At 38.1% G+C, this 72,089-nt stretch overlaps 1 protein-coding gene across 1 annotated transcript; it reads left to right on the top strand.

The window, feature by feature from the left end:
* The first annotated feature begins 15,858 nt into the window (after positions 1-15,858).
* Positions 15,859-62,990, top strand: CABCOCO1 (ciliary associated calcium binding coiled-coil 1). The gene is made up of 7 exons (XM_059851126.1): positions 15,859-15,984; positions 18,834-19,003; positions 22,049-22,193; positions 26,323-26,395; positions 55,980-56,039; positions 56,425-56,565; positions 59,250-62,990. The coding sequence occupies exons 2-7, from the start codon at positions 18,838-18,840 to the stop codon at positions 59,289-59,291; spliced, it is 627 nt and encodes a 208-aa protein (XP_059707109.1). The 5' UTR covers positions 15,859-15,984; positions 18,834-18,837; the 3' UTR covers positions 59,292-62,990.
* The last annotated feature ends 9,099 nt before the right edge of the window (positions 62,991-72,089 follow it).

Below are 72,089 nucleotides of genomic sequence, written 5' to 3'. Positions count from 1 at the left end.
CCTCTGTTACAGATCTCTATTACAGACAAGTAATTTCTTTTTTTCTTTTTCTATCTAATGTTTGTGTTCTAAAGCAATTAGCTCCTTGGAAACTATTTTTCTTTTCATCTGGAGACAAATGCTATTTCTGCTTATGTTTTTATAGTTACTACCTAATATGACTTTGGTCATTCTGGTAGAAATGTACTATTGTACTTGGACTGTCTGTCACCTTCCAACTAAAGATCCCAAAGCACATGGCCCATCTTATGCCTCCCAACACTCAGAAAGTATATAGGTAATTTTATAGATATTTAATAGATGATTTCAAAGAAGAGGATTTCAAATTCTCTCTTGCCTGGAAAATTCTAGTGGGTTTAGAGTGCTTGCCTTTTGGGAATGATCCTTGCAAATTCACATCCCAGATGTTCCTTCTAGTGGAAACCAGTGCATTGCTTGGTGGACTGTGCATCTAAATGGACTTTCTTTTGTGGGTGGAGGTTACATCAGTGCAATGAGGGTTTTGTATGGGCCTGTGTCTGCTGCAACAAGCTGTTATATTTCTTCTTAACATGTGTTTCACATCGATGCAGAATTAGCACATCATCACACAAATGATCAATGCTGGGTTCAGTCCAGGAAGGAACCAAATTTAAAAGGAAACTGCATATGCACGAGTTCAGATTTTTAAATGGGAGCTGCTGCTAAAGGCTCATAGAAAAATCCTGGCACATACTGAGGTAAGAAAAATGTCTTTACAGTTTTAAAATTTCAGATCAAATTTTTTCAGAGTTCTTAGCAGCATTAATCAAGATTTTTAAAAAATGCCTAAGTTGTGTTAATTATGCATGTGTAATGGTCTGGGAAATGTAGAAAATTTTAAAGTGATGAGAAAAAAGTTTGATGTCCTATTTAATATTTAAGTTCATTGACACCTCCTGCCCCCAAAATTAACAGAAAGCTAAACTGTGCCGGAGCTTTTTAAAATGCATATGGACTGGCACTAAGTATGAACATTTTCAGTCTTAAAGGAATAAAACTGAGAAAATGGCAAGCAATCAGAAACAAAAGTTACATTACATGCCTAACTACTGTTATCTATAGTGGCCACTACTACTGCCATTATAATACACAAGAGAATTTGAAAGCATTTAGATTTGCCTTTTCAGCTGACAATCTGCCGCAGGTGCTGTGCCATTATAAATAACTATTCAGCTGTTATGTGTTATTGTCTAAATCACCATTTTGAACCTGAAGTATAAGCTGCACAACCCATAGATCAAATCTAAGAAATTGGCTCTTGTTTGCAATGTAGTTATTTTAAAGGAAGAAAATACCCAGTAAATCAAACTCACAAAGAATTTTAATTACGCTGCTTGTTCCTAGGAGCAGTATTATAGTTTTACATTCCAACACTGTGTGCATGGGAAATGTAATATACAACACCTGTTAACAATACATACTCTGATGAATGCTTGGCTAAAAATTGGTGTCTGATTTTTTTTTTTTTTAATTATATAGGGTGGAGAGAGAGAAGATTGAGTCCATTTTTTTCTGTAAGCAGACAAAAAGTATCTATTTAGTATAATGATTTATGTTTTGTCATCAGATGAAATCATACAGGGAATTTTTTTGGTCTAATACAGAAATAATTATGGTTGCTCTATTATTATTATTATATGAGTGATAACAGGATTTATGCATAGCAGCAAGAAGTGTAGGTAGCACTGGAAAAATAGTTTCCATTATAATTCCATACTTGCAGCCTCTGATTTTAATTCTTATTTGGCACCAAAAATTTACATGGTTGAGTTCAACTTAAAAAATGCTTTATTTGGATTGTATTTAATTTCTCTGTATTTTCAACAAAACTTTTCACTGTGGCTGTGAGAAAAATATTTCTCTGGTATATGTATAAAACATCCAGTTACAGTTAATATTTTGAAATGCAGCAGAGGCAGTGAAAATTTAAATACTCATTTATCAAGAGTAATGTCTGGCTTGGGTAATATGCAAAAGGTAGTTACCAAGAAGGAACATGTGATCCATGTCCTAGTGTAAAAGCAAGAGGTAGAAGAAAAAATTACATTGTATGTGATAAACCCAGGAAATAAAACTGAGAGTCAGTTTTGTGTAGGAAAGCCTATAATCATCTTTTGAAGCTTAGTCTGGCTTTCAAGCTTGATCTTCTTTTCATCAAAGAGAGTTTGAAAATTTACATCAGAGGAAGTGAAGAGGCAGAAATCAGAGCTGAAAGAGCATTGTGATCCTCCATTTTGAGGACTTTCCATTTTTGCTGCAGTTGAGTTTTCAATGCTTATGTTATAAATAAGTAATGGCTCAGTCCTCCCATCCTCACTCTGGCTGAACTCCTGTGGCTTTGCCTGTGGATTGCTGAGCTGCTGCCCTGCTCAGGTGGCCGCAGTGCTGAGATAGGGGAGCCCTGACAAGGACAGCAGTGGGCGGGTGCATTATGAGCACACAAAAAGGTTGAACAGAACAACTGGAAATATTACCCAGGCAGCCTAACAAAGCCGTGTGCTTCTGAAGACAAATGTTTTCACTGCAGGGTTCCCAGGGAACAAAGGGAGTCATGGCCTTTACAAAGTACACAAGCAGCAGAAATACTTGTATACAAAGTCTGACTCACAGCTCATGTAAAGAATATGACAAACTTCTTAGTCTAATTCATTAACTCTAAATAATGTCCTTTCAAATGCCATCCCCAGAAGCAGTTTCTATTGGAGCTATTTTTTACCCTTTTGCCACAGATTGTTTTAAAAGAATTATGGGAAATGACAGCTGTAGAACTAAAGTTCAATTTTTCACAGATGAAACTACAAAATGCATGGAGTAATGTAATCCAGTCAGACAAGTGAGTAAATTATATCTTGGTTGCAACAACGCACCACTTGCTGAATATCAATAAGGATATGTTTCCTTCTTTAGAGTAAAAATATTTGCTGTTAATGTAAATGGTTCTGAATGTCCCTGGCAGTGTAGGCACAGATGCCAAACAGCATTAAAACTGAGCGGAATCTCATATGTTTTGCTTGCGAGGAAGAGGAAGACGGCGATCACAGATGTTAAAACAAGGAAGATGATTCTTTTTACATTGCTTTACCATAATGAAACTCCATTAACTTCCATCATCTTCTTTCAAATTTCAAGTAAATGAGAAAAGCATAAGCTCCAGTTCAAGGAACACTGTCAAAGAGTCCACTCAATTTTTTCATTCTCCTTCTAAATTTCCTAGGATAAGTGTGTGGGTAACTCTGCTCCCTGTGTACCAAAATACCCCTCTTCTCCATAACTCAAGTCACAAGTGTCAGCAGAGTATATGTGAGCTGTGCCCCATCTTTCTCTTCCTTTGAATTTTGAGTTCCAAGATACTGAGGAGCTCCAGAATGGGTTAGACTAATCAGATTTCCACTCTAAAACAAGCTAATTTAGCCTCATCTAAATCAATAAATTACATTAATAAATACCTTATGGAAGTATTTGACCCCTGTTTAGAAGAAAGCCATACTGTTCCATATGACATCACATGTAGAGCTCATGTGCAGTTAAAGTGGTATTCTTAGCACAAATATATGTGCTGGCCTTGGGTCCTCTGCTCAATGAGTTTTTATTTTTACAAGAAGTAATATACTTAAGCTCTCTAGAGCTCTGCAAATTCATTTTTTACATGCAACTACATAATCTTTTTGGAGTGAATTTGGACTTTAACTCCTCCTTGCAGCTCTCTATAAACATATGCGTGCACAGCAGATATTTCAAATTCAGAATCCAGGAAGGAAAGTGCTCCCAGGACTGACTACTGAGTTATATACCATTTTATTTTAATGTACTTTGCCAAGATGAGTCCATAACCTCAAATGAGTCAGGGAAATAAAGGGGAAGGGCAATAACAAACAGCTTCATCGTAATTTTAACCCTATTGCCTAGTGATCACAAAATAACCTTTATGCTTACATCTTAAAGGAGACCACATGGACACATTCTTCCTGAATGTGCTCATCCACTCCTTGGGATTTGTACTCTGTGATTCCAAGTACATAAGGAGAAGACACGTGATCCACTTTGTTACTTGGATCTGGTGGCAGGGACACTTAGAATGTATTGCCAGACTGCAGAGTGACCCATTTCACTCTCTTGGATAGACCTCTTTCTGTGAAATGGAGATTCATTTGCCATACTGACTCTCCAGGTGTTGCTGCTGTAGTTGGGATCCTATTCCAAGACATCACTTAAATATGATGTTATTATGTCCCAGTAATTCAGGCTTGCCAGTCCCTATTAAATAATTAAAGAAATATTGAAACATCTTGGAAGCTGTTTGTGTAGTCCAACAAACAAACAATTCACAAATAAACAAAAAATACAGTCAGATTTAGTGTACAAGACAACTTTTGTCTTGAGTAACTATAGTCTCTCTATTAAAATCCCCCTTTAATTTCAGCTGGATGTATTTTTTCACTTGCTGCCCTAAATTGTTATATGTTATTCTAAAGGCTGGTTAACATCATATGGAAAAGGTGGCAAAAAATCAATAGAGCTTCACAACAAAGGCACGAAAGGAGTAAAATATTAAACCTATGAAAGAAATTATGTTCCCATTTGGGGGCAAAAGGGCAAGCACAATGGAATCAGTGAATTTATATTTTTTCTGTAGACTTTGCTGTGTTACTAAGATGTAATACTTCATGCAGTTGTGTCTTTCTATCTTCTTCGGTCTGCCAACAAAATGAAACAGTAGTTCAAATGGAAAAGTCAAGTTTTGTCTATCAAAATGAAATTTCAAGAGAGTTTTCCCAGAAGATTAATGTCTCATCTTTCTCATGGAGTAAAATATACTCCAGTTCCTGTAAACTTGCCAAGATTAACAGTAGTTTATATCTTTAGAAAAGATACAGAGTAGATGGGACTCTGAGCTCAAGTGGCTGTCTGAAGAGAGAATATATACATGTGTATTATATAGAACCAATACTAAAGTATTTGTTAAATATATAACATTTTATATAGAATATGAATATACATACTCATGTATTTTACAAGTTTTATTTCTATTTGCAGCTATAACTTGTTAAATAATTCTTTCTGGTGATTTTCATCACTACATTAATTGGCAAATTCTGTGCTGCACAGCATGTCCTCTTGAAGAATGCAGCTCTCTGCCAATTAAACAATTCTCTCAACAAACCCCAAACCCTGCACTAACCTTATGTTAAATTATTTTTCCATTGTCACCGTGTACTCATGGCGTATAAGACTGAGGGGACTTAGAGTCACTCAATGGGCTCTTCTTTTTGTCTCTTGTCTTGAATTTGGGACTTCTGAGTGGATTGTTCTGGTTTGAGTAATAACTAAGAGGAGTCCTTGAGTTCTATAGAGATTTTGGTATTTGTTTTATCAATTGGTGACCTTGAGGGTAGGTTGTTTGAAACAGCTGTACTTTAAATTATCCATATTGCTTTATCTTATGCATCAGGTCTCATCTTTAGGTTTTTGTACTAAGAGGTATTTAGAGGGGAGAAAAACCTAAGCTTTCTTAGTTCATACTGATGGTGTACTGCAATGTTATATACACATTTACATTATTCTTACAATTTAATACACAGTAAGGAGCTGTCTTGAACTACCGGATTAAATAAATTCCTATTTCTGCTTGAAGTTCTTGTTGGCAGGAAAAAGTACAGGTCCCCTGGAGATGGGTTACATGTTCTTTTGAGTCTTTTCTATCAAATTTTTAGGATTTCTATGAACTTCAATTCAATTTCTTGGCAATAGATATAGCAATCTTCTGGCTATGATCAAGAGAGAATCAATCTAAAATTTGCTTTTATCTTACATCGGGTCATTTCTCTTTATGGTGAGAAGATAATGGAATCATTGATAGAATACACATTTTACTACTTTCATTTCTTCATTTGCATATTGTTTTGAATAACTGAAAAGTTATGATTTGCTCCATTTATCTTGGACTTTGTTATTGCTGGGCAAAGTACTAACATTACGAGTCTCTCAAAATCACTGTCAAATCACATAGAAATTCTGCCTACCTATTAATTAAACAGCCAGGGAGAGATACTGAGCTGAATTGTGTTGACAGTAAGCAAAAAAGAAGCAGCATCTGTCCCCAAGTAACTCAGAACTCTGTCTATCCTGCTGCTGATACACCAAAGCAGTTATCCTCTTGTACCTGTATCTCATTTTAATTGGATACTGCCTGAGAAATGGCAGAATTATCTTTTTGTTTTAAAAACAAGTTTCCCTGACAACCTGGGATTCATGTTTTTCTTTTCCTAGTACATAATCATGCCCAGAATTTTTTTCTGAAGGTGTGTATCAATATATGTAAAACAGAAGAACATTACCTAGAGGGAATGCTGTTCCCTGGATAGAGTATCTGCAAAGAATGTTTTAAAGGAGCCAGGAGGGGATGATTAATTACTGTGTTAATGCACTCATGTACACTAATGCAGGGCCCTTTATTAAGAGTCACGTAGCACTAATGTCCTGTTGCTTTCACAAATTAACCATTTGTTACCAGGAGGGTCAAACCCAAATACTGTGTGCAAATCCTCCACATATGCCCATACGTTTTTTTCTCAATTCTTGTACCACAGGGCATGAGTATAAGCAATTTGTTGTCATGAGGGCTGGCAGCCATGAGAGCTATATGTCCATCTGATGTTGATGTAACAAGCAAGGCTCTGCTAGGAATTTCTGTCTGCTTTTCATCCTGAATTTGCCTATGGCTAATTACTGTGCTTGGTGATGCTTAACTAAAAGTGACTGGAAACGTGTTTGCAATTGAACATTTTTATAGGATCTCTGTCAATAGGAGCATGTTTCTCTGGGCCTGTTTTGTGTTACAAAACCTTTGCTTTGTAAAAGGCAACTTCTGAAAATTCATTCCTTTTCTTAAATTAATAAGTTTCATTTATTCCTGAAATGCCAGGATCTCCTCAATGAGTAACAAAATCAGACTGAATCACCTTGGTTCCTAAAACTTTGGAAGACTTGTTGGAATATTGTGGAATTGCTATATTGGTGATGCTTCAGTGCATAATTAGCAAAATGAAATTTGGCAACTTGAAGAAAAATAAGGGAACAACCAGCTCTTTGCCCAGCCCCTGCCAGGGCTGATTGTTAGTGGGCTGTGTGGTGGTTATCTTGTACAGGCTAGAGGTGGCCCAGCACCATGAGCTAAAGGGCTTTAATCAAAGAGAGATGATAAAGTGTTCCTTCCATGATCCTCGTGCACTGAGTCATACCAGTCTTGGCAGAGCATCTCCCAAACCTTAGCTCTGGTTGCTTCTCAGACAAATAGAAGAGCACTTACGGTGTAAAGCCGGACTTTCATATATGTTCTGCTTAAATGACATATTTTAAATATTAAATAACAGACACTTTCAGGAAACCTTTGCATCTAACAGAACTGCACCAGTGGAGAAAGAGCTCTGCTGTTCTCTAACCTGGAGTCTCTTTGACGATTAGAAATCATAGGAAACCTACTATGGTTACCTGTAGTAAGAAAGGACTACGTCAGCGTTTTAAGTTTAGTATTTCTGTGTTACACTTAGAAGTTTTGCATTTGAAGGAAATCAAAAAGCCACCTTAAATATTCACGTACACATGAATATGGTTTAGTAAACATGAAGTATCCACGTGAAATTAGACGGCATGGCTTGATGCGATTCTTGAATCCTTTTTTTTTTCTATTTCTAAGCCTTCTGACACCAACTATCTAAAAATCTAAATTGAAAAGTAGGAAGTTTAGGAGCTCACAACTGGAAATGTGGTTTGAGCTTCAATCAGTGCTCAGCTTCAATCACCTGCTCAGTTCAGGTTTTGTGTGAGAGAATTCAGTCCTTTTATACTGAGCAAGAGAAACAGAATTAGCTCTTTCTAAAGGCTTTAAGCCCCCAAGTATTTTACATTGAAAATGTTCATGGAAGTCAATGGGCACTTTCAGTTCCAGAGGAATGCAGGGTTAAGTCTAGAATCTACATGTTACCAACTAGATAACATAATAATGAATGTATGCAATCTTACATTGCATCCAAATATCACCCTTAATTCCCCAGTTTTAACACCTTACTACGTGGAGTGCTTGCAGCTCTGAATAATGTTCTTATTTGGTTAGATTTATATTCACTGTAAAAGGGGCAGTAACACAGCTGTGCAGCTATCAGCCACAGAGCACAGCACAAATTGTAGGAATTCACAGTGTGGGCTCTATTTCTTTAAAATTCACAGTGTGGGCTCTATATCTTTAAAATACTATGAATAATTCTAAAAAAACACTGCAGGATCCAGCTCTCTGAACCTCAAAGATTGCTGACTCCTTTTGGAAGCGCGATTGGTCTGCCTGTGTCAGCGAGGGTCAGGGTGTTTGAGCAGGAACAGGAGCTACAGACGTGTTCAATCTCACACTATACATCACAATCTTAGCGGGTAATGGGCATGTTCTTGTCTCCTGTGCCCCAGCTAGGATACAGGTACTGTACTTTGTGGTTTGCACATTTTAAGAAACTGAGGATTACAATCTTCTGAAGGTGGCAAACTGCTCCAAAGCAGCAGGACAGCCTGAATCAGCTGCAGAAAATCCCGGGAGGCCTTTGCTTCATGTGGGGCACTGCAAAGAAGTTGTTTTGTCATACCAGCTCCCTCAGCACATCCATAAACTTGGCAAAGTAAGTTATTTCGCTCTTTGTTCTTATTACTGTTCACCTACCAAATGCTTGCATTTTATTTGATATTGCGGGTAATTGCTATTACTCTGAATTACTGCTGCTGCATGCAACACAAAGCTGACAGAGAAAATGTTTCTACGTAGTTTTAGCTCACTACTGTTCCTAGTTCATTAAATAAAAAGCAGCAGGCGCTGGGCCGGGCCGCGGGGGCAGCGCGGCCGTGAGGGGCGGGCCGGGCTCTGAGGGGAGCGCGGGCGGGGCGCCGTGAGGGGCGGGCCCGGCCGTGCCGGCGGCCATGGCGGAGGGCGGGCAGGTACCGCTGGGACGGGAGAGGTTTGGGGTAAATTGTCCGTGCTGAGCTGCACCCGGGGCCTCAAGGATTGTGAAGGGTCTGGAGCATCTCGCTTGTGACAAGAGACTGCGGCAGCTGGGCTTGTTTAGTCTGGAGGAGATTGAGAGGGGTCTTATCAATATATTTAAATGTCTCAGAGGTTAGGAGGGCGGTGCCAGTCTCTTTTCAGTAGTGCCTAGGGACAGGAGGAGCAATGGCCATAAACCACAACAGAAAAATTTCCACCTCAATATGAGAAAGAACTTCTTCATGTGGAGGGTGGCAGAGCGCTGGAACGGGCTGCCCAAGGAGGTTGTGGAGTCTCCATCTCTGGGGAGAGGCGTTTGGAGACATAGCAAACCCATCTGGACGTGTTCCTTGGTCACCTGCTCTGGGTGACCCTATCTCGGCTAGGGGATGGACTGTTACTACCACCACAGGTCCCTGCCCAACCCTTACGATTCTGTGATTTTGTGTAGAAAAGTGTGTGGTGTTCAAAAAGCTGTGTGTGTCTGTAAACATGCATATGTACGTGTAAAAATACATATATGTCACTGTCGTCACCCAGTCAGTTCAGTGGAGAGGCACTGCTTGCCCTGGCAGCTCCTCCAGCAGAGACTGAGGAGCCTGGGCTAGGACAGCCCATCCCGGTCTCTCCCTCAGCCCTCTGACCTCACCTGGAGCTGCTGCAGGTCTGTGCCTTCTCCACCTTTGACTTTCCACTGCCTTGCTAGGTTTCACTCGGTTATGGACCCTCCTTTATAAATATATGGTTATTTCTTGGTATGTTGGCTTTGTGTGGCTTCGGTCCTAGGGAGCTACACGAGTGGTTTCTGTGAGAAGCTGCTGGAAGCTTTCCCATGTCCACTAGAGCCAATGCAAGCCAGCTCCAGGACACACCCATGGCTGGCCAAGGCTGACCTCACCAGAGATGTGGGGTAACAGATTTAGGAAGGGGAGGAAGGAAGCCATACAACAGCACCTGGAAGAGGGGAATGCGAATATAGCATAGTGAGAGTCCTGCAAACACCAAGGCCAGCAGAGAAGGAGAGGCAGGATGTGCTCCCAGTGCCAGAGCAGATTCCCCTGCATCCCATGGTGATGCAGCTGTGTCCCTGGGGCCCGTGGAGGTCATGGTGAAGGAGACAGCCATGTTGGAGCAGTTCATGGAAGACTCGCTGGTGGGGGGCACCCCATGCTGGAGCAGGGTTAGAGTGGGAGGACTCTCCCTGAGGAAGGGAAGGGAATGAGGAGGCAGCAGGGTCAGATGCAACACATGATGAAACGACTGCAAGCACTCTGCGCTTTCCCCCTGTACTCTTGGGGGGAGGTGGTAGAGAAAATTGGGAGTGAAGTTGAGCCTGGGAAGAGAGGAGGGGTGTTTTGAAATGTTTTTATTTTGCAGTATTCTTCTCTGATTTCATTGGTAACGAATTATTGTTCTGCCGCAACTGAGAGACCCTTTTGCTCATGACAGTAATTGGTGAGTGGCCTTTCCCTGTCCTCACCTTTTCCCACAAGCCTTTTGCTATGTTTCCTCTCCCCTGTTCAGCTGAGGAAGGGGCTGACAGGCTGTGGTCAGCTCTTGGGCATCCAGCCTGGGTCAAACCACCATAGTGGGCTTTTCTGTGGTGGTAGGAGTAGGCTAATTTTTGGTTGTTGAGGAAAAGGCTTGTGGTTTCCTTTTAAAGAGCACTGGGGCAGTAGAAGCAAGCTTATGCTTTCCTTCCAGCAATATCACAGTTGTATTTCTCACCTTTCATTGCTTTAGGTCACTGAAGTGCTCTGGAGGATTTTACAAATCCACAGTGTTTGCATTAATATTTGCTTTATTTGCTTGTCTTTGGCCTCCTCCCTGTTTTTTTCCTGTTTCCTTTTTTGACTTGGTTGACAGAGGTGGGGTTTCTGACAGGCAACTCATTTCATGCTGCTTGTCAAGAGATATAAGAATAAAATTCGTTCCTCCCAAGACTGTATGGGGTGTTGCATCAACTCAGAATTTCTCCCTCAAGCCTGTCTATGTAGTTGTAGCTACTATAAGGTAATTTTCTTCTGCTTGAGCTGCTTTGCTGTCTCCACTGGCCAAGAAGTCACTGTGACTGTTGTGGGAGTGATTAAGCGCCTTCAGCCAGTGTCATGGTTGTGTCTTTGTCAGTACAAAAGCTTACCATTTAGGTTTCCTTAAATAAATAAACCCTCTTCCAAGTGAATTGTGTTACTAAGTATTCTAAATGCTTTATGAAAAATATATGCATCTTTCACAATGGGCTCCGTTAGCGCTCTCTGTAAATATTTTGGCAGTTGGAGCAGCGTAACATTGGGGTAATGCAGTCAGATCACAGTAAAAGGATGCAGGGTGTGCTCTATGGGACACGACAGGCTGTCAGAAATATATTGTACATCTGTTTGAAATGTACCATTGAAATTTTTGTGGATTTTAATTCATGGCTTTATAAAAAGAATCTTTAGAGGAATTCAGTGAACTTTTTCCCACGTGTTTTCTGTTCCGTATGTACTGAAGTTTGTTCTACACACAGTAGCTTACCTTTGTGATATTTCTGTCTATCTTTTATGCTTTATTTTTATTGGAAACCATGTGGAATTGTGTGTTTTTATGAATCACGTTCTACAGTCTCTAGTTTTGGCTGAAGGTAGCTTAGCATGGTCCGTATATAAGGTGTAGGAAACACTGTATTCTGGTACTGTTTCTTTATATAATTTCTTACTTTTGGAGACAATTCCTTTTTATTTAAATTGAATATTTTTGTAATTGTTACAGCTTGTAATGACTTTCAGCAGAAGGTCTGTAAGAAAATCTCAATACTGATCTACTTGCTGCTGTTTTATTTTTAACCACATTTTTCTCCTAAGTGGTCTGCAGCTGTGAAAACATCAGTAAAATTTATTGTCATCATACATTTGGTCAACCATAAATCATGATATATGAACTGTGACGTTTTTGAAACACATTTTGTTATTAAAAGGACACTATCGTGATTATAGTGTTCCTTGAAAGCTTTTGTTGCCTATAGGTTTTGTGCTTTGCATTTGACACATCTGCATATTTCCCTTTTGAAGGTAGTTGAAATGAGTGCTGCTATTTTTATTTCCTCATTTGTTTAATGACAAAAGAAATGTTTATGACTAAAAATAGCGACTATTGATCTTAACTTCCCATTGTGGGAGGGGACAAGTGGGGCCTTTTAAAAACAAACAGGACCAGTGAATGTGTTTCTGTTTCTGCCTTAACTATTTGTGTAGAAAGCGTCAGGATTTTCTGCTGCTACTGAAGCATTTGACAGCTTGATAACAAAATGTGTATAATAATACAAATAACAGCCTGTGTTGCTGGTGTAGTTTGGTTGGTTTTTTTTCATTCCCATTTTGATTAAAGTTGTAACTGATATACAGCACTCTTCCAGGGTACATCTGCTCTGCTGTCAGCCCAGGCAGAGCAGCTGAGCTTGCTTTACATGAGCTACTGGGAAGTTGAGTCCAGTCTGATTTCTCTGGAAGGCTGAGGACAGCAGGATCTTGGGTTCCTTATGCTTTGAGTGTTTGCTACACTTGATGAGATTTGCTGTTCCCTGTGTCTATGGTTTTGGACGCCATGATTTTGCAAAGCATGGTGGTGTATTGTCAAACAAATGGAAATACAATCTTCAACCACTGCAGAAGGCTCATCCCAAAGGACACGCTTATTTTTCTTCGGGAATGCTGGTGCTCATTTCAGTTACTATGTTTCAGGGTTTGGCCATACTGGAAAGGCTCTCACCAAAACTGCAGGTAGTGGGGCATTTTCCTTGCCAGGGGTGACTCAGTACAGGTTTGAGGTTTTGAGAGTTCTTTCCCACCCCTGTAAACACAGAGGATTTTTGCAATTTGCTGTTTAACTTTATCAGTTTGCTGCTATTTCCTGCTTCATGGTAGTGAAGAGAGACTGAAAGATTTAGAAAGATCTTACTTTTTTGTTTTAGAATATCTGGTTTGGTATTTTGATTTGATGCTGATAACAAGGGATGCTCACAGCATGTGGAGTAACGTATTGTATTGAACAGCCAGAAACATATTATGCATTCAGAACAGCTAAAAATCCTTCAAAGGAAAATAAAACCGTAACAAATAGTTCTCTACTAGCAGCCTGTATTTAAATAGTCAGTCTGCTGCTGGGAATGGGCATTGGTAGGATTGGTTTCAGGAGTTTTCTTCCTGACACATGAAGACAGCATTACTAGAATTAACTCACCTTGGATTACCTCAGTCAGTCACTGTAGTTAACACTAAAATGAACAGTAAATTCTTTGACACCAGTGAACACATTTAAAAGCAATCTCCTGGTATTTTTAGTAGTGGTTAAAGAGACAAAAGTAATCAATCAAAATAATTGTAAGCTTTTAGTCAAGTGTGTGTGTAGGTTCAGCCCAAACAGAAACTGTCTATAAACACAGAATTATTTAAATGATTTATGGACCTTCAATACTTTTTTAAATTACAGAAACATTGCTGATTTTTTAAAAAATGAAATCATGTGCTTTCTGTCCCATAGTTCCTCTGTCATTTGTAACAGTGTTTCTTCTTTTCTGATACCTGTGCTTGTTATAGTGGACAGTGGTGCCCAAAACCCATCTTTATCCTGAGCATCAACAAAACCAGTAATACACTGGTGGGAATGTTGCTACTGGGAATGTTGTTTCAGCCTCCAGGTGATTAAATGGATCTTGGGAAGCATTCACCTTGCCCTGTAAACTGTTGTGGTTTGATGTGCAGATTAGAGAGCCTTATCTGCAACACTGAGTTAGTTACAGCAGCTGCCAATTTCTTCAGTTTAAACTGCAATTTGTAAAATATTAGTGTTTTGCCTTATTAACAGTTATGCTTAGTAAGATGTTGACTGACTGACCAGTCATATGTAATTTATATAGTGGTGGTAACTGTAAATACTAAAGTATTCTATGTATTGAACTTTCTAAGGGAAAGTGAGGGAGGAGCATTAATTCAGTTTCCAAAACATTAATATCAGTTACTCATTTAATTCAGCCCCCACAGCTTCTAAAGAATCTCATGTTCAACAGGTTTCTAACACCACTCTAGGAAAGAGTTTATATTTTTTCTTCTTACTGAAATATGTCTTTCAATAATTGTATATTAAGAGGTAGTGCTATTGTTTTTTCCCTGCAGCTTCAATTATAGCAGCATTATGGACTGTAGGATTTTTTTTTTTATGCTGCTTAAATTACTGCTAATAAAAGCAAACTATCATCATGTTTTTAACTATGTGAAGGAAGCCTTCGTTTATTTCCTTTCTGTTCTTATGAGATAGTGTATCTGAGATTGACTTGTTTACAGTTGGGAACAATTTTTCTTATTGAAGTATATGTGAAAGTACTCAAGTACTCAGTTAGAGAGGAGAAAATAGTCTGTCCATTGAATGAATGTTTGTTGTTGCTTTCAGTCTTGTTTTGTCCCTCCTGTCTGTGGTGGTTCTTCAGCTAGTCCCAGGATTTCAGTACATCTTGTAGCTCAGCAGCAGCAGGGGGAGTAGTGTAGCTTTATTTGGGGGCTCTCCTTGACCGGCGCTGGAGTGAGTTGGTATCAGCTCAGAGCAATGCTGGTCAGGCTTAAAAATCAGTGTGTGTCAGGAATTCTGCTTTGCTCTCCCTGTATGAGCTGGAAGCAGGATTCTGCAGGCTTTGCCTTGTTGCACTTCTCTAAACCCCAGATCCTGCAGATGTACAAGTGTACCTGCTACAAGCAAATTGTGACACGGTTTTATGTGGTCAGGCCAGGCAGACTCCCAGCAGGAGGCTGGAAGGCATTTTGGGACTGGTTCAGCTGCTTGATCAGAGCTGGGCCAGCACCCAGTGCCCAGCAAGGCTTTGTCCAGTTTGGTCTTGAAAGCCTGCAAGGATGGAGATTCCCCTGCCTTTCTGGGTTATCTAGTCTAATGCTTAAGTATTTTCATACTGAAATATTTTTCCTTTTGCTGCCCCACTGTGCATCCCTTTCAACTGGAGCACAGTTCCATGACCGTTGTCCGTCTTTCCCCTGCACTGCACCTCTCCGAAGGGGCTGCTTCATCTCGCACCTCACTTTGTCATCTACATATTCTATTGTGAAACAGTTTTAGGGGATTTTTTTTCTACTGTTTTTTTCATTTCATAGATTTCTTACTGAAATTTATTTTTTGTCAATGACAAAGCAAAATATCATCAAATATTCCTATTTTTTCAAAGACCGTTGCATTGTTAGTTCATGCTCATTTTGTTCTTCCCTAAAACATGTCCATCCTTCCTAGGAACAGTAGTGTCAGATCCTTATTACTCTGTTGCAGCAAATATCTTGGACTTTTGTTTGGCTGGGGGTAGGAGAGAGTGTAGGCAATAAATTTGAAAATGCAATCGAGTACGTGGTGGAGAGCAAATAACATAGTAATATTTGTGTTTTCTCGCAATAAGTTTAGGAGAAAGTTAATTTAAAAATTTAATTATTGTGCAATGCAGTATCATGCTGGTCAAATTTAGATTCATGGATTCTTTTGCACCTTTAAATCTCTTGTTTTTACTTGCAAGTTAATTTAATCTTGTGCAGCACATATGTCAATGTGTTCCCATATGAATTTATGATAAAAATACTATGTTCCGTGTATCTGCCCAGCTTTTCTCTAGTGAAAATGTGTTAAGGGATTGTGTTACTCCTGTATAATTACAGCTGTCTTGCATTTTTGGCATTTGTTGAATTAATCCCTTGCATACCTCCTCAATATAAAAATGCTATTTAGATAAGTCACTGACATAATAAAATAAACATTTTTTAAATTACATTCCTATGTATATGTATGCAGGATGAAGTCCGAGATCAGGATGAAGTCCAAGATCAGGGTGATGTAGGTGGAGGAAAGATTACTCATAAGACATTTCTTTCTCTTTCCCAAATTACTGCCTTGTCAGAAGAAGATCTGGAAGGAGTTGAAAAGTAAGTAGCAGTGACAGCAATGCTGGAACCCATATAATAATGAAATAAAAATTGCAGACTGTTAGATTTCTTTTGTGATGGTTATGTCATTAGTCTTTAATTGTTTGGTTAAATCATTGATATTTAATATTATTCACAAAAGATGGCAGAAACACTTTTGATCTCAGATCCAGTCTGGTTTACTGTTTTTCCTATACCTTTTAATTTTGCGTAGACTCCTTTTTTTCCACTTGAATTTCACCTTGTCATGGTTTTTTAATTTACAATAGCTTCAAATATGCTGTAAACAAAACAGAAAATAAGAACAGGCTGATACTGAGCTTTATTTGTAAGTCTCACTGGGTAACTTCTTTTGCTAAAACATTCAAGATTCTGTACTGTAACATGAATTACCAAGAAATCAAAAAGGTCTTGAAAGTTCAGCAAGAGGTGGGAAGCCTAAGAAGGTGTTAGTAGGTCGCCATTATGGTGCTCTGGGGAAATAGGAGGCAGCCAAAGACTTCTGATGTCAGGGTGCCTTTGTCTTTCCTATACCAACACTCTCCCTTGTTATTAGTGTTTAGTAGCAGCTAAATTTAGGAGGCCAGAAGTTCAACTTGAGACTCCAGATTTATAGTTGAAAGATGGGACTTTTCAGAAGTGCAAGAATTATTTAGGAGCATTTGTGTCTGATAACAGGTTCTTAGGGAACCTTTAAAACCCAAGGGCTGGGCCACTGGTCTAGTTTGGGAAGGAAGAGGTGTGGGGGGGTGTATAAAATCCAGCTTTGGTCCTCTGAATAGGTAACCATTTAATAGAGATTAAAATATTCCTGAAACATACTCTGTTCTTCATATTTGTCACTATTCTAGGGAGAAAAGGTTTTTCTGGGATTTTTTTTTTAAAAAACTGGAAAGAAAATTTGCCACCATCAAATAATAAATAAAATTCTTTCCTCTTTTCTCTTGCACAATAGGCCTCTTTAAATTTAGAGGAGATTGAAGTGTACAACCCATGGAGATTAAAATGTGCTTAATGTGCACAATTCTTTGTGCAACTTTCTCATCAAGATTAAAAAGAAAAGCACTGAAAGATCATATGCTCTTTTAGTTTCAACTGATCACATATGTATTTATATATACATGAGGGGAATGTAAAGTATATACTGCATTTGACTGGAAGGAGCATAGTTACAGGGTATTTTATGCACACTAAGCAGTTTAACAGGAGCATTAAAATTTTGTTTACCACAGTGCATTTGTGTCTATTTACAAGAGCAGTTTGAAGGTCACAGCTAGGGTTAGAAAATCAGAATAGATTTGACTGTCTGAGAGTTTTGATGTCCTGCATTCCCATCTATCAGGGAGTTTTGTACTGCTGTCCATCTTGGTAAGACTTGAGCCCTGTGAAGAAAGAAAAAGCAGGGAGGGTAACTATGGAACCTAGCTGCCCCATCATTTCACAAGCATGTACAGATACTGTTGTCAGTGACATGCCTTACAGAATATTGGAAAGATGAGCACTGGCATTGTTAGCAGAATCAGAGAAAATCTAAATCCCTGAGCAGCTCTGATTATGAAAACACAGAGTTGGCAGAAGCTTCAGAGAGAGAGGATATGGACTGTTTCAAACCTTGGAAAGTTCAGCTGGCCATGTTCCACTTCTATTCCGGGACACAAGTGTTTTTAACCGACTTGCATGTGTGCAGCCGTACAAATTTGTCATGTAGAACAAAGGAATACATGTTTTAAACAAAATTGATTGGATTATATGCTTTACTCCGTTAGCTGTTGAGGCTTTAATTAAAGAAAGAAACTCATCTCTTTTGACAGCGTATCTGTACTGTGTCGGTTAAAACCCTGAAACTCTAATGGCTGCAATCAGTAGGTCTGGGATTAATGTCCTTCTTAGGAAGGAATGAGAAGGCAGCAGGGCTTGGGAAGACCTTGCTTTTTCACAGGGGAGTAGAAACTCTGATCACTGGCACCCATGTCCTCAGCTGTAGTTAAGAAGCCAAATATTGCTTTAATGTAAAACTTAACTACCTGAGACATGGCTGAAGTTACACTGGAAGAATTGAAACCGAGTCCTAGCCCCAGTCCTCTCTCTTCATGTGGAAAAAAGCACACAGTTATTATAAAAGATGTAACTAATTCTGTGTTTGGATAGAGTAGACATAAATGTGTCAGCAACAGTATGGCCTCCTACAAGGGAGTGTATTTTTTCATAAATTTTGCGAGTTAAATGGAAAAATTTTCATGGTGTGCCAGTAAAATGGGATAAGGCTCGTTTAAAATGTTTTGACCATTATGGAAGTGCAATTTAAACTTCTAAATATTTTAGCTACTTTCAGTAATTATGTATTATATTATTTACATTAATTTTCAAATGTAATTTTTCATCAGAGGCCACATGAAAAACAATCTTGAAATGTAAGCAAGACCTTATTACTACTGTAAAACTACCTAAATCAGAGTGAAAGCATGATAGTGGAAAGTGGAGACTAATTGTGTCATTTCATCCCACAAACCGATTCCTGATGAAACACTTTTTTTCTCTGGAATTTTCAATGTATTTCTTTTTGGTTTTGTAATGCTCTAATTTTTGTTCTTTTGTCAGTCATATCTTAACACTTCAGTAGTTTATGGTGAAACCTGCAGGGAATTGTTTACTTTTTGATATGTCCTCTGATCATAAATGCAATCTAGGAATTGATGTAGCTACATTCAAGAAGTTATGTACATATGCACATATGACTAATATAGCAACTAAACAAATGTTATGGATATAATGGCATGCAGGCAAAGTAAGACTTTGGAATTTGTAATTTATTTTTTTAATTTCATCATTTTACTCTGCAACTTTTTTAGGAAGATGGCAGAATTTCTGAATCTTACACAACTAAACACATCTTTGAAAGAAACTATTTTATGCGATTATTATACTGCAGGATTTTGGTGGGCTAAAGAGATGAACTTCAGTCTTAACCAGATCTCAGGATTCATGGGTCTATTAAATTTCACCTTGGAAAACCTCAGCAGTAAGTATAATTAAGAATTGTAAAATAAATGTCTGAAGTGGAAGGCAAGAATGTTTCCCAGTCATTTTAATAAAGTGATATTTAATTACATGTAATTGTGAAATGATTTATTTTCCTCTTGAATGTTGCTATGTTAGACCTTGTGCCTGAAAATAATTCTTACTGGCAGATCTCAAGTCTTTTGAGTAGAATATTCCTCATTCGTTGTTTGTACAATATGTTGTAGAAATGGCCCAAGTCCTGAAGAGACCTTTTCTTTGCTATGGTAAAATAAATAATAATTACAGTAGAGTGAGAGCAAGGAGCTCCTAAATTCCAGTTCCAGCTTTCTCAGTGACTGACTCACTGTAGCCTTGGGCACATTTCTCTGCTGTTTGAGAGATTCAGTACATCCTGTAGCATTACAGCAGGTGAATTACATTTTTTTTATCCTCAGAGGTCAACTCTCAGCTTCCTATATGGCAAATGCTGCACTTCTGGCACAGAATCTCTGTTAACTCAGGACTGGTGAGGGAAGTAAACTGGCATTGCTGCTGAAGATGAAAAATGACAATGAAAGCTCTTGTGGCTATGAGGAAATTTGCCACAAAGAATGAAGCTTGGTCTAGTGGGAATGAAATAGCCAGAAAAAAATGGTAGCACTGTCCTCTAAAGCCTTCTTTGTCAGAGATTCTAATGCTTGTTTAACATTCACTTTGAAGGTGATTAAGTTGAGAAAAATCCATCCCAGAGGAAGGGTGAAAGGACTCAGCAGTTTCATTCAAAAGAGAAGGCGAATATTTTGAAATTAAACTCATAACAGTTATTATACTCTTTCACTGTAGTTTAGTTCAAGGGCCTTTCTGACTTGGAATTTTGACAGAATATGTACGTGCTTTATGATCATTGGAATTCCAGTTGTCCTTCCTGTCTCCAGTGAGAAAGTATCTTAACATATGCTAACTGTGTTACTATAACAATGGAGCAGAATGGAAACCCATCAGAAATTAGCTTTATGAGACCATGTAATACATGTGTACACAACAGGCTGGTAGCACAACCACTTATTAAAACTGACTGACATTTTTCAGGAATGTCATCTTAGTTACATTAAGCTTTGCCAAACTTTTAACTCTTTAAGCTTAAGAAATTTTCCATGGCCCTGTCTGCTTTTGGTGAATTTTTATATATAAAATTACAAGTGAACCAGTTCAGTGGGCTTTCAGACAGAGGCTGTGGGAAAAAAACCCTATTTTGTATCTTTTTCTTCTTCTTTTTTTTTTTTTTTTAACAGGTTGAATGCCCTGGTGCTTTGAAGTAAAGATAAAGATTTGGCAGGCAAATGTTGTGAATTTGCTTTTTGCTGCCCTGTGAAAATCCATTTAGATTTGGCTAAGATATATATGGTTTTTAGAGAAAGAAAATGTAGATTTTAAATACTTGCAGTAAACTTCTAATATTTGCTTCACAGCCCTGGGCTGAGATGAATGTTCTTATAATTACCAAACATTTCAACTAAAAGCAAAATACTAATGTCTTCTTTATTAATGACCCTTTCTTTTCCTTTCCCTGCACTGGACCCAGTCAGTCTGGAGAATTAAGCTGACTTGGGCGTAATAGCAAGAGTAGCATTGAGCAGGAAGAATGGATTTAGAGAAGGAGGTTAGTGGAAATGCATTTAAGGCAAGTAAAGCAGCAAGGAAAACTGGAGGCCCTGCTTGATGGGGAGTCAGAATGAGTTACATGATTTGATTATCTTCTGTCCCTTGAGGGTAAATGGATCTTCTATCCATTGTGGTACTCCTTACCTCACTGAAGTGCTGCATGAGTTGACCTGAGAAAGGTGGTTGTGACTGAAAATCAGGTGTGCAGAGGAAAGAAAAAATTCAGATAAGTTGGCAACAGACTGAGGGCCGGGGTGATCCTGTTATGTGCCTTCACTTCCCTACAAAGGGTGGTATTTCTGGTTCTGTTGCTTTTCCTCATTTCCTATGGCTTGTATTTCCTCTGCGTTCTCTGTGTTTCTTTCCTGTCCCTTCCCATACAGTTATTTATATTGTGCTGCCTCTCTTACTGAAAAGTGAGGTAGAATTTTCAAGCCTTTGATTACTGTACCACTAAAGGGCAAAACTATAAAAGAAAAGAAGTCTTCTAGGAATTTTAATTTGTTTTCTGTACAAAAAAACCCAAGGAGTATATCAATAGAGACATAAAACAATGAGGAAAATAAATCTGTTTCATCACTGGTTGATATTTTCCCTGTTTTTTTTTTTTTCCGTACATGTTTTTAGACATAAAAGAAAAAAAAATTGTATTTGAAGCTTTTTTTTTTAACTTCCTGTGGTAGTAGTGATGGCAGACACTGTGTGCAAATCATAAAGATGAATCCTTTCTTTTTATAGGTTCAGCAAGCACTGATAAATTTCAGATTGTCCTCTTTGTAAGGACAGTTATCAAACAGAATTTAAATTCTAATTCCAACCTGTTATGGCATTTGGTTTTGATTTCCAGGGTAAAAATGTAAAGTAATTATCTGGTTTGGAAGAATGCAAAAATGTCTCCAAGTCTGATGATACATGCAGGGTCTTATGCATATTCATGTTTAATCTGTTATGACTGTAAGCACTTTAAAATATTCTTCGCCCTTTTTAATATCTGTTCCTGTATTAATGGCTTATGTTGCAAGGGGCATGGTCATAAGAATAATCTTTTACAATTCATAAGAAGTAGGCTATTTTAAAGAAGAATATACTCTGTCTCTCAAATTTGCATATTATTCTGCCTGTGATTCTCTCAGCATAGGTAAGAGGTGAAGCTGTAGTACCTTGAACGCCCATTATTATGATCCTTCCGTTGTGAAGGCAGAGTGGTGGTTTTGTAGTGGAATTTTCATGGACACTTTAGTAATGAGAATAATGGCAATAGAAGCATTTGACTGCTGTTGGCTTTTAAGTGGTAGGTCATAACTAAAACTTCAAGAAGCCTTATAATTAAAATAGACCAAAAACCCCCATCCCACCTTGTCATGTTTATACATGGTTTTTGTTCTTTGGGATTACTTTGCAGTCAGACATATGACCTTGGGAGATAATTTAAAAGAACTTGAAAGAGCAGTGACTGGAATAGGAGAAACTGAGTCAGAAGAAGGAGATGATCTGAATTTATTCAACATTGACCAAGGCAAAGCAATCATTGATTTCTTGTTTACCAGGTATTTATTTCTACAGAATCTGTTTTTATTTCATTAATCTAATATAGTGGGAAAATGACTGATAGAATAACAGCAACAATAAGAACAAGAACATCAACAATTTAAAAATTATTATTTATTTTTATGCTACTACTGCTGGTAGTATTTTGCTGTTATTTTACTGGATACCATCCTACTGTGCCAACATACTGCAAACACCAAACTTTAAATAATGAAAAAGAAGAGACAATATGCAAGGAGCAGTAAAGATCTGGCCTCAGATGTGAAAGCCCAAAAAATAAATTTGAACTGGAAGTTTATAAACATATAAGATTATACTGAAAATAGTCCTTTTGGGTTTTGTTTGAAGTGATAAAAGAAAACAGAGTGATGCATGGGCAATAATCTTGTTTTGCTTTTAAAAGCTACTTTTAGATTCCATCTGAATAAGATTGTAGATCTTATTTATCTTATTTAGATCTTGATTCTGTTACTCTAAGTATTTGTGTGGCCTTGACAGTTATTGTGGACTGAAGTGATTTAAAGTTTTGTACTCACAGAATTAAGGTTCTGATCATATAGGAATCATAAAGACGTTGCATTTCAAAATCAGCAAAAGTCCAGTATGTACATGAAAAGGTTTTGTGGCAGGTCTCAGCTTTTAAACGGAGATACAGAAAGAGATGAAAGCAGCTGTATATGGGTTATTTATTTGAGAAAAATACTGAGTCTGATAGCAACAGTAATGCCCCTTTATAAAATTCTGACTGTATAGTCATGTGTACACTCCATTTCCACTGGACTGCTGTGGTTAAGGCAGTGGCTGTAATGCCACACCCTTGTTTGCAGTACATGATGGACAGAATGGTTCTCAAACTGTTTAACCATCCATGAATGTCAGGGGTAAGGAGATGGAAAGTTAATAAATTACTCCTGTAGCATATGCTCATCCACTGTACTGCAACTGTAGCCCTTCAGCCTGTTTTCTCACCCAAATGGAGGTGGGGGGATTTGTGCCAGATGGGCACAAAAATTGAGTAAGGTCATGGCTGATCCATATGTAGATTTGCTGGGAATTTTCTGACTTTTCTGTAGGAAAAGTGTAACACAGCAAAGTGGGAGTTTTTAGAGTGTTTTCCTGAATGCAGAAAAGTATTTTCTCTTGAGCAAAGGCAAAATACTAGGGTAGCTATTCGCCTTCCAGAGTACTTGGATTCAAGTGGGGATTTAAACCCATTGCAGGCAATTTCTCTTACGATCGGGCTATACTCTCTGATTTTTTTCTTTTGTTTCTTTTTCATGGAAAATATAAAACACTTAAGATTCTTCCCATAAGAAATGGGAACATCTCTTTAAATCTCAAATTTCTCTAGTCAAGGCAAAATAATGTCCTGCCAAGTACTAGCCCTAAACTAAAAGGAAACTTGGCATTTAAGATGTCTCAACTCCTTTTACTTCTGCCTTCCTGTCTGTCTTTTGTATATTTATATGGAACAAATGTTCTTTCCAAATAGCATGTCTGTTACTCTTGTGTAAATTATCCATTGAGAGATATCTTGTCCATGAAGTAATTCCTTCACAGTCAGAAGAATTCCATCCAAGAGATTAGGTGCTCCATCCTACTTCAAACCGAAGTATTAACTGGGCAGGAATACAATCAAGATGCAAAACTTTTGCAGCAGAATGGTGTTTTGGCCCCCAGATATGTGGTTACATGTCCAAACTGCTCAATTTTTTACAAATGGGTGCTGTGGCAATGTCACGGAAGTGCGCACATACACGAATGTATATCATATGTGTCCAGTTTATGCAATCCATTATTTCAGTCACTGGAGTATTTTTTCTAAATAAGAATGGAATTGGCATACTTAAATGGATATATTTTAAACTTTATGAGCCCAGAAATAGTTTGAGTTTTATTACAATTCAAATTAATGTATTAGTTCAGTACATTTTTTCTTGTTTAATTTTAAATGATAAGCCTGTAGCTTTTTTTCTACCCAAGACAGTATGACATGTTGTAGTTCAGATCATATTTTTACAGATGAGCTGTAAACCCACGGGATTTATAATGGAAACAGGGACAAATGCTTAACCACATTGGCACAAACTCTGCAGCAGCTATAATGACATCTTCAGGTTTGGTGGAAGGTGACAGTTATCATCTTTTTATCTTGTCTCCTTGGGCAAACACATATCAACATAGCTCCTGACATTTTCTTTTCAGGAAGTAGTGGAGCTGGGGAAATATGTCATTGTTAATCACTTTCAGATTCTCATATGACATCATAAGAGGGCCTATTATTAACAATATTACTTACGCAAGTAAAATTATTTCCGTGTAATTGCTAGAAATGCTGGTATAGAATTTTTAAATTGTTCACATCAAATTGAAACAAAAAGGGGTATTTTTTATAATGCCTGATAGAAGAAAGAAAATGACACTGTTTTTCTAAATAAATGCTGATGTCTGATTTATGTAATTTGATTTCAAGACCATTAAATAGAGAAATTTTTTCCTTCATACAGGATTAGAGGTGCCAGGTTGAACAGAGATATTTTAAAAAATAAAGACATAAAATTCAGAAATGTCAAAAATAATTACTTATATTTTTGGGTATATGTTTTAAATTATACATACCTGTAACATAGTCCATGAAGAATATCATAACACATTTGGAGGGGAGGGGAAGGAAAAGACCTAACTTTTAGGTGCTGTAAATCTGGCTTATTTCAAAAGCATTAGGATAAAAGAAAAAATTTGAAATATTAATTTCTGCCAATCCAATTGGAAGGATTTATGTCTTATTTCCTGTGTGTGATGTTCATAAAATATTTTTTGTCTGTGATGTTCATAAAATATTTTTTCTTTTTTCAAATAATCCTTGTTGGAATTTTACCAAATTACAGGTGTGGATGAAAGGGGTCATATATTTACATAAACCAGTGTGAGTCATTTCCAGGTTAAGTCCTGAAGTCTCTTTAAACATAATTTCTGTGTTTCCACTGAAACGTGTCAGGGATTCTTTGGTGAAGTGCTGCAATAAAAATGTACTTAAATGAAATTGCAAATACTGTAAGGACTTAATTAATTGCCTGTGTGCTTTGGGTTTGGGGGAAAGCAGCCTCTAGCTGATGGCAGCCAGACTTCTTATATGAGCCTTGCCAGTACCAAGCCAAAGGTATTGCTGACCCAGCTGATGGGTCTCCCAAGAACAGAACCTGGGTTCTTTCCCTAGGCAGAAAGCACAGGAACCAGTTACAGATGTTCCGTGCAAATATTGCTGTACCTTTTACAGATACAGCAGGCAGGACAGCAATAAATTCTTGGAATCATTCTTTAGCCTGCACTTGCTATGAAATCACAGAGCAGTGCTTTAAATCATGTGTCAAAATGATGTGAAAGAAGCCAGGGGTTCTGTATCATGATTGCAAGAGAAGAACTAATTGTAACAGACTATGAACAAACAAAACTTGGTTAAACAAATGCTATATCATTGATCATTAGAAAAGGAAACAAAATTATTTGAAACACGTGAAATGGAAAGGCATACATGTTTAAGGAAGATCAATATTTTAGTCCATTGACAAAGTCTATTTAAAGTTGCTTTTGTTGTAGTACACAAAACTGCTGTGTGTTAATCTAGTTTTTTAGTTTTTCTTTGAGGAAATACTACACTGATTTTGCCAAGTGACCTTGAGAGAATAAATACTTCTATTCTTAATTGTTTTGGTGTTCCAAGATCAAACTTTCTCCCTGTACTGGCAGCACATCCCAGAATCTGAAAGCTGATTTGGCTTTGTTTCCTTCTTGTCTGCTATTGCTGATAATAAAGGCATAAGTATCCTGGTGATAAGTGTTTCAGGAATTACTTTTTTCAGAGGAGAACTTTGTCTTCTCAGAGTTCAGTTTCATAAGGACTAAGTGGATGTATTTTTAAGTATCACACTGTATTTTCTACAGCCATCTGATAATAAATCCTGCAAAGTAAATATGCTGCTTGTTGTTTCTGAAGTTAAACAACTGTTTCTTTTTAAAATTTGGACTGTTACCATGCTGGAGTATACCTCTTAGTTTAAGAAAACTTGTAATATTGTTACCTTTCCAAAAGCTTAGAGCTCTGATAGTCTATGTTATGTTGTTTTTCAGCTTATTTCAACACTATGAGGCATATGAATACCTCTTCCACATTCGTAGAGAAGAGTCTGTGATAAGTAATGAGGTGAGTCATTTATATAGATGGAACTCATTATGCAGAGTTCCTTAACGAGTGCACCATGGCATATGTTTTATATTGCTCAAAGCAACTTCATGTCAACATCGCGGCATTACTAACGTAAAACGGCTGATTAAAGAGCACAAGTTAAGATGTTTTGATCCTCATATTCACAATTAATTTGGGATCTCAAAAAAGTGTAAATGCATTGCTTGGTTAAGTCATTAGTCGTGTTAAATCAGGAACACTTTTGTGTAGGTATTTGTAAGTTGATGCATGTAATTTGAATTAGCAATGTGAGTCTGACTCTGCTTTAAAATCAGCAGTCAAAATCAGAAAATGCTCTGTGCCATCTGACCACAGCCCCCATACAGACATGTATGCATGTGCATGTACATGTACAGAGTTCTGTTTCTACTGTAGCCACCAAGAGTTAATTATACTGACTATAAAGAAAGAACAAGCTAGAAAATAAGCATTTTGAAAGAATTCAGTTAACAATAGTGAGTTGGCGTCACAATGAGCTTTGTCATGTGTTCTAACTTACATGTGAAAAACTACATAAGAAAATGTGTTGATGCAAAACATGGCCTTTAATCAAATAGACAGGTTCAATTAATCACATAAACCTTCCTTTAGCTTGACTGTGCTTTTTGAGGATATTTCTTATTATACGTTAAAAAAAATTTCCATTTAAAATTTGTATTAGGAGCCAACTGATGGTCCAGAGGGGCACAGTAGTGTATTATTTTTGGTGGGTACTTATATTTTAGCTTCTCAGTACACGATGAAGTTAAAATTGGCGCACTGGAAAAGCTCCTTTACAATTTCAGCTGGTATTTTGACTCTGGTGATGTGGGATAATTGCTTTCCATGTTGCTTTTAAGTAGCCATATTATAAAATGGCTTTTCTTGACATGGATGCAAATATTTGAAAATTATTCTTGTCATTTACAAAGTGGGTTGAAATTCCAACTGTGATGAAATAGGTGACAAAACTGTCAATACAAAGGTAGAGCAGAACTTCAGCATTACTATGTTAGGATGGGGGTTTTGTATTAAGTAAGCAGATCAATAGGTGGTTAGCACTTCTTAATTGGTAACATCGATTTTAATGAGGCTTTGATTAGGTAAATATTGTGTAAACTTGGAACATGAATCTTAGAAGGTTTCAGACTAGCTTAAAGGAAATGTGTTTGTGTTTCCTGAAGTCTCCTCTCTGGGTGGGTGGGGTCATCATGCACTGTCCCAGCCACAGGACAGGGATTGCCCTGGGCAGGCTCTGGGGAGAGCATCACCTCTGCTGAGGGTACTAGCACCTCTGGGCAATGGTAGGAATGGATTTCAGGGAATGACTTTGGTGATGATCCATCCAAGCAACAAGTGCTGTCTGCAGCTACAACTGTCACAAAACCCTCCATTACAATCTTTAGCTGTAACACCTTTTCTTACCTATGGTGCCACTTCACTTTAATCCATCTGTTTTGTATTCTGAGCTACATGGCAGAGAGCTTTTAATTTGTCCAACTACACTCCAACACCCAAAAAAATCAATACTTACATTCTGTTAGAGTTCATTTTGATAGGGTGATGCATTGTTCTTCAATAAGTAAAAGTTTAAGGTATTGAAGATGCACATACAAATTTATGGCATTATTTGCACTTGCTTTATGTGTTAAAATGTGAGGAGAGGTGAACTCAGCATAGACTTCAAGTTCTTTTGCTGTAACTTTGTTTTATTTAGTAATTCTTATGCATAAAAGAGATCATTTCTTCTATTTTGCAGTCCCTGAGATGTACAGTTTTTTGGGCTGCCATGGTTTGGTGTGTGTGGCTGTGTCAGGGACACACCTGGGGTCACTTGCTTTGCAGTGCATCTGCTGAGGGGACAGGAGATCAACTGAAATCCATGTGCTGAAAGTAGATAGTAAATTTGTGCTGAAAGTTTGGCTGCTGTCGTGTTATGTAGACCAGTGTCTTACTAAAAAAAAAAAGAGGCCATTGCAGACACACCACAGCCCAAAGCTGGATCTGATCCTGACTCTAAGCTGAGTGCAACTAATGTCTAAGAAATTTTTCTTTAGCTCCAGCAATAAAAGCCTGTTCTTTTGGAACAGGACGCTCTAAATTGTAATGGTCAGATTTGCCCAAATAACAAGAACCACAGTGTTCCAAGAGCTTAATTACAGCATTATCTCCTTTTGCAAATGAACACTTTGAGACGAGTCAGTGAAATGACTTGCTTCAACAGAATTGATTTGCTTCCACTGAAATGGCTTTAGCTCAGCGAGTATGTGTGCCGAAAAAATTACCTACGGAATAAAAGCCCAGCACCCTCAGGAGAAGATCTGCTTCTTTAAAAGAGATACAGCTACAACAAATAAAAGCTGTACTCAGTATTGTAATGGATATCCTCTTAGGGAAACCAGTGTGTGTTTTCCAGTGAAATCTTATAGCAATGGGTTGTAAAGTCATTGGAATTTTTTTTTTTCTCTAGCGCAGGCAATTATACAGTGTTCTCAATCAAGCTTCCTTTTTGATCTTTCACTGCAGTTATTTTCAAATGACCCTGTCATTTCCTGTGTAGAATAAAATCAGACAAGAAAAGGGAAATGACTCAAAACTCAGATTATGCATACAATATCTGTGGTCATGCCACTTAACAAAATGTAAGTTATTTAAATGTAGAACATAATTAGTGGAGCTTCACAGTCTGATTAATATTCTGCATTTGATGCAGCTAGCATAATAAAGCCACCTCTGTAAAACACAGGCAGTGTTCAGGCCTTAAAAGGTAACAAATGCCAGGCTAATTTAAATAAATAAATAAATAAATAAATATATATATATATATATATATATATATATAATTTTGCATGGCCTAAAGCCTTTAAACCTCAAACTGCCTAAGGTGATCATATTGCCTAGGAAAAAAAAGGTTAAAACAGAAAGACATGAATGCTTGGTTAGATGATAAAACACACATCACACTTCTAACCTACTTTGACAGTATTTAAAATTTAAAACTTGCCTTTCTAGCTATCAAATCCCTTACTTCTCCTTCATTCCAGATCTACAAAGACCTATATATTATGTATGCATGAATACCTGTTAGAAAACATAACGGTACAAGGAATTGCTGAGAAGTGTTAAGATTGCCAAGTAAATTCATTGCTTTTTTTCCCTGTTACTATTATGAGCAGTTCCCCCCATTTAGAATGATTACAGAAGAAGCTGTTCTGTGGCTGTGATCCAAAATAAAATGCAAGCAGTGCTACTACACCAGAGTTCTCCAGGAATATTGCTGTTAAAGATGCTGGTTTTTTCCCTTCTGCCTGTTCTGGACATTTTGCTCTCTAGCTGTGATTTAGTACACTTATATTAGCTTGTGATTTCAAGGAAAGCAAAACACATCAGATCTTAGAACAAAGGTTTAAATTGTTAATACATGAATTGTGTAGAAGTTTTTATTATTTTCTATTTCTACATTTAGTTAATTTATTTTGCTTTGATAGGTTGATATATTACACAATGTCTTGCAAATTTTTTTCTCTCATTTACAAATTGTACCTTATACTGCAATTCATGGTTTTTGCTGCTCTCTGTTGTGTATTTTTGGATGGTATGCGGCTAAGGTCTTTTGGGATTATGTCTGCTTTGAAACATTTCCTAATAAAAATAATGTGGTTGGTAAATCTAGTTTTATTCCTAGTTGCTTTAGCCAGCCTGATGGAGTAATCTGCTATTTTATGGCCCAGATGACTAGCTAAGTTTGACTTCTTGAAATAGTAGTGTACGATGTAATTTTCTTTAGAGATGTCATAGTGGGTCAGGTTGCAATAAAAATATCAAAGATTAAATTTAATGGCAGTGCAGATTCAGTATTATAGCAGTCACTAGATATCATCCTCTGTACTTAGAGTTCCAAACTAGTTTCCATTAATGCTTTCATTCTATGTACTCCCTACTTTCTGAAGCATTAAGCATTTGGGCTGTGTCTGGTCCTTGTCCAGTTATGGCTTGGGATTTTTTTAAGTTTAAACAAAATCCCTTCTTTGTTTGAATTTAAGGAGATGGATAGGAAGAATATGCTTTTTGAAAGCTAATAAGGCTTTTTTTCTTCTGATGGCAAAAGCCCTAAAATCTGGGACTTGACTTTGATACGTAATCCTCATTAGGTGTTGCATATTTAGATTGGTCAATTAATCATTGTTTAAATGAATTTGCTCCCTGACTTCTTGAGAAATGCATTTTAGAGATGTGTGAAACCAGAACATTTCCATACCAGTTCACACTACAGAAACTCATTCCCCAGCTAATGGAGTGCTTTTCAAAGCCTGGAGGTTTCTGATATTTTTAGTGCCTAAAAACCAGTGAGTTGATGTTTTGTAGCTTTGTTTTCTAAATATCACCATGGCAAAGACATCAAGAAAAACATAGGACTGGAAGGGATGTCTTCAATTGTCAACTCTCATGCTGCTTTCTCTTAGGGAAACATTCATAATCCTCTTCAGAAACCTGTCAAACTCCAGTTTAAAAAGTTAACTTTTTTTTTGTCTTTGCACCTTCAGTTACAAAGTGCCCTGATGCCTGGTTTCTGTTATTGTTATAAAACGTCAGTTTCTGGTCTGGGTGTGTTCATGACAGGCTTATGTGCATTTGTCCTTGTGACAATTTCTGCTGGTATTGACCTTTAGCTCTCCTTCCATCCCCAGTGTTTATTTTTCTAGTGCATAAAGAGACAGCAATCTTATTGTCAACCTTCATTCAGCTAGACTAGAAAAGCCAGACTTCTCTAATCTTTGCTTTAAAGGTAGACTTTCATACGCGTGTGCTAACATCCATACCAGCTTCTTGTCATCCTTCTTCTATAATTGTTCCACTTTAAATCAGTCTTGTTGGAACGTAAGTGACCAAACTGACATAATATTGTTGCTGAGATAAAAGCAAGGCCTTGTAAAATATCAGTAGTGCTTTCTTTTCCTCTGCTGGGAATAGCCTACATGATAGGTCCTAGAAGCATTTTATACCTGTATCATGTCTATCTCATTGTACATCTGCTATTCTAGTTCTGCTTTGTTACTGTATTTTCTAGCTGAGGTACTCCCAGTGCACTATAGGCTTTAAAAAAAAAAAAAAAGTCCCCACAATGTCACCTCCCAATTTGTCATTGAATACAAGAGTGAATAGACTTAAAGGGCGTTCAGTCCCATCTGTGTGGTATTCCTGCCTACTCATAAATTGATCATGTCTCTCACATTGCTTTTGTCTAGAAAATTATTTATTTAATTTACTATGAAATTAGTCTGGCATCCTGTATCTTTGATAAATTGATGTTGTGTTACATTCCATTTCTCTTTAATTTCCATGCTCTTTTTTAGTTTTTCCTTCAAAACATGTTCCTCAAGTCTTTGCTGCTATGAAGATCAAAACTACAGCTTCAGGAGTAGGTTCATTATTTTCTGATTGTGGATGTTTAAAACTGGTACTCAGTCTTTTGATGTCTGAGGGAAAATTTTTGATGTCCATTACAGAATTGTGCCATACCCAAGTCCAGATTACTGAAGTAAGCAGCTGGAGAGCCAGTGGGTTTTTGACAAAATTCACAGATATCCAGCCCTTTTATCTTGAGGCTTGCTATGGCTGTAACTGGAGATCTTGAAGGACTTGTGATTAGTCTGAATGAAAAGTGGAATCTGTTGGAATTGTATGCAGTGCTACTTCAAATATTTAAGCATCTGTTGTCTAGTAGAAACTGCCTTTGTTTTCCAAAGATTCTGTTGGTGTACTCATTTGTCAGTAGGGGAGCTACGCTGATGCTTAACTGTTACATTTCCATGTAGGTCACATGCTGATGGTCTTTTAATGAACTTTTAACATTCCTGACTAGCAGTTACATTTCCGTAGCTCACATGCTGATGGTCTTCTAATGAACTTTTAGCATACAGTTTTGGTAGCTGAACTGCTCTGCCCTAAGAGCTGGTGAGAGCTCCAGAGAGCTGGTGGAATTCATAAGCCAGTGCTGAGTACTTTTACAAGGCTTTAGAGAATGATTAACAAAACGTTTTTTAAATTATTTTCTTAGGAAACATCAAATACAAAACAAGCCTGCTTCTTTACTCAGTAACATGCGTGAAGTCACGAAAGAAAAGAATTCAGGCAGGACAAGTGCCAAATAGCTGACATGGGCTGTGCCTTCAGTGTGCTGAGCACCATGGTTCTGACCCAGCCAGCATTTCAACAAGTGCCTCTTCTTAACAAATTGGGAACTTTAATTTCAATGGACCTATTCACATACAAAGAATTAAACTGAGAAGTGACTGGGGTCACATTGCTCAGCACCCTGGAGGATGAAAAGCTAAAGACACTAGAGAAAAAAAAATTGAGGCTCATGATCACTTTTTAGTTCAGTTGTACAACTGACGAAGCATCACATTTTTTGACTATATGATGTTCGAGAGAGATAGAGGGAAAAAAACTTTAATTCTTGGCAGGAAAACAGTTCTGGAACTATGCAGGAATTAATATATACACAGATGTGCTCTCTGAGATTTTTAATTATTTATTTAGAAAGTTACTTGATTTCCATATGTATGGAATCGTGTGTGTGTGTATGTGTTTCAATGTATGTAGGCATCTATAGTTGTGATAAGAGCAGTAGTGACTTGTTTATTTGCTGGAATGCAGGTCAACTAGGAATTGTAGGCTTTGACTAGAAGGATAGTCAGTACATTAATGACAGCCTGTTTCTGCTATTCATCAGAATGTTCTATGAACCAAATGATGAAGTGCTCTATCAGAAGACTACAGCACATTTAAAAATGGTTATCAATCAAGATGTAAATTTTAATAGAAGACATTGAGATTGGCAGAAATGTATTGACTTGGAGAAATTTTTAAGTGGTTAAACAAAGTAGCTGAAGACAGACTATTAGGATATGAAGTTTGTTTTACTTTTCTAGTATTCCAGAATAGCTCTCTCTGTTGATGCCTTTGCAAATTCTACTTGTTTAACTTGACCAGCATGAAAAAAAACATACTTGGACCTGAGCAAAGATCGGTAATTTTGTTTCATAGGAGAATCTGAGAATTTTGCAGTTGGATTTAATTCCGGTTTAAAACAAAAAAATAAACACTTAAGAGAATTGCTATTTTTACATGTCTGTGTTTAAACTCCCTGACAGAAAAGCAGTGCTGTTGAAGATCATTTCAGAGCCCCGGCTCTATCATGGTGCCATATAGTGTAGTTGGCTCTGCTGGAGCCAGACCCACACAATCTAGGGGTCCTCCGCTTGCCACAGGGCGTGTTTCTTGGGAGACAGGAATCTAGAAAACAGGATTCTTTATCAGCCAGTGTGGCAAACCATTGGAAGGACTTTGTACATATGCTGGTGAGAGCCGGGTAGGTCGCTGCTGGCACATTGGCAGAAAGTTATTCGCACAATAACTCAACTTGAGGAAGTTCAAAGAATGTAACTTGAAAGGAATCTGCTGAAAAAAAGTAGAGACACATTTTATTTTGAGCCCAGTGCATTATGTCTGCTGCAGTACAGTGCTATTTTCAGTGTTAAACTCTTCCATGTAACATAGCAGGGATCACGGAGTTATTCAAGAATGTGCCACATTTTGTTTATATTTTGGTGGTTCAAATTTAGCTGCCCTTTTTTTAAAGTTGTTTGCCAGAAGGTACCATTTTGGTGCCTGTACAGTTTGATTTACTGGAGACTGGTTTTCCAGAGCAGTTGCCCTATTTCCAAGATTTCCTGCATAATTTTTGGTAATTGGCAGACAGAGATCCATGACCTTAAAGTACAATTAACAACTGTTTTGTACCCATTACCTTTTATCAGCAGCTTTTCATCATCTTGAAAATTAAATTGTATTCATAAAAGTATCGGTGGAATGGGCAAGTGATATAATATTTCATGGGAATGTATCCCCATGGGTGAATATTTAAGTATCAAATTCATACATCTTGTGACCTTATGTTATGAATAACATGTTGACCTTATTCGTATAAATAAATAGCATGACATTTCTTTACCATGATGATTTATAATCAATATACATCTTAATAAATTTTCATCCATTTAGTTGATGTTATGAGGACAAATGTAATCCAAGTCTAAATAACAGACAAGTTTTACAATCCTTTAAAGTTCCTTTTTAAAATGCACCAGAAAGTTTGTGTCTTCTAATTCCACCTTGAATTTTATGACTTCTCATAAGATAAAACATAAAGTATTTTTACTGAACATTGAATCTGATGTATTTGAATATTAATTCATAAAACATTATTTTGATTTCCTGTAAATATGCTAAGCTCAGCAAAATGTAGTGTTACTCATTAGAAAGCTAAGTTTTATAGGATGTCTGGTTGGTATTTGAGGTAACTTATATTGCTACTTAGGTTTACATTTAATAAACCTTAGCTAAGAAAATTGTTTAAATTTCAAAGAAAAGATAATAAATAAAATGAGGGCATCGAATATTAATGTGAACTGTGCCTTTATTTTGTTAAAGCATTCAAAGTTAAATAGTGGTGGTCTGTTAACAATCTAGGGCTATTTGGCAAGTCTCTAAACTTACTCAATAATCAAAACATAAAAGGACAATGGAAACTTTTCACAATAAAAGAAAAAGGAGTTGAGTACAGAAACCAAACAAATTATTCTCTGCTTTTTCTTGGTAAGGAGGTGAACTTTATAGGAAGGGCAGCAAACTCTGTGTTAGGGTTGCCTTTTCCTGCCTTTGTTATAAATTACATCTGTCTGTGAAGAATCCTCTCCAGTTACTTCGTGGTTCATGGCTACGGGGGAGGTGTGCATGTCTATCTGGAATGGGACAGAGAGAGACAGATTGTGGGGGAGCCTTTTCATTTTAATGGTTTGTTTTTCACTGAGGAAATGGCAATTCTAAGCATTAATTTGCCTTGCTTACTAAATATACAGATGGATAAAATTCCTAAGGATCCAGCTGTGTAAATAGAATATTAACAAAACAACTGTTTTCTTCAGCATTTGTATTATTTGTTCTTTGAAGCTTGCTAGACTTTTGGAAGACTTCAGCACCAGTTAGGTTCAGTGTAATCATTCAAAATGTTTTTATTAGGGCTTTAATGAGGAAAACATTTGGCAAAGGGATGGAGTTTATCCAAAGCACAATGTTTGATTCTTTCACGAGAGTCTGAATACACTGCTACAATATTGTAAGGCACCAGAAATATGGGAGTAAGCTGCCAAATGGTACTGGAAGGAGAACCATATACATACCCAGTATGTTGGGTGTAGTGTGCTCTCCATGCCCTCCTTCCCCTGCACCTGGTGAGCAAAGAGATCAGGCTGAGGTAGCCCAGATTTGGCAGTGCAGGGTTCTGGCCCCTTTCTCTCCTGTCTGCGCAGTTTCCTTCACCATTTGATCCTGAGACTGGAGTCATTTGCAGGCTGCTAGCGACAGAGCAAGGTGGAAATTCTGTCCTTCCAATCCCTTCTTCAGTGTGGGCTGATGGCCACCTCCTACCAGCTCCAGCCCACTGAGCCTCATTCTCTCCTCTTCTGATTTGGGAAATAGGCTCCCATCTGCCTCTTCCATCAGCCTTAGCTAACCTTGTGCTGCCTGAGTCTCCCACAAATCCACTGTGTTTCTGTGGAAGCTGAGACTTCATTATGTGTTTCACTCAGCACAGAGCACTCAGAAAGCATCAAATAGGTAGAGTATCTCCTCAGGGCAGGCTTGAAAACACAGCAGCTGGAATCTTTTGGTGTTCTTCACAGTTAAGATCATTATCTAAAATATTTTTTGGTTTGGCTTTCCACGTGTGCTGTTGAAAATTTGGTAGTGAACTCATCCTGAATCTCCTCTTGGCCAACTTAAAGCAAAGAGAATAAATACTTAATTGTTTATACCTAATGTTTGCTTTTTCCTACTTGTTAGAGTGGGCAGACTGTTTGGCTGACCTTAAGATGCTTATATGGTGAGTGTTCTGCTTTTTTTTTTTTCTTTTCTTTTTTGGCTGGGTTCATCCTCATGTTTTGTCCTCTGACTGCAAAGCCTATGTTAGAGCCCATGTAGGTTGTGGAGGGTTACATTGCAGATGGTGTTTTGTCCAGGATAATACCTAAACAAATACAGATGTTTTTGGCTGAAATACCTCAACATTCTGCTTTCCACTTTTATGACAAGTGGTCCTTTTGACTTTTTGGTTGGTTCTACAAGAATCCCACAATATTTTAAATACATATTGCAGAAAATATTGTTACTACTCCCACAGAACAGGTCGTTCTGCATTAATTACATGCTGATACATATGGCTATTTTTTTAGCATTAGAATTCCTGTGCTTGATGTGTTGTTTCTGTTCTATTTAAAAAACACTAGGTAAGGAATAATATCTCCTGTGCACTTGCACTGTCATTTATTTTGACTGTGCATATCAAATTTGGCTTGTGAACACAATCTAAGGAAATTGCATAGATTGTAAGTGATATAGATGAATGTTGCATGCTTCATTTATAGGAAGGCCATCCAAATATGGTCTCAGAATTGTGAGAACATCCTGTGCTTAACTTGTCTTGAATTTTGCATTGATCAAGTCTGTGGACAAGTTTCAGGCATTAACAGGCTGGAATTCAGGTCTATTTCTAGATTTACTGGACATTGTGTGTTGTGAAAAGATTGCAATACATTGCAACCAGTGCATATAGTACTCTTATATAATAAAATGAAAGAGTGCTACGGATGTTCCTTAGAGATTATTCTACTTTGAATATCTGCTTTACATTCTCTCAGCATTATTCTTAACATTCATTTTGTATTCATGGTGCCCATTTTTCATTTTTGTCTCTATCTGTTATACATTTAGGATCTTAATGATTTTCTTTTGTTCTAAGAAAGCTACTGTGCCAGCTTTTGTATTCCTAGGGAATTAGGATGTAGTTGAAGACTTACATTTGGAGAAATGTTAAATTACCTGTAATGGTCAGATTTTCAATGAAGTATTGGAAATTTTTACTCTCACAATAAACTATTTTCAGTTTTTAGCATTACTGTTGTCCTGGCAGGTCTAGATTAAAAGAAAGTGAGGGCTAGAGCCCAGGTAGCTGACTTTGGGGTGGGGAGGGGGGGCGGGAGAGGATGGTTGGTTGGTTTTTGTGTGGCTTTTTTTTTTTTTTAACTCTTTTTTTTTTTTTTTTTTTAATAATCCTACCTTTTTTTTTAATAATCCTGGTCCACTGTGGTGCCCTGCAGTGTAATTTCTAAAAATGTAATTATGTTACTGTTGATTTTGAGAATGACCCCTTGAGTCTCTTGATACTGCATGCATAGAACTCTGCACTGAACCATTAATTTCTGTTTAATAATCATGTTTTGTTTGAGAAATCAAGAAATTGTCAAAGTGGAAGTAAGGAGCCAAATGCTACTTATTTTGCCATGACAGATTTTATCTTTTGTCCTTCCTCCTTGCTTGCAAATAGAGTTCTCTGAATTACTGTATGTAAAATTAATATCCTTTTCTTTGCAACCCTAACATGGCCAAACACAATAGGAGTAGTTAAAGACAGGATTTCAGTCTTATCTCTGTGTTTCTGAACTACTGCTGGTTTGTCTTCAGTTCCTTCTCTTGTTTTTCATACTGGTTTTATTACAGTATATTTAATTGTCTCTTTGTTCTGATCAATCCTCAGTTAAATGGGTAAATAATAAAAGAAAGAGGGTACATAATCAAATTACCAGCAGTAATTGGTCAGTCCAAGCATTACTGGAACTTTATAGTGGGCAGAAAGAACAGGGCTTTGGTATCAGAGTCAAAAAAGGCCAAGCCTTTAAAACTGACGACATAAATACATTGCTGCGTTGGCACATCTTTGTGAATTTAAATTACAAATTATTGTGCATAATCAGAATCAGAGCAACTGGAAAATCATACAGCATGGATAGACTTTATTTATTTTGGATACAAATGAAAGACATTAGACAAGCTTAGAAATCTGACAGACTAGGAGAATCTTAATATTTGACAAGTGTAAGATTAAATGAAACTTTGTCTTCTGGATTGCTGGGGTTTTTTCTTTCTTTCTTTCATAGTAGTGGAAACATTACAACAACTAATAAGCAGCAAACCGTATGCATTAGAATAAAATGTAGAAGTCTGTGGTAAGGAAGCTTATTTGGGTAATGGGAAGGTTTAAAGGTTATACATTAAATTATCAACAAGGCATTGTGTGCTACACTGGGGACTGAGTTGCTCTGGGAATTGGGAATTAACCCCTAAAGTTTTTCAGAGCTTGATTGCCATTTTAATACATTTATGGCTTTGCAGACCATAACGTGAGTTGGTTTTGTTTCATTTTGTAGTGAACCAATACAATTAAGAAGACAAATCTGCTTTCTTCCTTAACATTTATCTGTTAAAATACTAGCAATTTTAGTAGCAAAAAAAAATTTCTTAATCAGATAGGTACCAATAACTCTAACCCATGCAGACATACAGAATTTGATTTTTTTTAAGTTTTCATTTTCTCCTTCCACCAAATCAATTGGAGAAGAATGGACAAAGTGTAAAGAAAAGGTAGCATGACTTAAACTAAACCCTGCTCTGTGGAATTCAGTTACATAAAAGGTCATTTTTATAGATTTGTGCTACTTAGAGGATTCTGCCTGTCAAATCTGATAAGATCAGTATGGTTGGGAAAAATTAAAGCTGCTCATGAAGAGTACACTAAACTTGACCAATGCTACAATAAATAGTTGTATTTCAGCAGGGTGTTGTGGCTTGATGTTTACCTGGCTTTCAAGTTGAGTCTGTCAACTACTTCCCAGTTAAGATCCAATTTACTCAGGCTGCATAAAATCTTCGACGTGACACTAATGTGCTCCAGAATTCTGTCTTCAGGGAACAGTAATTTTTATTCATCAAAAACATCTTGAATTTGAAAATTAAGGAATTTAGGATGGTGACTTTTAGAAAAATGTTTCATGCAATAGTGCATGAGAAGGCTTGTAAAGTCTGTCCTTCTTTTACTGTTGTCAGGTATAAATTTTGAGTGAGCTGCTAAGATTTACCATTCAATTCATGTTTCCTCAATCCACTGTTCCCCAAGTAATTTCAAGGGAACTGCTAGGATTGTATAGAAAATAAACAGTATATTACCATGGTGTGTAGTGTGCAAAATTTGGCCTCAAACTGAAAACTATTACATTAAAAACACTCTCTCTACAATGCAAACATACCATATTTACAGCTGTAGAAAATACTGCTACAACTTTGTGATGTGTGGGTGTATGTGTAAGTAGAGTAGAAAGTGCTGTATTGGTTCATCTTGTGGGTCATTCCCAAACAAGACATCATTTGAAAACATTTTAACTAATTGTGCTTTGTGTTTTCTGTAGCAAATTAAGGAGCCTAGTTAGTTTCCAGCATTAAGAGGAAGTTGCTGCAGTATATCTGCAATATAACGGGAATTATATTTGTTAATGTACTTTGGGAGCATTTAAATTCTAATCACGCAGACGAAAGGAAATTTCAAGTGATGGCAAGTAAATTTAAATTACACAACAGTAAAGACTTTCATACCTTTGAAAATATTTCAGCGCTGGCTTTTTTTTCGCTTGCTTTGATTATCAATGATCACAGCAGCAGAATTCTATTGCTGTTGCCATAATTTCTGAAGCATAACTGTGCTAACATGAAATATGTATATATAGGTACATTTGCCAACTTGTTTTAATTCTGTCGTTGGCTTTCCACCTCAAATGTTGGGAGGGGCTGCTGATCAGTGCGGTGGCTGAAGGAGAAGGCAGAATTGTTGCAGGAGAGAATGAAGATAAGCAGGCAACATTTGCAGAAAAAGTAGGCACTTTTTCTGTGGTTCCAGGGTCAAGAAAATAAGATTTCATGGAGATCCCTCTCCATGTCTCTGTGACCTCTGGGAGCCCTCTGTGGCCATGCAGGTGTGAGTGGCACACAAGCACTGTGTAAGGTAGGATTTTTATGCCACATAAAATTGTTGAGCAATCCTCTGGATCAGGTCTCACAAGCTGTGTATGTCCAGTAATCTAATGGATAAAGCTTGGCTTCTCCTGCAAGCTGGATCTTGGCTAAGGTAGGAAAATGCAATACAAGCTATGTAGTGACTGTGGAAGGGGAGGACAATGGTTTCCAAGGAAGTATTTTCCTACTCTTCTCAAGCACAGTGTCCTCTACCATGAGTCTTTTCACCTTTTCAGCAACACCTGCTTATTGTAAAAAAGAGAGGAAAGAACTAAACACCGCTGTGACCAAAAACAGAATTCCCCAATTTTTTTTTTATTTCTGTGTTTAACCTCTGCTTTTTTAATCATATGCACAGCAAGAAAAAGGGAATGTGCTCTAGCAACTTGTCAGCTATGAAACAGTTCAAATTTTTAACTAGAATCATGCTATCAGTTGGAAGTAAACAATAGGTCTGCATATATTTAATTATTTACTAAATTTTGATTTATGCTATTCTTTTAATTATGTTAATCAGGCAGGCTCCAACATTGCAAGCCTTAGGGCTTGAAGTGCAATTTCAATGCTTTGTATTAAATTTGCTGAACTTTGGAAAAAGATGAAATGGCTCAGTATTAAACATTTGCTTGATTTAAATTTCACTAACCCATGCACTTTATAACTCATATTATTTCAGTGCAATGTACAGCTCCAGCAGAACGACCATAATTGTAATTGTGAGTAAGTGTTCCTTTTGCACACAGGTTTTGCTTATAAACTTGATGAATAAAGGCCTGGCTGTTGAGTGAATGGTAAAGATCTATTGTGCCTTGCACTTCAAGGTCATTGGTTCAAGCACACATCATTAAAGGCAGAAACTTAACATCTGACTGGTGCTTCATAGCATACGTTAAATGAGTTAGTGGTGTCAGTGGAGACAAAGAAGGAAAACAACCAGTTCAATTACAAGAAAAGGGGTAGGACTAATGCACACCTCCAAAAAGGGGGAGGAATCAGGAGATGCCCAGTGTACTCCTGTCTTCCCCTGCATGCAGTCCCAAGGGCTTTAGTCTTTCTTCAGTCTGGAAAGGTTGTAGCCACCCTGCTTGTTCTCATTTGATGGCATGAGCTTAATTGAGTTGAGCTGGGTAAATACTTAGGTGGAGAAGGATCCAAGGAAAATGCAGGTAGAAGATGGTTTGGTGATGAAGTAATAGTGAACCTGGTTTGGTGCTGCACAACAGGCTCTTTGAAGGGAGCTGCCACACTGATATTCTGGCCACTGGTCATTACCTCAGGCATATAAATCACAGGCAGAGAACAGTTGGGCAGGGTGTCCTCATGACTGCCTTCAAGTGAGTAATTACAGCCTGCCAATGGTAGTTCCCAGAAAAGTTAATGGCACGAGGTGCTCTCTCTTTTGATCAGTTGTGCAGTGTGATTGTTGCTGAAGGCTCTTTTAAAGAAGTAGTTGCTTTTCAGTGATGTGATTCCTTTATGTGAGACCTTTATGAACGTTATGTGAGTTTAGAGGAAGGAGTTTGTGTACCATAGCAGTGATTTTTTTTATTAGCCATTTAATATTTAGTTGTCAAAATGAAGTGAATGGCTTCTGTCTGCTCTAAAAAGTGCATTCTTTTTCCTGCAGCTTTTCCCCTTCCTTTGGTCTGGTTGTTATTGTTTGCTTTGAAATCTGGGTTGACACTGGACCCAGGATGTTTTTACTTAATGTATACAGAGGACTTAGTGAAAGAAATTATTTCTGCCATTATAAAAGAGCCCTGTGACATTTCCTCTGTGGTACCTTTATTCAGGAACAGACCAAAGGCGGGGGGGATCAAACAAAAAAAGTCACCTAAGTAGCTCCTTTTTTAATAAGCCCCCTTTAGAACATTTTGTGAGTAAGAAGGGAAAATAAGGTAAGAAAAACCAGAGAAGGAGAAACTCAACCTCCTAGACAAATGAATTTCCAGAAAAAAATATGGACTTATGCAACCCTGGCTTGGTTTGGTTTGTTTCTTTTGCCCTTTAGCCCTTGTTACTTGTATAACACAAAGTTCTTATGCCTTTGGAAAATGTTTTAGTCACAGGTTTTTTATAGTTTTAATATGAGTATACATTGAAAATACTTAGTAATATTTTACATTTAATGTGGGACTTTCTTTTTATTCTCAACACTTGACTGAAGCAGAAAGCATTTTTGGAAGAGCTCTTACCCATCTGAGCCCCTGAATTAGTCTAATGTTGCAGTTGTTAATAGAGAGGTGGTTTCACTTAATTGTAATGGGGAAAAGCCAGTGGAAGGTTTTGCAATGGAATTTTATGAATGAAATTGTGGTTTACTTTTGAGTAATATGCAGTGCTCAATGAAATGATCTCTGGAACATTCGTGAATATTTTATTCAATAAGCTTAGCCCATTTTTTTTATGAGGAAAGTGAAGTTCCAACTGTCTTTTCTTAAATTTAAAATGTCAAAAGCTTCTGCATAAAAGATATATTTCAATCTCTCCATATTCAAGCATTCCAAGAGTATTATTTATTTTCATAAAATATTCTATCTAAATCCTCATAATAACTTTTTTTTTTTTAAGTATACTAGGAGGGAAGTATGCATAGGATATGTCAGTTCTCTCCAGAAAGAAAACACCTTGTGTATTTTGCTTCCAAACTCAAATAGAAAACTTTTTTGACATAAAAAGCAATTAGGTTTTAAACTTCTTGTCATCTCTGTTAGAAAATTACACAACTTCTAAGTAATTAAAAAAACCCCTTCAATCTCAAGTTATGGCAACCTGTGATATTTAATTGGAGGATTTTTTGGATTTAGAAGAAAGACAACAGAAGTTTTATATTTCAAAATATTAGTGCATCAGCTTTATCTGAAAAAGCTGAAATTGTTCAAATGATCTCGGTGAAACAATTTGGACTACGGTTCCCGGAATACTCATGAAGCTGACATATCTACATGTTCTCAAAAAGTCATAATCCATCATTCTGATGCTAGATCGATGGATTATGACTTTCTGATGTCAGATCTGTGAATTAAGGCTTTTTTGAGTACAGCCTGCTATCCAATTATTGCCCCTATTCATATATTATAAATCATTATTCCTTCACCAGGTAGTCAGCAGTTTCTATTTCCTGAAGTTTCAGAGCCTTCTTTTTTTAGCCGTTGTGGCACTCCCATTGAGCAATCAAAAATGGAGAGCGCTGACCTGAAAAATAAAGCTTCTATCACAGCAAATTGTTGAGGGAGCAACAGTCGTTTCTAATTCTTCTAGTTTCTGTTGAAACAAATCTCATCCCCTTCCTGCACAAACAAGCAATATAATAAATGAGTACAAAAGTCAGTAGTTGGCACATACTGACTTCATTTTTAAGTGCTCATGCCTGAGTTTCTTAAAACTGATGCTTTCTTCTGAGAAGTTTCCATTTTTTTATATGAAGAAAGATCAGCTTCTGATTTAAAGCTGGAATTTGCCAGCGTGCTGCCTTAAGTGACTGTGTCTATTAGGTGCTGTTAAACTGAAGCTCTTTTGAATGAATTATTTATAGAGTAATAAACCTACCTCTAATGTAACAAAATGTATGATAAAAATAAAAAATGCTTTACTATAACCAGTTTAGGTGTCAAATCAAAACACATTTAGAACAACTTTATTAAAAGATACTCAGAACAACATGAGGAGTTGTTTCTGGACCTATTGTGCATTCAGAAGAGTCATTAAATGAAATGTAATCATGCTATGTTGCAGAGTTATCTCAACAGATTTCTCAAGTTAAGGGAATTTAGGTCTGGTATGTGTGGATGGAGAAAATCAATAGTATGATCTTGTTGGTTTTTATTTCATTTTGCTGTACTGATATTCTTCATTAGGATGCAGTTTTCACAGCGCATAAAATATGCCTAGTCAGTACATTGCTGGTGGAGTAGTTGTCAGAAAGGATGGAAATCGATGAAAAGGAGCGAGGTATAATGAATGGAGTAGAGTTCATCTTTATTAACTGTTTGTTCTAGTCCTGTGACTGTTGTGAGAGAGCTGTCATAGTGCTGACTCATGTCTCAGTTTCTCCTTTGGGTGGCCACATGGATTCTAAAATCTGTGTTCTAAGGACTGTTTCCTTGGTGCTCTCCTGATAAACAGGTTTGTATATCTTGTGTTACCCCTGTTGCTCTTCAGTCAAGGATGTTATCAGAAACTATATTAGAGAGTTAACAGACATTTTGCATGTCCTGCCATTAAGTAGTTGGGGGGGAAGTTTGTAATATTTTAATATAAGGGAAAGCTTTGTCTTGGCATATTCATCTCATTCCTTACTGTTTATTTCAGTTTTGGTCATTAATGGCATCCTTGCTCTCGCCTTTCTTTTCCTGTTACCTCTTTTACATTTCAGATTTTGGCCACCAAGGCTTCCAGGGTGCTGCAGAGCACTGGAAAAAGGTGGTTTGTTGTGAGAACAGAAATAGTTGTTCTATCAATGCCTCTGCAGAAAACATTATTTCAAGGACAAGTGCCAGCACAGGGATGGAACTGGGGCGGGGCTCCAAAGCCCTCCTTGTTTCAGATAGCTCAGTTCTGCTGGTGGGGAATCGAGTGAAGCTCCTCCAGCCCCCCACGGAAGTCTGCTCCAACCCATTTTGAAATTTCCTGTAAACTGCAGATGCCCACTAGATGGAGACATAATATTTTCTACACTAGTGGCTATACAGATGGTAATCAAACCCACCAGCTGCTGCCTGCGCATTCCGGGCACCGCGCCAATTTACTGGCAGTATGTCGACTGGGAAGCAGACAGTGACACACTTTGATCGAAAAGCTTGTATGATGATTTTTTTTTGTTGTAATATTATTGTTTTTTTAAAAAATGATAAAAGAGATCAAGATGTGTATCTTGATCAAAGGGTACTGCTGTCTGCTTTCCCATCAGCAACTTCTAATTTATAGAAATCAGATTGCATGGAAGGCAATCAGCAAAGGTTTGAGGTCTTTCTTGTTCTCACTGCCAAGGCACGCTGACAAGTGAGAAAATTAAAATCAGGGAAGGTAGGGAGAGAACTAGTAAAACACTGGCTGAAATATAATTATTTAAAGTTCTCAATTTTAATAATTTTAGGGCTGTTAAAAATCCAGTTAAAGTCCTCCATTTGTCATTCACTTGTGTTATAAGAGCACCTCAAGGTCTTTCTCTGATGGAGGGTGTTGCTTTGAGACTAATTTACCACGGAGAGAGAAATATATCTATTACTTGTTGTCATGGAAAAATAACCTGTCTCTGGTTCTGGGGCCAAGTTTGTCAAAGGTAACTCCTGTCAACTCTGTTTCTTCCATATGGAGCTGTGCATCTAGTATGATTTATAAGGGTGTATGCATGATACAATGGACACCTGTAAAGAACTCTTAAACCAGTCAGTCCTATACATGTGAAGATACTTTGTACAGAAGGACTTAACTGAAAATTTGTCTTGTTATACTTGCTAAGGTCTTTTGTCTTCAGGGTCTCTAGTTAAGTCATTTTTGTTTTCAGCTCTTGGTATTGACTTCTTCTTTAAAAGCCTCTTTATAATTTTATTTTTCAGTCCTTTCAGGCTTAAAAAACAATTAGCAGTTGTATATATATATATATATATATATGTGTGTGTGTGTGTGTGTGTGTGTGTATGGACTGTGTTTCCATGCAGGGGTCAATATTTCTGGCCAACATAAAAGCACAAACCCAATGACAGTGGTGAGAATTGCTTCACATTCTGTCAGTTCTTAAAACCAAAATGGAAAATGACATCTTAGTAGGACCTGGGATATGTGACATTTTGTCTCAATGGAGCAAAGTACTATTGGAGGGAAAAAGCTTAATGTAAGTAAGGAAGTGAATAGGGCCCACCTCCAGGAGTCTTCAGAGTGAGACCTTTGATCTGATCTCCAGGTTATGCTCAGCCTTACTGCCTCTCCTCCACCCATGAGATGTGGTTGCTGCTTCCCATCACTCTTGCTCTTTTCTTCCACAGCACCAAGTGAAGTCCCGTGTCTTCATCCAGCCTGCCTTTCTCTGTGCTGCCAGCCAAGCTTCCCTGTGATTAGTGATTTTCCTATCTTCTCCTCCACTTCTCTCCTTGGCAATCCAGACACATTGGATTTTCCTGCTGAGTGCTTTCTTCTAAAGGTTAGATCAAAAGGCAGCAACTTCAGAGTAGGCGATGTCATGTTTCTGGGTATGGCTCTGCATTCTCAAGAGAAGATGCTGCCATTGGGTGCTTGCTCCCTGTAGGTATTTATGACATTGCTATTTAGGAAAGCTGCCAAGGAAAAGGTGCTGCTGAAAGGAATAAATAAAACCCTTTGGCATCATTGCTTCATTTTTTCCCATCAAAAGCTGACACATTGTCTTTATCTCATCAGGCAAACTGCGTGCAAACTTCATGATCACGTGTTCTTTGCCTATTTTTGTAGAACAGAGTTTCTCAGAGAGACAAAGTACAAGGGGAGGAGAGCAAAGGCTGCAGTGTACAACTCAATACAATACCCTTTAGCTTCACTTATTTTATGACTGGCTCAAGATTTTCACTCCAAAGTTGGAAGTGTTTGCTCTCTATTCTGAGTTGTGATAGAATTCTGTATCATTGTGGAAATCTTTGAGCAAATGTTAGATTTTTGTTGGTTCTGTTACTTGCGCATATGGTAATTTTCTATAAGATGTAGTTAACAGAGTTTATAAGGGATAAGAAGTTAAGAGACTGTTTATGTTTTGTTTTTTTAATTGGAGAGAAATTATTCAGTAGAAATCTTTGTTTCTTCCCATGCATCGTTGAAACAAATTCTAAAAATCCACATTGGATTATGTGATTTGTCATGAGCTTCCTAACAAGTCAAAGCAGAATAAGATTTATGCTATTTTTCAGCAGAAACCATTTCATGCCCCAACAGAAATGGAAATGACTGTTCTCAAAAACCTTCCAAGTTGAAGTGGGAGGAGATAATCTGCAAGGAGATGTTACCTTCTCAAAAACAACCTCACATCATCCAAGGTGTGGTTGGCTTTGGCAGTTTACCAAGGGGAAGCTTTACTAGATTTCAAATCACCCACCTAGCCAAGCTGTGCTGAGGCAAGGCTTTGTTTAACTCCTGCATTCACCAGACCAACCCTGCCCCTACCCACAGCTGCGTTTTATCTGACATGAATGACAGGATTATAAGGGAGAGTTAAAACAAACACAGGCACTCACACTGAGATGCAGCATAAACAGGTTTATGAACACGTACGTAATGAGAGAGCCTCTTTACATTGGGGCACAAAATCCAAGTGTCACTTAAGGAAGGGGGTTTTTTTTTAAACTAACAGGCCGTGGTTAAAGCTCTGCAGATTCAAATTCCATAGAAATGTAGTTGTAAAGAAGCACCGATACCTTAGACTTATGTGGAGGGTTTGTGTGTGCTGATCAAATATTCTGGTGTTAAAATAGACTAGTTTCACATAGAGGGGTGACTGAAAACTGTAACTCTGAAATTTCAGAGAGCTGGCTTGCTTCTGCATTCCCACATTGGGAGATGTATGCTAATGGCTTAATTTTTATGATAAAAACATGAAAGATAACTCCCTAAAATAGTATTGAATCCATTTTCTGATAAAACAAATTTGTTTTCCCATTTGTGATTAAAATGACCTACAGTAAGATTTTATTTTTTAAACTAGGTGTTAATTAAAAATATGGAAATGGATTTTAAAAACCTTGCAGTTCACAGAGGAAAAATTACCATAACTGATCTGTTCTCAGAGCCATGCCTGTTCTGAGATGTTTTTAAGATGTCTAAGTTACTGGTTGTTTTTCTGCCTGATTGTTTCCAAAGCAAAATGTGATTCCAATAAAAACAGTAATTGAATTTACAGTCCACAGGACAAATTGTTGTTTTAACAGAAACTTACACACTCAGGCAAAGAGCTTATGTTTTAGGTCTAATAACAAAGAACACAAGCTCCCCATTTTATGTGGCCATATATTCTGCAGTTTTCTAATGTGGCATTTTTTCTTAAAAAAATCTATATTGTATTTTTTAAATTATGTGAGCAGTTTTTTCCCCCTTTTAGCTCTGGATCAATATTCCTTAGGTTGTGTTGGTTTGGGGTTTTTTTAAAGCAACCTTTTAAATGTTAGTGCAGCTATTTTCTGTAGCATCAGCTGGGGGTGAATCAATACAGACAAGCCTATCCATGTCTAAATGCACCTAATGACGGAGAGGAGTTTGGAGAGAGCTTGTTCATCTGGCATTTGGTGCTGGGAGAGCATGCAGAGCACAGGGCAGTTGTGTGAGGGGCTTGTGCATGACCAGTCTTGTGTGGAGAAAATGCTGATTTCAGAGGAAGTGGGTAGGAAGGGAAGGCTATCCAAGAGCAGTGGCAGACAAAGGCAGGAGGTGGGACCTCTTTCCAGCGTCAAGCAGTGACTGCCCTTTACTGTACCAACAGCAAAATAAATGCTGGTTTTCTGCTGTCAGACTTTCTCTACAGGCGCCTCCGGGCTCTTCTCAAGTCCCTTTTGTTCTAAAAGGTGGGGGGATTACATATTCCTAGGTTTTTGGAATCTTGGTGCCTTTTCTTTTCTGTTTAGGTAAAGCCTGGAGTCTGTGCTTGCTGAACTAAGAGAAGTTTGGTGGGGCTCAGCTCCAGGGGTACACAGGCTGCTCTGAACTGGTGTGTGCAGAGCATGAGAAACACTGGAGATTCACACGTGCTGGAAACAGGCATGTCTACATTAGCAGGCTTTTTTTGGAAGTCTTAGGGCTGACCTAAAGCCCTGTGGAACAGTAAGAGTTGGTGAGATATTGCTGCATCTCAGATGTAACACCTGGAAAAAACAGTCTTGGATAGTGCCAGCAGCTGTCTGACTCTTCTCCTAGACACTCAGGGGTGCAGCAGGAACACGTGGTGCTGGTAATCATCTCTGAGTTCCTACAGTGACCATTTGAATAAAAAAGGGACTATTTTGTACTTCTCAGCACCAGGTAGATCAGGGGCCCTGAGTGAGGAAGCCAGCTTTCCTAGGTTCCCCTTGGGAAAAGGCCAGAGAGCAGGCTGTGCTTGCTGCAGTCCAGGGCAGGTACATTAAGGAGTTTTTAGGTTCTTAATTTATCTTAGTTGACTGTCTCTCAGGAGAGGCAATTGTCTTTGCACTTCCTGCAAGCAGGGGTTTAGGGGGTTGACAGAGCCCCTAAAGCAGGTGTGATGAATATCAGCCCCCCAAGCAATTTAATTCTTATAGGCCATTTTGTTGCCAAAGGCACACGCTCTCATGCAAATTGGTTTTCTGAGAGTATGGAATTGCAGTCAGTATTTATGAAATGTTTGAAGCCTGGTCCCAGAAAGAGGTACAAAGATGCACCTGGCCAAGTTTTGTTTCACATTTTTATCATAATGTTTTCAGCATTCATATTGGTTCTTTACTGATAAAATAATGTGGTAGAAAAGATGCACAACAAGTGTAAAGCTCCAATCTGATAAAGGTGGATGCCACTGCCTGTTGTTCATTGGGTTCAACAGAACTTACTTGTATAGTTTTCAGATGTGATCAAATAAGTAATAAAAGGGCCTTCATTTTTTAAAAACATTTGTAGCTCTAGATAGGTGGTTCCTGTGGGAATGGTGTTTGTGGTGTCTTTTTGTTTATTTTTTAAATGACTTTAGATCCCTGTTGATTGTGATTGTACGGCCAGTATAGGAGCTGGCAGTTCTTTGCTTGTTCCATGGCTTGTTCCATAGCCTCTTGAAGTGGAAAGGGGGGAGTTGATACTTTGATGAGTCCAGATATGCAAGAGTTGCACTTTCAAGAAGAAAAAAACCGAAATTGTTCACCCCTCCTGAAAATCTCTATGTATTTTTTGAAGGGTTATGTTAGCCTTGAGTATTTAAAATGATGAAACATATCCCAAAAATAATGAATTGCTTAAAAATAATTGTTTGGTTCTTTTTCCTTGCAGTCTAGTTTTTGAGCTTTCAAGAATTATGTTTTCAATCTTTCCTTTGCAACCGTAAGAGCTAACTTTATTTTTAAATGAAAGCTGAGTTTCTCTTGTAATCCCATAACTCTAAATTTGGCAATGCTAAATGCAATGTGAATTTAGAATGACCATTCCAAGGTGAATCATTTAGTGATGTGTCCTCAGCATTAAAGCCAACTGGGGATTTTTTTTTATGTCTTTTATTTTGTCTTTCTAAATAATCTGCAGATTGGCAGCAATAATTGGAAGCTTGGTGAAAGCAGTAGAAGACAACTGCTGCCTAGTAAAATCAGGGGGTTTTATTGTTGGGTTTTTTTCCTGCTATGTTGAGAGAGATTCTTACAGAATCTAGGTATTAAGGGCGCTCTGCATTAAGATATCTCTAGAGAGGAAGGCTTTGGTTGTTTTTGTAGAAGCACCCTTTTCTACTCAGTCAAGCATTAAAATTGGCAGCAGCTCCTGGAGTAGCAAGAAAATCCTGGTTGTCCTCATGTAGTTACTGAAAACAGTAAGAGGATATGTAAAAGCTTTAACTCCCAGGAAAAATATTTATAACTGTGACATTGTGTTTCCTTACAGTAATTTATGGGCAAAATGTAGGAAAGGAGGAACACAAGCTATAAATAATATTTCTTATGTAAACATAATGGCAGTAGCAAATTCTTTTTATTTAAAAATTAATATTGATGTTCATTAATATAAATTACCACATTTCAGATGACTCTGATGTCCTTGAGGCCAGATGTCACTGACTGATTTACAGCTTCCTGGGGGGAGGAGGAGATCCTGTTTTGTCAATGTAGGCACCAAATTGCTTCAAATAGCTATTTTAGACTAGATTCTTTACTAATGTATTGTCAGCAAAGTCGATTCACATCACAGATCAGAAACATGGAAAACTCTTTTAGAACATATTGACTTGGATTTTGAAATGCAGGAAAAAGAGCATAAAGCTTACCTTTGACTGAACTTCTGTCTCTTTTAGGAACAGTGGTTTACAAAACCACTGCCCAGGAACACGCACAGAGCATTTTATTGTGCATCATTAGCAACCAGGGAGCATCCTTCAGAGGCAGAGTTTTAGGCCCTCGTTGATCTTAATTCTACTTTTAATATTAATAAAAATGCGTGTATTGAGGGTGTGCAGGAGGAAGCTCTGCCACCTCAGTCACACCACAGAGATCAGATATCTTGATTAAGTTTTTGAGTGCTTCGTAAAATCCTTTGGTCCTTTGGACCTCATGTGTTAAATTGCTGCAAAAGAGGATAGCAGATGTGTTTGCAGAGCTATCAGCAGCTCCCAGGAACCTCCTGTGGGAACGCTCGTGGGCGATGCCTCCGCAGGCAGGTGGGGTGGATTTGTTGTGCTTGCATATGCCGGCAGGTAAAAGGGGAGGGATTAAAAAAAGCAGGCTGGTTTGAGTCAGTGCATCTCTGTCCATTAGGTATTCATTCAAATTCAACCACATGAAATACAGGCATCCAAGAAACCACCTCTTGTAAGTGCCTTTTATTGCAGCAGCTGAAATTCAGCACATTTGTAGGTGTGTGGCCCGCCATGCTTAGCATAAATAGCAAACTAATGTAAATCCTGTATTACAGAGTTTGTTTGATAGCAAAGCTCACATATATATGAGAGAAATCTGTGCAGGCCTCTGGTAGGATAAGGTCCCATGGCATACAAGTAAAAACTGCACAGGTGATATGAATACAGAGAATAATGCACAAAGAACTCCCTTTTTGAAACTCAGCTGCCGTTCATATAAATCAAACCTATATCCATTGAAAGGCTCGGAAAGATGTTACAAGGCTTTAGAAATGGTCCGTGTTGAATGTGGGATCTTTTTCCAATCCTTATAAATAATTATTTTCCTGTGTTTGGTAAGTTTAGCTGCAGAGAATTTACGTTAAGACTGTAGAAAGGAGTACAGAATTTCAGGTAATATCAAGCTGAGAAGGTGGTTTTAAAATATTTCTGTGATACAAAAGCTTTCTATCAAAGAGACAAATGCATCACCCCCTCAGTCTTTTTTCTCATTTATGAAATAAGTAAACATAAACGCTGAATTCTCATTTTCAGTAAGTATGTTAGTAAAGCCAAACTGACCTTGACCTTAGCTTTGTTAATTCCCAAACTCTGATATTTATTCCTGGAGTAGATTGTTCCCCTTCATACCACATACATTAATACTCCAATCCTTTCCAGTGCCTTGAATCAGAGTGTAAGTAAATAGCTAGTTTTAATCTACATAATATTTTGAGAGCAGACGTTCTGTGCTATGACTATTAAGATATTCCCAGCAGCCATTTCTATAATACTAAAACCTCTTATATCTATTATTAAAAGTAATACTATCAGCCAGGGCTTGTTATATGCCACAGAAACTTTAAATAATAAAATACAATGTGGATAAAATCTGCAATAATAGTAACTTAAGCAAAATTAATTTAAGTAACAGATAACATCTGGGAGAAAATGCAATGGTATATTGGTAAGTTATGCAAAGCTAATTCTATAATTACTACCACATCTGTGGAACTCATCTATTAGAACGCTTTACCGATCTTCTTTCCTGTTATTATTCTGTTTTAGAAATTTCCCTCTGTACTATTTTACTGTCTTTTCTCTGCCTACATTTGTAAAAATGCAATTTGCTACTCCTCAACAACAAGAAAAGTGTGTGAGTTTACGTACAGAACAACACAGGGCTTTTTATACAAACCTGACTTTATGCAGACTTGTACTTGTAAGAATTCCAGAGCAGGGTTGTGGCATGGGGCTGTGCCCTGAGAGCAGTGTCTGCTCCAGCTGCAGTTCTCAGCCGGGCTGGTGCCACTGGGCTGGGGAGGTGGTGCTGACCCATCAGTCCCATGTCAAGCTGTGCTGACTTCCCTGGCCAAGCGGCCTCCTGCCACCTCACCTCAGAACTGGTAAGAATAGTGCACCTAATTGTCCCTTCAGTCTCTTTCAGAGCAGCTGACACTGATATGCCAGCTACATTTGTGCAACTGCCTCACAATGTCTATGTTTGAATTCCCGTGGACCCGCTGGACCGCAGTGTGCAGGAAAATATTGCCAATTAATATTTAAGGCATTATCATCTTGCCAAACTGTTTCTCACATTTCAATAGTTATATTGATTCAAGAGGACACTTTGAGTAATACATCTTTGTCATAGTGAATAATGCTCACATAATGACAAATCTTCAGGAATTAAAAAAAGGAGAGTGAAGTTTTTAATGTAGGTCAGTGGAAGTAATTCACCATAAATTTACTCAGTCTTCAGAAACTAGCAACATTTTTTTAAAGCCTCTGTTAGTGTATAAAACTTACTGTGTCTCCTTCTCTGTTTTTAAATAGATTTTACTACAGAGCCATTGGTGCTATTAAACATGAGGTTTTGTTCAAAGGAAACACAAAGACTTAATTGTATTTTTTAAAGGAAAGTATTGCATCAGAAGGATTCATTTAAATACGTTTGTTGGCTTCGGGCTCTCACCACAATTCATTCGTTCTAATTTTCCCCTGGACTTGTTAAGGACACAATGTATAGAAAGGAGCAATGCAGAATGGCATTTTTAGGTCACTATATTTTGGCTGTAAACTGTGGTCCTGCTCATAAACTTGTTATTACTAAACAAAAAGCTTCATATTCTACATTGAAGTTTCACAGTCTTTAAAAAAACTTTTGGCTGAATGTTGGGACTATTATGGCTCATTAAAGAGACTATTTCTGCTGTAATTTAGTTATTTCTTAATGATCCAAGGGTTATTATTAGACATGGAACAGATGAGTAAAGAATGGCTCTCTGTAAAAAGATGCAGTGAAGTAAAAATATTATTCAGAAAAACAGAACCTCTGAAAAATCTTACCCATGCAAAAAAAGTGTATTTGATTGGTTTGGAATTGATTCTAAAAACATGATCTATTTTTATTACATAATTTGACTTTCTTTTTTAATTTTGACTGGAGAAAATAAATGGAATAATTTAATCTAAATAAAAAATATTTTCAGTGAATAGGTTACTAAGCAAAAAATATTATTTTAAGGAAGCAGAAAATAATTTTGAATTGTCATCCACTTCAGCTAATATTTTTAATAAGAAAATATAAGGTAAGAAAATTGAGATAGTTGCTAAATTAAAAAAACTCTAGTTTTAAAAGAAAAATAGAATTTGAAAACAAAGTGTCTTTGTTTTTGAAAGAAATACAATTTGAGTCAGTTTTTAAATTTTGATTCCAAATGCAAACTTTCTGATTTTTTTTGTATGTCGGCATTGACAAAGTGCTGAAAATTTAAATTACAAGTGATAAAAGAAAATGCTTCTATAACTCTGTTTTTCTCCTCAGTTATAATCTGCAAATCTTTCTGTCATCCTGTTAGGTTCTTATAAACGTGGGCTGATGCTACCTACCTACTTTACTGAATTCACACATAACAGGGAACCTTGGTGGTAGTGACAGAGTCCGAACAGAAGTTCTGAAAAGCTTTTATAGGACTACAAGAGAGATTTTTATTGTAATGAAGTGGCTAGGTCTAACTTTGTATTTTCAGTTGTTGCTATCACTTCTGCAGATATATAGAAGCTTTAATATTTTCTGCATGTTAACTCTAGCAAGTAACTAAATGACCCAAATATTGACCTAGCTAGAATTTCAAAAGTATGAGGAAATTAATTTATGGGAATTGCAATTACCCTGATGTGAATTAATGTCGTTTACTTACACCATCCAAGCAAAATCCTGTTTGTAATCGCTGACTCAGAACTGGAACATCTGCCTCATATTCTCAATGGGCACTTCCCCTGCAGAGGCCCCAGACACACCATTTCAGTGCTGTACCCTGCTCCTTGCTTGGTCTCAAATGCCTTTTTTCGCCCTATTTGGCACATATGTTTTCTGTCGTCCATTTTTTAAAAGTAGGACACAAAACCTTGTTCCTTTAGAGGACACAGGACTGCCTTGTGCGTCACTCCTGAGAACCTGAGCATGGACTTGGTGCCTTATCCAGCTGCTCCAGGTGGGAAATGCCATGCATGCTCTTGTCAGAGCATTCCTGGAGCTGCAGGTCCCATGGTTCCCTCTCTGTAGTGAGGTTCTCACGGTCACAGCAAAGGAAGAAGAAGAAGCAGCAAAGCTTGGACCATTAGCAACTCCTAAATTATAGTTACATATTAAAATAGTTTCCTTAGGGCCTTATTTGATATAGTGTCGCTGCAACTTCATGCTGACTGACTCCTTTGATATTCCCCTGCAATTCCAAACTGCAACAGTGTCCCTGTTCAGAAGTGACAAATTTGCAGTGGGAAGACAGAATGTTACCTAAGCACTGTGTTTTCTAAACGTAATTATACACATGAGTAAGAAGCTGTAGTGTTATGAAATTACGAAAATCATCTGTTCTTTCCAAGCATTATAAAGAGGGCCCCTTGAGATGCAGCTAGAAATTAAAGCTGATCTATAATCATTTTCAGAATGCTTTCCAGTTCTGAGCACCTGGATAGTAACAGAAAAGGTATTGTTTTTTGCTGTTTGCCAGCCATTTCATTTCCATTTAAAAAAACAGCAAGAAACCTCGGAGCAATAATTAAACATAAATTACTTTCTTCTTTTTTTCTATTTAATACTACCAGAATGAGCTTGAACTTGACCAACCTGCAGTTTCCCCCTCAGCTTCAGCAACAGAATCTCAGGTACGGTTTTGTTCCTTTTTGTTTATTTTGGCGGGGGGGGGGGGTGTTTAAGCTGTTTTTCTATGAATTTCCATTGGATCCCAGTCACTGATGGCATTTATTCTCTAGAACATAGCATGCATTCTCTTCTAATATTGAATGAAAAGACTTTTAATGCAATAATCAGTCAGCAGAGGACATTTATTTGACTGAGCCCATCTGGGCTCTTGCCCTGTGGGAGGATGTGTCTGCCTGGCCTGGGCAGTGTGAGACAGCCACGATGGTCTCTGTCAAGGCAGAGCTTCCCAAAAGCAGCTCTGTTTGTTGTTGCCTCTCTTTGTGCTGGGTCTCAGAGAGGGCAGGAGGATGTTCTAACTCAGTGTTTCCTCTGGCTGGTTGCTGCTAGGAGACTGACCAGGGGGATTACCTGCAAGAGCCCTGTCCAGAGGCAGCATCTTCCGAGGCGGGTGCTGTAGCTGGAGTCACTGCTGAAGATGAGAAGTCTGCAGTGTGTGAAATCCCAAATGAAATTATTGGCAACCTTGAGGTACTATTACTAGAAAGCTATTCACTAATTCTGTCTATGGTTAATTAGCTAGCTCAGTCTTAATGAATATAAACTGTGTTTGTGCTAAAGCTGGCAAAAAGCACATCCATATGCTGTAAAAATGTGAATTAGCCTCTATAAATAACTCCTAGTTTAGTCAGCTTACATATGATAAGATAAAAAATACTCAGTAATATGACAACATATATCTTCAGCCTTACTATGTGTCAAAAACACAGGCCAAATCCTGCTCCCAGTGATGTCAGTGGTAAAATTCCTTCTTAGGGGTTCAGGACCAGCTGCTGTGCTGGAGTATATGCAATGTGTTCTTAATATAAATTGTTAGATGCATCTATGTCACACATCCTTCAATTTGTGTAAGAAATGACTCACTTATGCCAATTTTAGGCTTTGTCTGGTAGGTGTGTGTCTACACGAGAGCTGCCTTAATGAAGCAGATCAGCTCTCAGTATGTGGTCTTCAGACTCTGAGGGGGTCATGATTTCTTTCTGTGAGATTCATGGAAGGGAAGGAAGCTACTGTCACTGGAATTAACAGGAAGTGATTGAAAGCCAAAGAACAGATTTGCTAGAATAGATTTGCACCAAGAATCTGATGGAATTTGGTCTTACTGGCAACAACCAGGTGGCATTAGGCACTTTGAACTTTGGATACAGCACATTAGACACTATTGACTAAGCAGCAGTTTAATAAATACCTAATATTATCTGAAAATACTGTGGTATTGCTAAATTGCTTTACTTGGACTATGCATTAGTGGGGAATATGAATTAGAATTATTATATGAATTATTATATTAATCAGACTAGATTGGATCATTAGATCTTTGAGTTTGTATTCCATTTCAACATGTCTTTAGAAATGGGAGGCAATCTCTGGCCTGTGTTATCTCATTCCTGTCTCTATTAATAGAAAAGAATAAATACCTGGTTTTCACTTGACCTTCATGCCATTAACATCAGTACTAAGAGTTTTTTTCTTTACAGGACTGCACAGATGAGAAAAATGCTTTCTTTTTTGGTTTGTTTTTGTGTGTGTGTTTTTTTTTTTTTTTTTTTTTTTTGCAACTCTGGTTGTATACAAAGAAAATAATTTCCTCTCAGGTTTTATTTCTTTCACCAGTGTATCATTTTCACCTGTTTTCTCAGTTTCATGACCTCTGAAGAAGTCTTATAATTAGATTTTTACCTGATTCATGATCAAACTCATACCATTTTTTGTTACGTGTGAAATATGGTTTCACAATCTGCATTATGTCTCAACATATGCATTAACAAGGCAACTGTTGCTCTAATTGAGTCTAGAAAATGACTTTTAGTCAGGTGTCACAGTGCTGACACTCAGTGGTCTCGGCAGCAGCCATAGCAAAGTGTGGTGGCAAATGATTTTCAGTGAAGGTAGGACCAGAGACAGAGGTGTGTAAAAACTGGAGAAGGCCTCTAGAGTGGCTGGGATTTGATTAGCCTAGAGGATCACTGTTTCAGTAACCAACTATACACATCACATAAAGGGATGAAGACGTATTTGTTGATTCTTGAATTGAATATGGTGAAGGCCATTTCTAAAGATTAAAAGTTGAGAGAGAAATTCCAGCCTTTTGGTTCTAATCTGAGCTACTGAGAACTTTGAAAACATTTCAGCTGTGGTTACCCATTGCTATATTGCAGAATAGCACTAATAGGGATTTCTAGGACTGGCAAGCCACAAAGTTCCTAAAATGTCAAGTTACTGCAAGTGCTTCTGGTACAAATCCATTTGCTTTATCAAAATTACCTGAATTCCATTAAGAATGTAACTGAGTTTTGGAAGATTTTATGTAGAGTCTGTAAAAGACCTGTGAGCCTGTCCCAGTTGTTTGAACAAAACTTTATGACTCTTAGAAATACCGTCATTGCACTCTTTCCATTTCTCTTGTATTTTTGCAGTGATCAATGCTCATACTGAAAAATATACAAATTACCCATAAAACACCAGTGTTGTGGCCCTTTTTCTAGTGATCCCACATTTCTAAGTGCTATACAATCAGAGATTGCTATGCATTATCACTGCCAAAGATTTCATTAGCATACATCACAACCCCTGTACCTTCCCCACAAATGTTACATTGCAAATTAAACACTCAATTTCTACAGCAGTTTGGATTTCCAGAATGAGATGCATATTCATAATTGTGGTTGTAATTAAGACAGACAAGCAGCATCACAGAAATACGGTTTTTTATTGTTCATTTTCAGTAATGCTTTTTAATTCCAGCACTGTTTCAATAAAACACATTACACTAGAGAACAAACATCTGCAGCAAAGGCAAACAGTAGGAACAACCAGGTCCCAGAGCAATTTTTCTGATTTGGTGTCTATTGGTAAAGTCTGTCTGAGAATACAGGAAAATTAGCCTATCTGCCAAGACAAGGTTAGGTGAGGAATGGCTGTCCCAGATCAGTTCCTGCTCATGGCAGTCGTGCCATCCATCGGAATTGCACACGGCAATGTGATAACGCGCTATCACGTAAGGACAGGCGGGAACACCGTTCTGTCTGCAAAACAGGAAGGTGTGAGGGATAATGTCTGCCTTGCTGCTCCACACTGTGTCAAAACCAAAAAGACAATGTGCAGCGTAAGATAGCTCCATCGTAACCTCTTCTTTCTTCTGATTTTCTTTACAGGCAGACTTAAATGAAAAGCTGCAAATACAGGAAGAAGCTTAGACTTGGAGAAGAGAAAAATTGAAAAGTCCTAACCAGCCATATAAGAAAGGTGATGCTGGGTTTTGCAGGAATTGTGCAGTAGAGGATGGCACATACAGAGGCTGGCTCACTACCTGAACCAAATTATTTTTGTATAGAGGAAAATGATTCTGTTAACACTTACCTGGAAGTATTTCATCCAAGTTCCTCAAATTTACGGTGTTCTGCTAGCGTTGTTGTTTAGTTTAGACTTAAGTTGAAGATTATAAACAGAAGGGCACATAATTAAAACACTTTGAAGTTCAGTTTATTTCTGAATACAGTTCTAAATTCTAACTTTAAGAAAAGAAAAAGCTGCAGTTTCATTCTCCCAGTTGTGAAATACTTAACAGTTTCTGCTTTACACCTATGTTTTTTTTCAGGAAGTGTTGCTACAAGGAAGATACATAGAGGGAAAACATTATTTTGTGGCACTGTAGATATAATAAGGAGAGAATTTAATTAACATGTAATTATGTGCCTTGCACTGTAGCTACTCATTAATAATATGTATGTTATTTTGTTTTAATTTACTTCTAAGCTTTAAAAAAATTTAATAGCTTACACTTCTTTTTTTCCACCATATTAAAATTGTATAACTGAAGAGTCTGCGCTTAAGTATTCCAAGAAGAGTTTCTTTAGATTTCAGTGGATTATTTTCTGGAATGCATGTATCCTTTCATCTGAGAATGTTTCCATATTTTTCCAGACATTATAGGAATATTTCATGCTCAAAAAGAATTCAACCAAATAAATGACCTCAGAAGAACCGGTTGAACATCTATGTTTCAAACTTGCAGCCTGTGTTTGTTGTGTCACAGAACTCTGTGCCTAATAAGTCATACTTTGGAGTGTAAAGGCTGGATTGGATTGTATGTTTAGTGGATTACATGAGAAACAGAGTATTTTATTCATTGCATTTTCATATTTATTTACCACTAAGTAGAAAGTTAGATTTTGTTTCATTTCGTCCTCATTTTTTGGTGGTGGTAAATGAAAAATATTTGCAAGCCTGACTCAGCCAGTCTTCCAAAGAAGAAAACAGCTTGTAGCAGTTCTCCTAAAAGGTCTGATTTGATGCTGACTTTCAAGGGTGGTGGGCACAGCGCTGAGCATGCAGCTGGAAGAGTCATTCCCATGTGCCCTGCAAGATGTGGTCCCATAGCTGAAGAGAGCACCCAGGAGCTGTGCCTGGGCACCAGGAGCCTGCGTGTGCTCTGCAGAGTGCATGTCCAGTGTGGGCACAGAGCTCCTGCCAGCCAGTGGTTCACTGGTTGAAGGGACAGAGCAGTTTACTTGGTCTCATGCACTGAGAAAAATTCTTCCCCTGGTACGTGATAAGGAGAAGTAAGGCCTGTAATGACTCACTTCCAAGTTCTCTTGATTGCTGTTTCCAGTGCTGGCCAGAAAACTAGTGAGAGCTTCCTTTCAGCTGTTAAAAGCTGACTGTTCTGCTTTGAACAATGAAGGCATTATTGAGGCATTATTAGTTTTACCTTTAAAAAAATATTTTGATTCCTGGTTATGTTCTTTGTTGTTTTATTCCTATGAAACATGATTTTTTTGTTAACAAAACTTTCTGAAATCAGAATGTCCTTTATTTTGATACATAAATCCATCTCCCAAGACATTATGCTAATGTCACAATTTCCCTAGTTTTGAACTCAAAGGTGAGAACAGAACTTTTGAAGAGAGCTGTCCATATGACAAAGAGTATTTAAAATACTTTTTAGTCAAAATGTGTTATTGGCAATTTAGCATTGTTTAGCACTTCAGACCTAAATCTGAGAGCTGCAGCATTCCTGCTGTAGTGCTAAACAGAAAGGGACTAACTATGGTTTATATTAAGACCAATGCTAAACAAAGAATTTGCTCATAGCTCTTTCTCCCTCTCCCAGATTTTGTCGAACCTCTGGGAAATTTTAAAGTGCTTTGAAGATGAGAAATAGTATATGAACCTCAAGTATTACAGTGATGATTTGTTAGCAGTCAATCTTACTACATATGCATAACAGCTGAGGTAGTGCAGAAATCCAGAGTGAAGTCCAAATCCCACAAACCATTTTTGCAACCAACTTTCTGCTGAACTAAATAATGCTAACAATAAAGAATAGACCCTGGGATTTTGGGAGTGGGAAGGAAGATGGTTACGAGCCTGAGGGAGGGAAGATGAGTAAAAGGTAGACATAGCATCTCTCTAAGCATTCAGAGAGTAAGTTCTGACACAGCATATGAACATAGAATTGAAGAATTCTTTAATGTCTTCAGAATGTTAATATGAAATGCAAAACATCATGCTTTGGATAGATGGGTAGGAACAAAATGTTCAGATGCAATATGGTGCATTAGGAACAGTCTCCATTCTGTATTCCTGGCTTTCTCATTGGTTTAAATCAAGCTTGCTGTTTCTCCAGTCTCTCATGTCATGTAGAGTTACTGCTGTAATCATCTCTAAAAATAATTATGCTGTCATTCCTTGGACCTACACTTGAGGCTTTGGTATTACTATCTTTGAGTTTTTTGGGTTTTTTTCCCACGCTGTTGATCTAACAAAGTTCTTTACAATCCACATACATAGCATAGTTCTTAACAGGTTCCCACCCTACAGAGTTCTCAATTTAAAGCAGATAGATCTTGTAGAAATGAAGGGAAGAGATGTTCTGTCCTACCTTGTCTGCCAGAGAAGTGGTGGTTTTCCAGGGGCAGAGGACAGATGAAACAGTATAGTTTCTCCTATACTAGGTATAATATTGATGCTTTTAAGCATCTTCGTGGCAAAATCCTGGTCTGTACTAGCATTTTATAATGAGACAGTGCACAACTAGTAATTATCCTCTGGTAAAAGAAAAGCTCTATTTTCAGGCAGTGCTTTTCTGCATTACACTGACAGTGTGATGGAAGTTTAGATAGAAAGCAGCTTTTCTCGTAAGAAGCTGGCTTGAAAGTGATGGGAGAGGAGACAAAAAGAGAAGACAGTTTTTTACCTGTTTTATAGTATTTTGTCTTGACCTTTTCTTCTCAAGCCTTTCTTCTCTTCTTTTGCACCAAATTTTGATTTGAATTTGAAAATTACCACGCTGTTTCTTTCCTAAAATTGTAACTGGCATTCCTAGAAAAAATGTTTTCCTAGAAAAGCCACTGTGCGTAGGCTTCAAATTCAGCTTTTCATAAGTGACAATAAGACATTTTCTTCAATAACCTACACTGCCAACCTGACCACAAAACATGGGCAAAGTCAGCACTGGCCTGTTACAGTCAGGCTCTTCAGCACATGATCCAGGTGATCAATCAAACATGTTTATCCAGATGGTCATGTTGTACTTACCTGAAAAGCCTCTGGAGTGCAGGTTTGGCTCTGGGCTTACCCAGAAGGGTGTAGAAGAGAGAACCACAAAGTTCTGTCAGCTGGCACTCTAGGGAGGGCTGTGTTCAAGGTGAAATCCCCTCTGCTTCTCTACCCCCCTTCACAAGGAAGTGACAGCAGTGACAAAACACTGTGCTGCTTGCCATGAGCAGCTCCAAACTGAACGTTTGGAATGAGCATTTCAGCCCATTTTGTTGTGGCACTTTGAGTGTGCAGAGCAAGCTTTGGGCTTCAGCAGTTGTGGATTCACATCACATGTACCAAAAAAAAAAAAAAAAAAAAAAAAAAAAAAAAAAAAAAAAAAAAAAAAAATCAAAGGATAGTTGCAGTGACTCATGTAATTGCGAGTCCCATTCAGATGCAGAGCCTTAAAGAGGACATGGAATTAGTAATGCTGCAGAAAGAACGGAATGTAAAATATTTCCAGAGTAGAAACAACCTGACATTTTACACAGTGGACTGCTTTAAATGCAGTAGTGCTACTCCAAAGCCTGTGCTGTCGTTGACTCAACAGTGGGTGCACTAAACAGGAGGTTTGTTCATGCACAATTCTTCACTCACTAGGCCTGCTGGGAGTTGTGTTTTTTTTTAATGTGTTTTTGAATGTTTCTGCAGCTGACTCAACAGAAAAGGAAAAGGTGAGTTGTTACAAGCACCCCACCCAGAGAGGGTAGGGGGAACAAGAGGGGAGACCTGTGGCCTTAAAATCAGGAGGGTGTGAGGAAGAATGGTCAAAAATGAGCATGGTACTTCTGTATTCCTGGAAAAAGGCTGGTGGAGCTGTATCACTTGAGGATGTCGATATGCATGGTCATTCATGGTGGGAGCCTCTGGAGGTTGCTTTCTGCACCTTTTAAGGTGAACCTGTTCCTCCAGTGACTGCAAAGGTGGCATCAGGACTTTGCCTCCCTTCACTGAGGTTGGTCTACATGAGTATCTCAGAGTTTTAATTTCTCTCTTTCCAGCCATTTCTGAAGATCTTTCATGCAACATTTTCTTGACATTTGAATCTTACATCTTTTAAACTTCAGCCAAGACAATTTTCTTGTCTATTTTTATGATTGTATTGATTTTAGCATAAAAAATGTCTTATCTGGGTAGAGCAGGATCCAAGTATCCCAAGCTGCTACCTTTGGCATTGGCTGTGGACGATGCTTAGCAAAGAGCATAGGAACAGAGCATCCTAAGGGCATACCCCTGCCATGGACTGGTGCTTTAGAAACTTGTGAAGCCAGAGTATGCACCCATAGATTGAAACTGAAGGAGTTTGTCTAGTCCTTTTTTGACCTCAGCTGTGCTCCTGCCCACCATACTATTCAATGGCAATAAGTTCTCACTGTCATTTTTGTGTTGTTGATGAGCCCCAGCTGCAGTGGATACCGATGGCTCCAATTTCCTCAGCTCAGTGGCTTTCAAGATCCTCAGCTGTATTGGTGGCTTGTATGTCTTGAGAGTGGCTAACCAGGAAGACACTGACTTTTCATGTACAGCAGGAGCAGCTGAGACCCAGGTAAGAGAAAGCAACTGTCAGTCTCTACAAGACTCAGCCAGCATTTGTGCCCTGTTGCTCTTTGTCACTTCTTTTTTGTGCCATATCTAACTTGGATTAATCCTCCTGAGCAGAGATGCATCATTCTGTCTTCATCTCTGTGTCAAGGGACACACAAGTGGCCCTGCCTGGACAGGAAGATACTGACAAAGGGAGGAAAAATGGCCATCTTTGGTCTGTCAGGCAGACAGCAAATAGTTTGCTATTCTGGTCATCAGAGCAGCAAGTTTCCTTGGAGCATGTAAGTCGTGAATTACCACACAGCTCTGAGAGGAAACTTTGCCCTTTGATTGTTTTCCAAAGAAATGTTCTCAATTTCTTTACTGCCAAATTCATATTACAGATCATGCTAGCAAATTTTCCCAAGCCTTCTTGACCTTCTCCCTCCTTTCCAGTAGTAAAAGAAATTTCAGTCATGGCAGGGAGATGTTGAAGATTGCTAAATTTTGCTGATTTAGGAACAGAGTGAATGAAACAAGCTTAAAAATATGTAGATAGCACATTTCGGAATGCAGTTAGCTCTGCTGGTAGGGAAAATGAAACTTGTGATAATTCTGCTGTTTGACAGTGTGTTAGAAAATTGCCTGCTAATGGGTAGGTGGGGAGGCTGCACATGCTCCCTTATGATGATGGCAGAAGTGTGTGTATGGCCCTGGGGAGCCCTGATTTGGGAGGATATTGGTTTTGGTTTATTTTTCTCCCTATTTTTCCAGTGAATCTGTGCCTGTTCTCACTGAAGTAAGAAAAGATAACAGCAATGCTTTGCTTCAAACGAGGTGTTTTACATTGATTGGAGCTTGAGGGGCTCAGTGTTTAGCAGCACCACTTCCTCTGTTACTGACTCATTTGTAAACAGCAGAGTGAGCCTGAGAGGCCTCCAGCCTGAGTTAGGATTTTGGGGTGTTTTCTGAATGAACAAGGTAAGAGGAAGACACCCATTTGCTGTGCTTGGCTGCTGTTGGCAGTTTTGGTATGCAACTGTCACAGGGCAGTTTTGCCACTAACCCCAGTTTTTCATTTGAGTTTTCTTACCTGGCATCCGTCTGGATAAAAGAGGGATGCAGATTTTTGTGTTGGTTTTGCTCTGAGACCATTCCAGCCTCTTTTTGAAATGTCACATTTCAACTTAACAAATTGCTGGATCATGCAGTTCCTATGCCCCAGAAACCATTTTCAGTGACATACTACAAAAGCAGGACTGATACAGATCTCCTGACTGCATTTCAAAGACATACCTTTGGATGACAGCGTTGCAGATGAGACTTTAATTCTGTAGAACTCAGTGGAAATATGTTCATTTGCTACCAAAGCCTCTCGCTTCAATTTTTTTATCTTCTACTCTAATTTTCTGTGAGTAATAAAGATATGGGGGCTGATCCTCTATTGAAGTACAGGGATCAGTTATTCAAGTGAATTCTCTTACTATCAATGCCAATATTTCTGTGAAATTATTATTATTATGTAGGGCTACATGAAGGTATATCTTTGTTATATATGTCAGCTTTCAATACTGCCTCCCAAATATAAATTATGAGGATTATTTTTAAGCCCGTGATCTCAGTTTTACTAACTCCCTACTCAGACAAAATGCTTCTTGATCTCACTAGGCATATTTACCGTGGTGTGACTCAGGTGTGCTGGAGCTGGGCTGGGACTGGGGCAGCAGCAGCAGCCGGGGGGGAGCTGGGCAGGAGCCAGGACAGCCGGGATGAGCCCCACTACCCCCACATGCTGAAAGCTGGCTGCCCCACCACGGGGTGCCTCACTTCTGCTGGGGGTCTTCTCTGAGTAAAAACAGAGTTTTAAGCATAAATCCATCAGGCTCAAAGCCAGAATTGGGATCTGTTTGCACATCCCTGCATTGTGTTCTGAGCAGGTTAAATACGTGTGTGTGTGTGTGTGTGATGGTATTGAGAAACAGAGTGATTTAGATGCATGCACATTATTCCTCAGCTCTCTGTCAACAATCAAAAATGAGCTTTTGGATTTATTAGTTCCCAATCCTGCACCTCTCTTAAATCATTACCATATAATAAGGACTCTATATGGTGCATTGTCAATAAAACCTAATATTGAGAAGATTACCAATCGTCTAGTGCAAATGGAGAGCACTGTAAATGATTTAGAGAATACGTGTCAGACGTTAAAGCTGTCTAATACCTTCTAAAGTAGGTTGATACTCATAAATCTAAGATAAACGACCTGTAAAACCACTTAAGAAGAAATAATACTCATTTAATCAGGCTTCCAGTGGAAAGACTGGGTAGGAGAGCAATTCGTAAGGAATTGTGAAATCTTTTCTAATTCAGGACTTTGTTGATACAGAATGCATTTGAAACATATATTTGATAAGCAATTTTGGTTACTTGAAACTACTGTTGTAATAGCACTAAATTATGGCCCCACTGAAAAAAAATAAAAGATCAAAGGGCAGTTCTTTTATGGTTTGTTGAGCTCTTATTTTTCCAGATTCAGCACTGTGTGTATCAGATGGAGATATAAAAAGTATTCATTGGAATTACTGTTTTGCTTAATTACAGAGACGTGGTATCAGGTAGGCTTCTGTCAGTATGGCTGTCCATACTCACTGATAACAGTAGATTCATTATCGCATTTCCCTGGGAGGAGCAAATCATCATTTACTGGGACAAGCCTGGTAACAAATATAGTGAAACAATCTCCATGTTTTTACAGAGCTGAGTGGTAACTTGCATGAAATTGGTCTGTTGAGTTTAGTGGTTTTTTCTACTTCCCCCCCTCCCTGACCCCCCCCAAGACCCACTTGAAGAATGGCTAAATGTGTGTGGCAGAAAAATTAGGTCATGATTTTCACTACTAAAGGTTTTATCCTTCAGTTCTTGCACAGACAAAACTTCTATTTCCTTCAATATGTTTTTAAGGCCACTTGTTAATTCCTGTTCATTCTTTTGGCTCTGTGAGTGCCCAGAGCTCGGCGTCACCGCCAGCATTTATTCGAAGTTGACGCAGAGCTTTTCTTGAAGCGACTGTAGTGGTATATTTAGCCATGGAGCAATCTTTCCAAAGAGCACTGTGCTGTGACTCATGTGACTGCTGCTCTGATGACCCTAGCAGACTTACTCATCATTTACATAGTGGCAAACAAGATCAGGTTCTGGCTTGATGCCTTATTTCCCTTGATGCAATAAATGTGCTGCTTGCACATGCAATTTTACTTCAGTTCACGTTTTTTAAGATAAACTGGGAATCCAACTTCTTTTGTCTTACTGTGAAAAATAAGGGTGCTTAACTGCTTCTCTGAGTGGAATTGGTGAATGACATGCAAATGTAGCTCAACCCTACATAACTCATTTGTACTGCAAAAATAACCATGGGATGGCATGGTTATGGTTAAAATGCATTATCCATCACCTTCTTTTCTTGCTTTCACAGAGGGCAAAACATAGATGCAAGCACACCTATGCAACAGCTGTAGTCTCACCCAGTCATAGCAGTGATGTTTGGATTGGCTGGGTTTGTAATGAGCAGGGGGGAGCAACCTTGGCAGCACATTGCCACTGTTGAATTTTTGAGGTACTGAAGTCTATCTGAAAAAAAGCTTGTTGATTTATTTTCTACTTTCTTCTCAACTGGCATAAAGAGTCATTTTACTAAAATACCAGTTAAACCGAGCATACATTAAAGATCATTTCAGAAATCTGTCAGCCTCAAGAATATTGCTTTTCTATTTCCTGAGAATACTTTGGAGTAACTGGCTTTGCTGCTCTGAAGCAGAACAGCTGTTGCATCTATGTGTTGTATTTGCATTGTGTGGGGCAGGGTATTTGTTATGAGTTTAAAAAGAAGAAAAATCAGAGGCAACAGCTGGACTAACTTTCACCTGGTGGTTACAGGATCTGTTGCGTTTTGCTGTTGACAGAGAGCAGAAGAAAATTCACACATGATTGAGAGCTGGAGAAGCCTCTGAGAGCTGGGAGCTGAAGCCTTCCATCATGTAAAATGGCTTGTGAAGGGTGAAATTGCTTGGAGCTGATCAATTTTTATTTAGGTGTCAGTGCTTTTTAAAATCTATGGGTTTCTTTAAACAAACTCTAAGGAATGAGAGAAGAAGGGTGATGCTAGATAACTGGCTATTAGTTATTTTATGACAGTCCAGTAATAGTTATTTTATGGCAGCCAGGTAACTAGTTAACCAGTTATTCAGCGGCAGTTAACCTGGGGGTTGCAGATGGCTGGGATTGGATGAGGTATCAGTGGTCTGTATTGTTGAATGAAGAGCACTCAACAGGCTGTTGGGCTGGGGGCATCATGCACCAGCTGCAAACCCAGCCCCAAGGGGGCCTTAGCAGGGCTGAGGACCTGCCCCTCCTCTGCCATGTGTGGGAGACCCCCATTCCTCACTCACAAGCAGGCAAATCACATATGCACTCCTGGGTTATAATTAAATTAAAATCTCGCTAATTTGGCAGCATACCTATCATGCTCTATCCTAGCAAGAAACTTTTATTTCTGCTTTTATTCTTTTTTACTTGAATCCCAAGCCGTCAATGGCTTTCAAAGAAAAAGGAGGATTTTTTCTTTAGAAAAAAAATCTATTCAAATTATTCATGATTTCTATCAAGAAGGAACCTTTCCTCTTTCAACTAGCAAAAAAAAGGGGGAGTTTGATCTTCCTCGAAATCATTTGAGAACCTTGTACATTTCTTTCCAGAACTAAAACTTTCTTACAAAGCTTTGGATATTCAGTGGAATAATGCCTATTACATAATTGAAGCTCAATACAATACCTTGGGGCTAATAAATGGTCTCCTGGATCTATAGAAAATGTAATAAATCATAATAGTTCTTACTGGGACTAGGCCAGGCACAAATGACAAAGTTGCTTTTGAAAGTGACTTGTGGCTAGAAATACTGTTGGACCAAAGTCATTCTCTTGACTGTCAGGGGGACATTTACTTCCTTTAATTTTCAGCCTAGATTTTATGTTGATCCTGCACACCGAATAAAATCAAGCCTGACAGAGCTGCTACTGCAGCTGTTACAGCTGTAAATGTGAAGAAGGCCATTTAAGACAACTCTGTTTCACTGACTATGTTATTTGGAAAGTATGCAGATTATATTAAAAATGGCTTGATATGTCTTTATTGTGTGGCTTTTTTTTTTTAAGGAAGCAAAAGATTCTGCAGTATTGAGTAGTTTATTAACATTTCTGATCACAGCTCTTTTACTTAGAAAATAATTGTTCTATTGTGTGCTATGAAGCTGCCTGTAAACAGCTGGCAAAGGAGTACACTTGTTTGTGTTCTCCATGAAGAAAAAAATCAAATTCAATTGATTTATCAAAGGGGACATTCTTTGATGGAAGGGAACCTTTTCAAACTTTATTAAAAATATTGAATAAACCATGAGCGATCAAAGTTCATAATCTGAACTTCTGCTTGAATACAGTAAACCTAAATAACTCATAAAGCAGGAGATGAGATACCTAATAAAAACAAATGCTCAGAGCAGCCTATTTCCAGACCTCTGTCTTGGTCTGGGTCTTGGCTACACCACTACAGTCCCACTGATTTTACTGGAGTCACCCTGTGTTTCCACTGGAGAGACTGGTAATAAGAATTGAGCCCTGAACCTTTTTTCTGTGCCCAATTCAGAAGTATCTATGAAAAGACTGCCTGTCTTTTCATTGAGGGTTTTTCCCTCCTTCTGAAAGAAGAAATGAGATTGCAGTCAGCAAAGCTGCACAGTGATTAAAGATAATCTAGGTATGACCTGCAGGCTGAGTGACTGTCCCCTCTGTTCTAGGAGGAAAGCAATCATATGGCCAAATGCAGGATGGCTGGTGAGAGTGAAGATGAGTGAAATGGCAGTTCCCAGAGCTGTGGAGGAAACAGAGCTCAAACAGGTAGGGATAGCATGACTCTGTCTTGCAGTCAGCACTGAAATCATGGGCCCTGTGTGAAATACTATGTGTAAAGCTCAAGTGTGTTAGAAAACAAAATGCTCATATTTAGCAGCAAGAAAAAGTTACTTGTATTTAGATGTAAAGAATAAGACAATTGAGGATAATAGGATAACAATAACTGAAGGTATACAGGCAGAGAGTGAAGTAGAAGAAGCAAACACACTGATTGATCAGGACACAGTAACCTGATGTGATTTCAGTTGGCTCACAAGGAAGAGCACACTCAGCATGTCCATATCCCATGAGGTGGGAGGCTGGGCTGCACCTCGCAGGGGGATTTTCACAGCCACACCAGACAGGGAGGTGGAGGTGGGTACTTGCTGCCTGGGGTACCCTCTGGCTGGAAAGTGGGATGGAGAGCTGGGAGAAGACACCTGATGGTGCCTAGCACAGCCTGTCAAAGACCTTTGCTCTGAAGGGAGCAATTCATAAGTTTTTTGTTTTTTTTTTGAAGTAGCACCCCAGACCCAATAGAGGTGAAAAAATCCAACCTAATAAAAAAACCAAAACAAACTCACACCCTGAGACCTTTTGCAGAGGGTCTATCAGTAAAACCTCTGTCCCTTGTGGATTCTTTGCTCTGGAAATGAAGCAGATTTGCAGTGAAGACCCTTTGTCAGTCCCCAGCCAGGGTAAATATAAAACCTCTAAAACTCTGGTTAGTTGTTGGGGTCAAAAGAGATCATATGCTATAAAAAAGCTGCCTTCCTACATGTCATCTCATCCTGTGCAGCACTGCTGTGGAAAGGGCTTATCCTAAATACTCCATTCTGATATAGCAGCACATGAAAAAGAAAAAAAGATACTTTATTAAAAAAAGAAGTTCTTTCAAAGAGTGACAGATGAATGTAGTGACAGATTAATATAAATTTTAAAACCTGAACATTATCCTCTAAGGAGAAAAAGCTCCTAAATACAGGTGCAAAACAAAAATGGCAGAGCAAAACCTCTGACAATATCTCGCACAGAATCATTTATTAGGTCTCTGTAAGTGATCATTAACATGAAACTTGCATTTAATCTAGTATTCAACCATTCCCTTTTATCTTCAGGCTCCATGTGTTTGTGAAAGACAGTGGTCCTTCAAGCTGCTTTTTTCTCACTGGGGTGAATGTGCAGGGGACATAGGTCAGAGAAGGGAATTTGAATAGCCCTGTTTCAAGCTCATCTCTCTGATTCTAGCTTAGACCAAAAGAGGAAAATTATCACCTCTTCTTTAGAGCTGAGCAAATTCTTTCCAAATCAAATAAACCTTCGGCTGTCCTGTCAGCAGTACAGCCCTTTGGGTCAAAGCACAGGAGAGCAGTGTGTGAGCTGGAGTGGGCTCAGGGGTGCACAGAAATATTACCTTCATTTTCCTGTGTGGACATGCTCTTTCTGGGATGTTGGCACCAGCATGTGGGCTGGCTGCAGCAATTATTTACTTGTGCTGCTATTGCCAAAGCACCCAAGCAAGGGATTTCTAAGCTAGCCCCATGTATCTGCCACCCGGTGGTGTGTGGCCATGACTGGCATGGTTGCACTGTGAACTCAGCTCAGTATCCTGGATTTCTGATGAAAACTGTTGCATACCTGGAGTAACATCTGAAGCAATCTCCCTGACCTGCTTCTAGGAGTACCTAGCTCAGAGAAGTTGGTAAGATGTGATATTGCCTCCCCTCTCACAAGAACGTGGCTCACTGCTTCTCTAGGCCGTGTTGACACCTCTTAACAAATGTGGGTTGATGGCACAAGCATAATATTCACTTTGGAGGTGTCCAAAACTCTGAGTGCTTTTTTCTATGTGTATCCCTTTGTGGGGCATGCCCAGGTGCCCTGCCAGTCTGCACTGCTGATTTTAGTGAGTGACAAAGACATTTCAAACTGAAAGGAGGTATTTTAAATACTGTCAGGAACAACATAAAAAATGACCTCAAACAATCC

The sequence above is a fragment of the Haemorhous mexicanus genome, chromosome 7 (assembly GCF_027477595.1).
Source record: "Haemorhous mexicanus isolate bHaeMex1 chromosome 7, bHaeMex1.pri, whole genome shotgun sequence".
NCBI lineage: Eukaryota > Metazoa > Chordata > Aves > Passeriformes > Fringillidae > Haemorhous > Haemorhous mexicanus.
This window is presented reverse-complemented; position numbering and strand designations above follow the sequence as displayed.

What these genes read in the sequence shown, in the direction of transcription:
- CABCOCO1 (XM_059851126.1), top strand. Translation starts at nt 18,838, where the DNA reads ATGGCAGAATTTCTGAATCTTACACAACTAAACACATCTTTGAAAGAA. An exon ending in ATTGATTTCTTGTTTACCAG is followed by an intron (nt 22,194 to 26,322) that starts GTATTTATTTCT and finishes GTTGTTTTTCAG; the next exon opens with CTTATTTCAACACTATGAGG. An exon ending in AGTCTGTGATAAGTAATGAG is followed by an intron (nt 26,396 to 55,979) that starts GTGAGTCATTTA and finishes TAATACTACCAG; the next exon opens with AATGAGCTTGAACTTGACCA.